Source organism: Tachypleus tridentatus, chromosome 2 (genome assembly GCF_004210375.1).
Source record: "Tachypleus tridentatus isolate NWPU-2018 chromosome 2, ASM421037v1, whole genome shotgun sequence".
NCBI lineage: Eukaryota > Metazoa > Arthropoda > Merostomata > Xiphosura > Limulidae > Tachypleus > Tachypleus tridentatus.
In genome coordinates, this window is record NC_134826.1 from 30,643,223 (window position 1) to 30,702,062 (window position 58,840).

The following is a 58,840-nucleotide window of genomic DNA, read 5'->3' on the forward strand; positions in this document are numbered from 1 at the left end:
ATAACAATATTTTATGACAGAAATACTTGGAACATAATAGTTATTTAGCAGATCTCAAGTACATTTTTTTCACTAATCAATTGAAGGATAATTGGAATTTATAATGTATTTAACTATGAAAAGACATAATTAAATGTCATAAAATGTTAATATGAATTAAGGTTACCATAAATGACAAGGACAGCCTGACAACATACTTAAAATCTGAGTTTTGATTAGGTCCTGATATATTCTTAACCAATTACCTGAAAAGGATATTTCTAGGACATTATTAGAGACTAGAAGTATGTGATGGCAATGCACCTTCCTAGAGCACTTCATATGTGCTTCTTGAACATTTCACATGTGAGCCACTCTATTTGATCATTCTTATCTTCAAAAAATATGGTAGTCGTATTAACATGGTTGAAGCAGACATTATTATTTATTAAAGTGGAATGATGATTACTTGAAGTACAAATGGTCATTGCATGTGTCTTTATAACTTATTGCAGTACCAATACTATTTTGTGGAAAGTAAAGCTCTTTACTTTTAACTTACTTACTTGACCCTGTCCAAACTATGTGTCAACTACTGGTACACATATCATGTTCCTATAGGAAAGTGAACCTTTCTGTTTTCAGTTTCTCTTTGAATGAGTGAAAATCTGTTGAAGGATGAAGTAAATCTCATCTGTAAAAACTATTTTACTATATATGTCATTAGTCAACTTGACATGTTCTTCCATTGTAAGTGAGTTTTCTTGTATCTTGTTGTGAGTGTATTGCACTTTATTCCATTTATGGCATACAGTCTGGTTTTGTAGAGTCAGTTTCTTATCATCTGCAAACTGGCACAACATTTAGTTGTGGCTCTGAATATTTGATTCAGTGTCAGACTAAATATCTTAAATGAGCAAGAACTGAAAGACAATGGTAGTTATCTGTTTCTGTTAGAATAGTAATCTGCTTAGGTCAGATGTTCAAGCAAGTGTACTGTTGAAACTTTGTAGAATGGATGGCAACTGCCCATTTTGGAGACGCAAGTGTGGAGGATGACGTTTCGAAAGTCTTCCACTTTTTGTCTACCTGAAGAGCTTTCTAGCATTTAAGCAAGAAACAATGGATGTATAAACTTTTTATAACATTAAATCTTTCAAGAATTATATTTTGTCTACATATTTTAAACACTTACTTGTAGAGTACCAAGAAAGGTGTCCTCAAACTTCCTGTATGCTTCCCAAATCAAATTACCTTGTGTAACATAGAGACCTACAGCACTAACTACCTATTCAAACATACTCCAAGCGTTTTATATGCCATCTTTCACTTCCATGCCTCCAATAGAGCATATTCTAACCAGAGATACACAACTGATGACTAAAGGACTAAAGAATAAAAAATTTAACGAAAGATGAAAGACTTTCGAAACATCATCCTCTACACTTGTGTCTCCACAACAGGCAGTTGCCATCCATTCTACAAAGCTTCATCATGAATACTTTGCCTGAACAATTTATCAAAGAACTGTTCTGTTGGTTTGGATTGTGCTAATGATGTATTGAAAGACTTGTTTCTAATACTCAATAACATGTAATGGCCCAGTTCATTTATATTTGGCAGATGTTTACATGTGAAAAAAAGAATGTGTGTTTGTCTTTTTTTTTGTTTGTTTGAGATTTGGAAATAGTTGATAAGCAGTTTAAGAAATCTAATAAGTGATTCACTTCAAAATGAATGAAAAGTGGGATATTAATAATATTAGCCTCATCAAGGCTGTATTATTAAAAATTGTTACTCGTTTATGTTTTCTGTAGAAATGTACTTTGCCTTGTTTTTTCAATTTTTACTGCTTACTCTAGATTCTGTAACACTGTTATAAAACAAAAAAATTGAACCTGTAAAAGGTTTTTCTGAGGTAAAAGTACTGTTTGATTGCCCATTTTTTACAGTCAGTCATCATTATTGACTTGTGATGTTTTACATATATCACTTCCATCTTTGTAAATTACTACTCTGTTGGACTAGAACTGGTAATTTAAGGGCAGATTAAATAACAGCTGTCAACTGTATACAGATATGTAATATTTGCAGTAGTTTCTTACAGTCATTAAGTGCATTTACACTTATTATATAACAACATTGCCTTTAACACAATAATGTTTGTAAACATGTAAAATAAAAGTACAGTGTACCTTGTAATGATTACTATCACCACTGAATAGTGCAGTTGTGGTGTGGTTGATGTATTAGAACATATTCTGCCTTAATTTCTCTGATACGTTCTTAAAATTATAACTGATTCTTTCAGATAATATTGGTAAAATGTTAAATATAGTGGTTGCAGACAACATATGATAATTTACTCTATTACTTAACAAGTTTATTATTTAATAAATGTTTCACACAGTTACAAAATTTAACTTGTTATTGTTCATTTATTTCTGCTCTACCACTTACAAAATCTATACATTTAACATTGTACTTAATTCTGTCATTTTCGTGCATTATAATATTCTTTCAGTGTCTGGGCTTACATCATCTGCTGACTGACTCAAGGTATAAAACCAACAGAAATCGTGTAGCAAATCGACAAGTTCTTCTGTGTGAATTGTCTTCTAGGTAAGTTAATTCTGTTTTAAGGATCTCTTCTTCTTGCAAAATAAATTATATCCTGTCAGAGGACTTGAACAAGATTATTAGGTTTAGAATATTCAAATATTCTCTTTGTTTCAACTTTGTCTTTCTATCTTTTCTGTGTAACTTATCTAACAGATCCTGTCTGGCATGCCAAGTTATTATTGGATCTGTCATCATAAAGCATGTAGGATGAATTTAAATTTTATTAATTTATAATAAGAATCATTATATGTTGGTAACAAAGTTCAAAACTATATATAAAAATCCCAAATTTTTACTAGTTTTTAAAAAATCATATTTTAAATTTAGTGCTCAAAACGTTTTAGCATATGTAAACTTAAAACAATATTTAAAAATGTGCTATACAAAATAAGTTATTCATCTAAATGTTTTATGCTTCTGAGAAGTCCTTGGCCCCAATATTGTACATTTGGAGTCTTAATTATTATGAATGATTGTTCATATTTTCAGTGGCTTTATTCTTCATTTACGATGTTTTGTAAGTTTTTACTGCAAGTTACAATGTATAGGATACTGATACATACTAGTAAATTCTAAGAAAAATATTGTATTCAACATTTACAGAATCAATGCTTTACATCGTGAATGCACTTTTCCCTATCGAAAGTACCTGATTAGTGTAGGTGTAGTTATTGAAGGTTAGTACACCATATCACTACATTAAATGCCACAAAGTATATGTAAGATTTGTATGTGAAAAGATTTCAACTAAAAAAGAAATATTTTGCATCAAGAAATGATTTCCAATACAGTACATTAACTCCTCTCACATGAATAGCTATTCTTGTTCAGTGCTGCCTTTTATATGTATTTTTACAATGAAATCTGAGGTTCGTATTCTCACTTTGGTTGTCATATGTCAAGCACTATTTTCATAGGCTGAAGACTGGGGAGGACCATCATGGGATTTATCAATTATAAGAGTGATTGCTGTATGGGTCAACCTTTTTCTCCTGAACTTGTCCCAATATCTATTCCTGATCAAGCCAAAACTGTTTAGGCTCATGAAGATTTGACAGTCTTTTTACACCACCAGATTTTGCTGCATTTTTGTCTACCCCTCCTTGTATGTTATGTTTCATCCACTTTTCTGTTTTTTTATGATTCCGTATTACCTCCTTGTTGCCTCGTTTGCTGTCTTTCAATCTTGCTTTACACATGGTTTCATTGTAGTTTGAATTTTCTGAGTCTTGATATAACCTTGTCTTGGATATGTTTGCTATATCTTTCTTTTCTGGATTTCTGTATTTTTCTTTGGTGATATGTTTTCAATCATGTATCTGAGGTTTTTGAACCTCCTGTGTAAACAGTGTGTCAACACTTGACCCTTTCCTCCTTGGTTACACATTTGTCACAGCTGGAGCCACAAAACATTCTTATTCCTTTCTCAACCTAGTCCTTATCTACCCAACTATCAATTGATGGACATGTCTCCAACAGTGCTAGAGACTAACCAAAGAGTTCCAGTCCAGTGGGAATTTGACAATATGATATTGTTACCCTTTGACAATCTTACACTACAGTTCCAAAGGTTCCTTGGGTTTTATCAGAGGGACTTGTTTTACTATTTCGTTTCTTACATCCTTTGTTTCTGGTACCTTTTTCATCCCCCATGACATAGGATCCTGCCACCAGCTTGCATCTGTTTGAGGAGGTACAGTATTTTCTGTCTCTAAGGTCATTGCACCTAATCATAATCTTTCTTCAGGGTGTTGTCCTTGCACCAGACAAAACACCATTATTCCTTTCTCAACCTGGTTCTTATCTAACCAACTACCAATTGATGGGCATGTCTCCAACAGTACTAGAGACTGACCAAAGAGTTCCAGTCCAGTGGGAATTTGACAATATTATATTGTTACCCTTTGACAATCTTACACTGCAGTTCCAAAGGTTCTTTGGGTTTTATGAGAGGGACTTCTTTTACTATTTCTTTTCTTACATCCTTTGTCCCTGGTACCCTTTTTAACCCCCATGACTTAGGATCCTGCCACCTGCCTAGTCATAATCTTTCTTCACGGTGTTGTCCTTGCACCAGAGCAGAAACTGATAGCCTGTACTAGGTTTGTTCTGCTTCATTATACCTTAGATTGGTTTTTTTCTAGGTTTATCAATGATAAAGAGGAATACCACAAATCATTATTTATATATCCCAATATTTTGTCACTTGCAACCTTCAGTTTATTCTCCACAGAGTGGTTTCTCTGTTTTAAGCACTGCTGTTCAGATTTATTCTAGCCCTAAGTATTTTTTTTGTGCATTCAGAGCACTTGATAGTGTTCAAAAATTGAAATTAATATCACTGCTTTATTACCAGTCTAAAGGGAATTTTTACAGTTAGTTTTACCCTTCCACAGCACAGTTAATTTTCAGGCTTATTCTTAAAAAGTGTCAATTATCCACCAACAAATAAAAGTATGAATTTGAAAGAAGCTGTATATCATGTAGCTGACAGCAATATTCCTTGAAAACTATAATGGATAACGAAAAATAATGTTTCAACTGCAAATTGAGGAAAATTATAAGAAATGCATTATCCAGGAAATGGCATAATAATTGGCAAAACTGATTCATTTAGAGGCCAAAATCAGTACAAAATATAAAACAAATTATTTAGATAACAATGTCTAAGATATAAAGAAGCTGTCCTTATATAGGTTCTGTTCTTCAAAGTTGACAGTTTTGTAATAAGGAATATAATCATGAAGGTTTTGCTATATACATGTATGTTTGTCAATTATTGTAAGTACAAGGGGATATCTGAATATGCAGCAAAAGAGTTCATTTAATTTTTCTTTCTTTTAAACTTCAATACTAAGAATGTTATTATTGTGCATTATTATACAAAAGTAATTTATCCATTACTGAACTAGGGAGTACTCTTCAGGTGTTGAGTATACACCTACATCAAATTTCAAGATTTAAATAAAAGTAATAATTTATCTATTTCAAAATGTTTTAACATAGAAATATTTTAGAATTGTTGTTTTACCAATTTTTTAACATTTATTTAATTTGCAAGAATCTCATCTGTAAACACCACATTTATATATATTTTTTTAATTTTCTGTTCATCCCAAAGCATAGGTTTATATGTGATAAGAAACTATTGTATTTTGGGAACATAACCATCTGTGTACGTATTGTTTCTCAAATGATTTTCCTTCCCTTTCACTAATTTTTACTGATACATCCTCTCAATCCCACTCTTTTATTGTTTTGTAACATGTAGTCTTAACAAGTATTAATGAAGCTCAGATTGAAAGTGGAAAAGTTTAAATGTCATTAGACAGACAAGATTATAAATTAATTACCTCAATGTAGAGTCACTAAATTTGTGTGGAAAGTAACTTATGGTTTTGGTTTGAAAGAAATTAAATATAGCTCCTTCAGATAAGAAGGGAATCAAGTGGGAAGTTAATAAAACTTAAGCATATTACAGATCTCAGAACTGTATATAGTTTCTTTAGATATTCTTCTCATTACTGAAAATGTTTTTAAATGAAATTAATTTGAAAGTTACACAAATGTTCTTCTCTTATAAGATATCAGATAAGCTTATAGAGCTAAGTTTAGACAGTACTGTAGGTGATGGCAAAATATTCAAATTCTTATTTACTGAATATTATTAATCTCATCGTATTCGAGCAATGCATATAAATGAAAGAACCTACATTGTATTGAAAAATAAACTATTTTTATCAGATATAAATTCATCCTGACTAATAATATTATTAGTAAAAACAATGCTACCTGGTTCGACTTGATTTTGAGATCAAGTTCTAGATCACTGATAAATGTCTATTAGTTTCTGTGGTGTTTTTCATTATTTATAATTGGAGTTGGCAAAATAAAGTATCAAAAGAAATATAGTAATCAAAACTAAATTCCAAGAAAAATAAAGAATTTTAATGTTGTTTTAAAAACAATGTCTATCACAATTTCATTACATAAAAAATAACAGTAAAACTAAATCCTATTATTTGAAACTTTTGGCCAAAATTAGATACTTTTATGAAGTTTGTTCTAAATGTCATGTTTGGTTAAATATTTTTGACACAAGAAGGAAACAACCAAGTGATATCCAGTCTGGAAAAGGTTAATTTATCAGGATATTTGTTTGGTGTCCAGAATATCAAACTTAGCATAGCGTAGCTTTAATACCTTAAAAAAAAAACTCTATTTATCCATTTCTGTTAATTTAATTTCTTTTTTTATTATTTTAGTTTAATAATCTTATAATATGATGAAATATATTGTACAGGTTTCTCCAGTACTCCACTGATCACTGGTTGAAAGCATTTAATGGTTCTGGCATTCCATATGGACCAATCAACAACATAGGGCAAGTTTTTAATGATCCACAGGTAAATTATTATGTTATATAAAAATACTTTTCTACTCATTAGTTGTCAAATATACTTAACAATTTACATGTTCCATAACCTACTAATCATGCAAGTATATATATTATTTAGTCACTAATGGAAAGTTTTCTTCATTGTCATTATTCCACTGATCATATATCTAGTGGCTTGCATTTGTATTAAGCAAAGAAATTGTTTAAACATGTTAGGAAAATGAGGGTATTCAGTAAAAGAATAAGGTCTGTAAAATTAAAAATGTAAACACATTAACTTTCATAGAAATGAAAAATACAGGTACAACTTCATTATATTTAGAAAATGTAATAAATGTATTTATATAAACTGATCTTAACTTGTATTCAAAGTTTGCAAAGGAAAAAATCTGAAAGCATTCCAAACACATATTTTGTAGAAAATAACACTTTAATTTTTATCAAATACTTTGGATTATAGAGATCACAAAAAGTTTAATTTTGGGGATAAATTTTTTAACAATATGTATTTTAAACTTTGTTTCAATGTAGGACAATATTTCATGCTTTAAACCAGTCACATGCTTTTAGTTAACATTCAAACCTTTTAGTAACTGTCAAAATAAATCAGTGAATTGTTGCATTGAATTCCTTCCTCACTGGTCAAGAAATTTAGAATAAATTGGTTCCTTTTGATAAACGTAGGTCCAACACAATGGAATGGTTGTAGAAATGGAACAAAGAAATGCTGGGTCAATCAAAGTAATAGGTTAGTATGACATTCTGTGAACAAGAATGTAATAACAACCAATATCTTCTAACAGTGAAAGTGCTCAAATATCGAGTAATACAGTTATTTACTAAAATGTTTATATGCTATTTTTCTTGTATTTTAAAATGTATCACAGTGATATAGCTATTCTTTATTTTCACTTTATTTGATAGTTCTTTAAACTATAACATGGAAATTACTAACTTAAATCTAAATTTATAAATCTTATTTGTATATAAGATGGGTTTATTGTATTATTATTTTAAGAACTGTTAGTACTTTTCTTGTATTCAAAAAATATTCATGATAGTGATTGCAGAGAGGAAGTATAGAATTATTGACCCAGCTAATAAAAAAGTATTGTGGAGAAAATTTGATAAAAATTATATGTAAGTGGTAACTGAATTAAGCCCCAGAGAAAACAGAAGTTAGCTAGCTATCAAACATAAATAAAAAATTGCATATCCTCGTTCAAAAAATTAACTGAGATTCAATCAAGGTAAAGTTAAATATGGTTGCTAAGTTTGAATGAGTTTATATTGTGCTAGAAGATAAACAGCAACATTTTTTTTATTTCAGAGTATGGGTAATGGTAATATGTAAAACAGTGGTATAGTTGAAGGAATATGCTGGTAAATGGCAATTACTTATTTCATCATTTGAATGACATAGCAACATTTACTCACTTTTCACTGGGGCAAAGAGAGTTCATACTCTGGCCAGGAGCATCAAACATGGGAGTTTACCAATTTTTTTATTTCTCACTATACCACTGATGTAAAATAAAATATAACTTTAAATTTTGAAAAGGAAATTAAAATTGCAATAGTTTTATTTCATTGCTTAAATTTCCATTTTTAAGTTATTTGATACAACAAAGACTGAACTGCAGAAAAAAACTTACTGAATTAATTTGTTAGTATTTCAAATAATTCTTCTGTATTTTGATAAGAATATTTTTTCTTATCAGATAAACTCTTTTCTAAAAGTAATATATCTGTATATTTTTAGTGAAAATCAATACTCTTGATAATAAAGTTAAGTAAAAAAATCACAAGGAAGGACTGTGTTGAAACAGCAAACCCAAACTTCTAATTATTTTAATTTGTTATAATTTAAAAAAACATGCCAAAACAAAAAAGTAAATTAAACAAAAAATGCTGCACTCATTGAAAAGATCTCAGGGTGCAAAGTATAATGTGGAAATATAAAATGTACCCTAGGCTTTGGAGGTGACTGAAAATGTAGGAACCACATTGTGATGGGGATACACCATCTATCAGTCTTAACCTCCATTCGCCACTCTCACGTAAGAAATAAAATAGTAGTAATAGATATAGAAATAGAAATTAGGAGAGCAAGATGTGGGTTCTTAAGCCCACATCTATATCATCCTTCACTGCCTGCAAACAGTCATGAGAAGGTGACTGCTCCCCCAAGTAAAGAAGAAAAATTAATTGGAATAAGAATAATTTGGGGGTAAGTAAGTTGAAAACTACCTCTTAAAGTTAGCATTCCATACCCCAGTATGGTAGAAAGGCAATAATTGATAGCACAGAAGACAAAATATACTAATATGAAGCATCCCATCCAGTTATCTAAACAAAGTAGCATAGATCCCAACCACCACCCATTTATTAATTCTGCTGTGACTATCATGCTCTAAACAAGCCTTTATATGCAGCAAGGTGTGCATTCACATAAAGTAGTGCCAAGTTGTTAAATGGCCTTATTCATAATTAAAAATAGTTATTAGAAATGTTAAGTAAAATTTCTCTAATTTTTATTTCTTTATATTTATTTAATACATTCTTATATTTATTACAGAATAGTATGATAATTTTGTTTAAAAGCTTCATTATTAAATCCATTAACTGTTATTTTTTGTATTAGTATTTCAACATTACTGATAATGTGTTGTAATTTATTACAAATTTTACAATATCTGAATAACTGCAAAGTTATAATGCTTGTAACAGAATGATATGATACATTACTATTAAAAGAGAGTAAACTATAGATTGGAAAAGCAAAATATTTTCTTTTATTAAAAATAATTGCATTCATATACTTATCAATTATTTTAATTTTAAACTCTAATAAATAATGTATTTCTGTATTAGATATTGAAGTATTTTCAATTTATAATTTTTCTAGATTGATAGTGCTAATAACATTTATTTCAGGACTATTTATACTAATTAAATCATTATATATATACACACACACATTCATGATGTAGGTTCAAGAACATTTGATACAAAATGATAAAAAACCTATGACCTAAGCACGTTTGAAAGTGGTTGGATTGTATGTTTTTTATCATTTTATATATCTATTATTTCTGTATGTCATCTTTAAATTTTACAACTTAAAATGATTAATATATATCCATTCCTTTCAGGTCCAGCAGTAAAATATAGCAATAGTGTTAACGAACCTCGGTTTCCACCTCCAAGTCTTGGAGAACACACAAATAATGTTTTAACAAGTCTCCTAGGTTTAACACAAACAGATCTTCAAGTCCTCCGTGAAGAAAAAGTTATTTCTTAGTGTTAAATGTTATAGAGAATTATTTAACAGTATCATAATTCTTTTGGCATTCAAAAATTAAGGTCACAAATTAATTTTGAAATATTAAAAAATGGTTTAAGTGACATGCATAAATATTTTGTCTACATAATAAAAAGGCTTGAACTGTATTTTTCTTCTGTTTTGTAATATCAAAAAGTTTTAACCTCATCTAAAAAAAAGTGTTTTATTTAAATAAAGAAAATTGTTGTATTAACAATCTCTTGAGTAGAAGATTAAATACATTTGTATATATGAGCTTCTATTAAGAATAGACCACTGCCAGTTCTGATATGTTATAGTTTTTTAAATACAGGTTATAAGAGAATTTCAGCTAAAAACAAAAAGACAGTCTGTATGATATAATAACAAGTAGATTGTAAACATTAGAATTAAAAGTGCATGCAAGTAGAACTCCTCATAAATATTTTGAGGTGCGTGGTCTTGACTAGCTATCATTCCTCTAGTCTATCACTTCAAAATTACAGATTGCTAGCACAGTTAACCCTTGTGTAGCATTGTGAAGGTTTAACAAACAAAACACAAATCTTGATCATATTTTCTGTCCAACCGGTTTTCTCCATTTTTCTCGAAATCAACATTTCAAGAATTCGTTTTGCTTACTAAGTTTGTTGAATAGTTACATATAGACTGCCACTACTTTTCTCTAGTTTTGTAGATGGTATTTTTGTTCTTTCTTCATCAGGTCTATTCTTTCATTGACATGGGCACATGTGTCTTCCAACATAACATTATAAGAAAATATATGGGGAACAATATAAAAAAATTGTTTTAGCCTTGAAAAATGTAATATTAAGTACATATTTAAGAATAGGTATTCAGTAAAATCAGTAGTTTCATAATTAATTTTACAAATGCATAAATGTTAGAGATTAATTAATTAATACTTTTTACAGTCTGAGAACATAAACATCTGTGAAATGTTTCAGATAATTATCTCAAGAATATTGTTAAGCTTTTATAATTAAAAGCAAAATGTAAGTAATTCTTTGGCACCACATATTTTCTTATGTATCTAAAAATAAAACAGTCTGTGAGAGTTCGTTGTATGAAGCAAGTAGAATTTCCATAAAATCACTATCCTTAATGGAAATGTTTAAATTGAACATTTAACATTTATCATTAACTATGATAGTATAATAAAACATTAACTAACTACTGCTAAAGTTTCAACCATAATTTAATATTTCTATATATACGGAATCAGTAAGTGTGTTCAAATAAAACAATGATCATTATAGAATTGTTCCTTGCCATTCCAACAGAAGAGCTTGCTGAGGCAGCCTATAGAAATAAGAAATTGAGATTGCAGGAACAAGAAGTTATGGAACATGATAAAATTTTGATATGTGTAAGGTGTACCGTACCTCACATAGTAAAAAAGGTGAAAAGCCATCACTAAAATCTCGCACTGTAATCAAAGAGTTAACATAATGGCAGTTTATATGTAATAGTTGATGAACTAACTTGTGACTAAGGATTCACAATTTTTATAACACAAGATACATATGTTTAACCATGTATAAAACGATAATAGTATTATGGTAGATTTTTTGACCTGTAGAATCAGATACTAATTGCTATGTACGTTTCTATAGGCATAACATAAAATGGTCTCTTTAATACTATGATATTCTAAAACACACTTCAAATCAACAACTGTTACTTGACCGCAAAAGCAGGAGGTTAGATAATACTTAATTTACAAAGCTGTAATTACAGCTAGCTCTATAACAAGTGAAAGAGATTAACAATTTAACTAGAATACAGTGTCCTGAGGTTAATACTACTAAAAGAGAAAAAGGACAGATATTTTCAGACATCTTTATGTCCACAAATAACCAATATGCTCAAAACTTGGCAACTACATGTTACTCGGCAAATTTCTTGAGCGTCTACAAGAGGTATATTACACATTCTTAAACACACCTCGTCATTGTCATAGCAGTAGAGGATTATAGAGTACTGCAGTTTGGCATAACCCCATTGTGCATCAAATTAGTAAATATACAGAATCGAGTATCAAAATCAAAGAAGGCCTACTTACACAAGAACTCAGACCAAAATCAAATTAATGTAAAGGAACACCTTTATACTTATATTAACTAATAAACTAACATGTAACTGCAACGCCCCCTATAATCTCGTATCCTAAGACATGCCCAGCAATGGCTACTCGCAAACTTTTGTTAACCTGAAGACAGCGTAAGAAGATCGAAACATTGTTTTGTACTTTATTTTAAGTTATAGTTTTAATACCCATAAAATAAAGAATTAAGTATTTTATGTTAAAACGAGTTTGGTCCTTATCTCATTGTTACTGTCCATGTCAGTATGTCCAGTCGTAAACTATGACGGCCCGGCATGACCAGGTGGTTTAAGACATTCAACCCGTAATCTGAGGGTCGCATCAAACATGTTCACGCTTTCAGACGTGGGAGTGTTATAATGTAACGGTCAATCCCACTCTTCGTTGGTAAAAGAGTTGGCGGTGGGTGGTGATGACTAGCTGCTTTTCCTCTAGTCTTACACTGCTAAATTAGGGACCGCTAGCGCAGATAGCCCTCGTGTAGCTTTGCGCGAAATTAAAAAAAAAAAAAAGACATACTGTGTGGTAATCATGCATCTTGGTAATAACTGAGTAATGTAGTTCCATTACAAAAGGGTCTGTCATAATACCTACTTCATACCTACCTCAAAGTTTTTTTTATAATTCATCTAATGTATAAGAACAGTAGCTTCCTATCACTCATTAAAATAGCCCAATCTCACAGAAATCCAAAGACACTTCCTTTAATAACTTGAGTGGCATGATGTATTCCTGTGAAATAACATTTATTTTTGTTACTGCTTGAGGTATCATATGTTTGATATATATTGTTCATACCTTTCCTAGTAATGTCATGAAAGAAACTTGGTCGCTTTTTTGTGATAGGGATTCTTCTTCATTATGGTTCATGAGACATGGACAGCTTTTGCCACTGACCTTATATTCATAGGTTCTTACTTGTTACAAGACTTTCATTTTGTTCATCACATTTACGGTATGATTTGCCGCAGGTCACTTTTTTATAGTCTTAGTTTATCAAAATTCATCCATATATCTTTGTCTTTCAATGCTATTGAGTACAATTGATATCCCCTTTGTATAAATCCCCAATCAGAACACATCTTTATGATTTGAATATATGAATGTTTTGCATTAGAAGAGCTTTTACATACCTTTCTCAAAAGTAGTTGGCGGCATTGTGCTATTTTCAGGTAAAATGCTATACATAAGTGAAACACTAAATATGAATCTGCTAAATAATAAGTGATTCGTCTAGATATCTAATGTGAAATAATTCTAAATCCTCTGACTATCTATGTTTATGAAACATTAAGAAACTTAAATACAAATATATAATCAAAATAAACATTAAAAAACAAACAGTAAAAATATGTATTTTACTTATCATAATGCACATTTGCCTCTACTGGAAAATTATATTTGAAGATGTTCTACATCAGCTCAGATTATAAGCAAAACTAACTTGATTGATCTCTAATTCCACACTATTTATTTTCGGGATTTCTGTATATTTTCTTTTTTGATGTTTTCGATCATGTATCTGAGACTTTTGAATCGTGTGTATAATCTGTGTATCAATACTCGACCTTTTCCTCTTTTGTTGAGCATTTGCCACAGGTTGAACCACAACATACCCCTATTCCTTTTCCGTCCTGGTCCTTATCTACCCGTCCCTGTCCACTTCTAAAGATTTCTCTTCTAGTCAGTTTATTAAATGCTGATGGCACGTCACCAACAGTAATGAAGACTAACCAGTGAGAACTTGGCTATATTATATTGTTACACCGTATCGATTTTTCACTATAGTTCCATGGGTTCGAGGCCCAGCATGACCAGGTGGTTAAGACACTTGACTCGTAATCTGAGGGTCGTGGGTTCGAATCCCAGTCACACCAAACATGTTCTCCCTTTTAGCCATGGAGCGTTATAATGTGACGGTCAATCCTGTTATTCATTGGTGAAAGAGTTGGCAGTGGGTGATGACAACTAGCTGCCTTCCCTCTAGTCTTACACTTCTAAATTAGGGACGGCTAGCACAGATAGCCTTTGCGTAGCTTTGCACAAAATTAAAATACAAACAAATCATGGGTTCGTTTGAGTTTGATCAGAGGGACTTGTCCTACTATTCCTTTCCACACCTTCTTTGTCTCTGGTACCTTTTTCCTTCCCCATAACTCGGGATCCTGCATCTGTCTGAGGCTGTACAAAACGTTGTCTCTACAGGCCATTGCATCTGTTCGTCATAGTTTTCCAGGTTTTTAATTCAGGCTGTTTGTTGTTCTTGCACTAAATTTGAGACTGGCAGCCTGTACTAGGTTACTAGGTTTGTCCTGCCTCATCCTAATTTTTAATCTCCTCATTTTACCTTGGAGTCACTTCTCACACTTAGGTGGGCTTTTTCTCAAGGTGTTTCGATGACAAAGAGGAATGTTACACATGATTATTTACATATCCCCAAATTTCGTCACATGTAATCCTCTCTTTGGTTTATTCTCCATGTGATAGTTCTGTTTCTTACACTGCCTTTTGGACGTCTTTTGGCCCTGTATGTTTTGCCGGACGTTCAGAGTATTCATTTATCACTTTCCTCTTTCAATTATTGATCATTATGAAGAGAAATCTGCCTGTTACCCTTATCAGTTGCTCCTGGATGCAGCTATAATGGACTGCTGCTGACATTGAAGAAATCCTTACAGCAAGCTATCCAGTATTTTGTCATTTCAATGTTTTCTCTTTTTTTGTACACACATTTCAGTCAGCCCCGCCTTTCCCCACTTCAACTTTGTTCAGTGGGTTTTTCATTTCGATTACACCTCGTCAAATTCTATCACTTTTAGGATATGTTCTTCCTTGATAACTCTTATCCCTTTAGGTCAGGCTCATATGCATATTTCTTCTTAGCCTCTTCATGACCAGTAGAATTTTGCAGGAATTCTTTCTCAGCTATTTCTACCCTTTCTCCGACCCTTGTTATCCATTAGCATTGGGTTTGATATAACTTACTTGTCAGCAGATGTCTTACTTCCTCTTCCTCATCCAGTTTTTTTATATTTCATGGATGCATCCCTTTGAGGGTGACATGGGTTGATCAATTGGAAGATTCAGGATATTTTATCTGTAGCCAAAAGGTTTATTCCTATCAGCGTCTGATGGTTCTCACTCAAAATTGTGTTTTTGATTCATTTGCTTCATTTAACCAGAAGTCCTCTGGTAATGATCCATGTTGACTTTTTTTCAGTGGTTGCTTATCTCAATCACCAGGGTGGCACACATTCTCATTCTTCTTTTTGGGTATGCAGGTTTGATATTTTTATCATTGTGTGTCATGTTCTGCTTGCTTTCACTCTTGTCATAGATCAGATAACATTTATCTGATGGAGTGGTCTCTCTAATTCTTTTATTTTCTAGGGGCTTTGACTTCAGTGGAATTACTTCTCTCACTTAGGCTTCGGGTATGTCCCTTAACCTCATATTGCCTTGGTTTTTGTCTCTGGTTCCCCGTTTTCTTGCTCTGGCTATCTATGTTTCAGCCAGGATTGGACTTTAACAATTGTCTATTCTCCCTTTTTTCCTTGTCTTGGTGGTTTTATTCATCCTTGACACTTGGTGTCCATTATTTCTGATAGAACTTTTCTGGCCATCTCAGCTATTGTTTCTGTGGCTTCTCCATCTCCACATTCCTTCTCCATTACCTCTTCCCTCCTTTACCACCCTAAGTCTCTATTGTTTTATTCAGACCTTCCTGTTCTCTCTCTTCACACCTGGTAATTGGTGAGAGGATTTGGCTTTTTCCTATCATTAGCCTATTTTCTGGCTTGTTTTATTAACCCTTTCTACATAAAAGTTTCGTGACACAAACGAAATGATTCTGTGATTGGTTTCTGGGTCTAAGGTTTTCCCTGATCAACCCACTGTTCTTAGTCACGCACATTTCTGATTTTGATTTTATGATTGGAGGCTTTGTCTCCTCAGTCTTAAATTTTCAGATGGTCCTTTCTCTCACCTTTTGTTTTCCCAATCCTGCAGGTTTTTACCTCTCCTACACTTTACCTATGGTTGTGTTTCGTCCCAGATTTATCGTTCACTGTGGAACGCTGCCCTTCTGGAAGGGTATATTACTGTCGTCCTGCACTGCCTCACTTTGCATACATTCAAGCCACTCTCCCAGTATTCTTTGTTTCACCTTTCCTTATGCGTTTTTCCTATTCACTTGTATAATTGGTGGTTTGTTTATTTGCCACCAATGTTTCATGTATATCTTATCCTTCTGCATACTTTCTCCCTTCTCTGTCTTGTATTTCCTCCTAACATTTTGGCTGCTCATGAGTATAACTCATCCATTTAGCCACTTTCCCTTTCTTCCGTTTCACGACTTTATCTTCGTTCTGATTCAGACAGACTTATGTCTTGTACATGCTCTTTTCTGTTACCTTGCGTACACAGCTTGCTTCTGTTGTGTACATTCTCACCTCTTTCTTTCTTCACAACCATCCTCTGTTGTTGTTGTTTTTCCTATTTCCATCGCTTCGTGGGTTTGGTTCTTCATTTGATTGACTTCTTCCTCTCTTTCGTCCTCCTCCTGTGTTCTGAATGTCTTTTCATCTAATTTGATACCATACCTTCTCAATGGTGTTTCGTACTTTTCATTCTTTGGTTGGAGATACTTCTTCAAACGAGGATGTATGTGTTCATGGTGTTATTCCAGTCAATTTCACTTTTAAGGAAGAGGATTCACATTATGTAGGCACCCTTTCAATACAGGATGTCGGTTTCTGCAATGAAGAGTCTATAATTCTATACTTAATATTTACTTGTGTATCCTTGGTCCATCTAAAATACAAATTAGCTTTTCTCAACACCGATATTGTTGTTGTTATCTCAGAAAAGTGTGCCCTAAAATGTCATAGTAGGATGTAAAGCCAAAAAAAATTATTTTTATCATAACTTGAGACAATCGTTTTTTGGTGGTATCTTTAGATGATCAGTAGATATTCTATCTCTGCTTACAACGTGGCTGAGAACTTCTACGTGTGTATACGTAAGAACACTATTTTAGTTTCAAAATTACCTTATTTATCAACTGAAACATCATTTCCATGTTCCAAGCAGAAATTTAAAACTTACTGCCCGGTACTGGTTTCAACATCTCCATTTCTAGTGCATTCATTGCCCAGTTTCAAACTCTCTCTATTTATCCACAGAAACATTATTCTCAGGTCCTCAGTAAAAATTTAAAACATTACTGAATAATAGTTCCAAAATCCATTCTCTTTCAGTGCTGGAAATATCTTGGGCACTCTAAAGTATACGTTTAGGGTATGCATGGCCAGGTGGTTAAGGTACTTGACTCGTAATCCGAGGGTCGAGGGTTTGAATCCCAGTCGCACCAAACATGCTTGCTCTTTCACCTGTGGGGGCGTTATAATGTGACGGTCAATCCCACTATTCATTGGTAAAAAAGTAGCCCAAGAGTTGGCGGTCGGTGGTGATGACTAGCTGCCTACCCTCTAGTCTTACACTGCTAAATTAAGGACAGCTAACGCAGATAGTCCTCGAGTAGCTTTGCGCGAAATTCAAAACAAACAAATTTGGAGATATAAATGTCCGGGCATGTGCAATTTCGTTTGTGGATAGAAAATAACGTTTCGTGAGTGAGTTTCATCATTGAAGTGGACAACGATTTTGAGTTTTACAAAAATCTACAAAACACTGCAGTATTTTGTTTTATGAGAAATTGTGTATTTCTTTTCACAGAGTTTCAGCTTAATTACTGCACAGGCAATGTTAGCAGCTAACTTCTGCAATAACTTTGTCCTTAAGATGCTAATGCTCATTCTAAGCTTAAAAATAACAATAATATAAATTTATGAGAATGCCAGGATAGAGTTGTGCGTCTCTGCTTACTTTGAATTTATTTATATGGGTCAGAACAAACTCAACCATGGTTGAATGATAGCTTTACTCTTAAGTCCCTAATGCAACACATTGTTCAGCAGAGTTCTGACAACTTATCTACCTATAACACAATATCACACTGCCACACTAAACCATGCTCGTTGAGAAATGGACTGACCACTGCAACTTTAAAAATAAACAAACTCAAAATTTGTAGCCAAAACCACCTTGATTTCAGCTATCATACCTAGCTGGAGCAACAGTAGTTATTGTTTGCTTACGAACCTCCTGCTATTATAGTAGCCTGTTTATTTTTCTGCGACATGACAAGATAGAAACATAACAACACTGACTTCCTGTTAGTTCACAGTTGAAGTATATTCCCATTTCTGAGGTTCAAAGGCCTTGTCTGAAGAGTTTACTTGTCGTAATTTTGATTCTGCCTAGCGAGAAACCAGTGTAGCTATAAGGTTACAGCTTGTGGTGTTTTCAACAATGGAGCTTGAGGCTAGCAGCTTCGTTGATGAAGTTATACTTGTGACGTGCTACTTCCATCTTGAGATTTGTCTTATGTGAAAGCATTTTGGTTTATTTGCATATGTGATCAAGCTACATAGTCGGTCATCCTTTAAAGGTTTGACAGCAACAAGTGCTACACTGTTCTAACTCAAAAGAACACATTGGATAACTTGCTTCTGATTCTAGGAAATTATCTGTTTAAATTGCTTCAGGAACTAATCCAGGCAGCAGTTTTGTAAGTTAGTAGATTGACCCAAGGCAAGAAATATAATGGTTTGTGAGTGGTTTCTTGACTTACCAGTAACTTACGTTTAATGAAATTAAGGTATTTGATTCCTCTCACTACTTTCTTTCATTTGGTAAATTTCTGCATTAGTACTCGCTCCAGACATTTTCTCAGAAAGAACACTAGAATGAAAATGGCAGGTGAACAATAAAAAATACTCGGACAAATAAAAATACCTTACTAAAATTGTATTAAATCCTAAGCTACAAGTGGGGTCCCAGAATGGCAAGACATCATATGGTAAGACCAATTCCATTAAGAAAAAAGAAACTAGAATGTTTGACATTTTTCCTTAAGTATAACCAACATGCTAGAAATTCATCAGAACTTTCTTAACGAATTATCCACCTAGTAAGCTATATGTAAAATATGTCAGGTCCGGCAGAGCCAGGTGGATAAGGCACTAGACTCGTTATCCGAGAGTCGCGGGTTCAAATCCCCGTCACACCAAATATGCTCGCCCTTTCAGTCGTGGGGGGTATAATGTTACGGTCAATCCCACTCTTCATTCTTAAAAGAGTGACCCAAGAGTTGGCACTAGGTAGTGATGACTAGCTGCTTTCCCTTTAGTTTTACACTGTTAAATTAGGGTGGCTAGCACAGATAGCCCTCGAATAGCTTTGCGCGAAATTCAAAACAAACCAAACAGAACTGTCTACTGTCAAATTTCTATAGAAAGGTAGAATTATGAAAGTTTAAAATTAGATAGATTCTGATCATCTGGAACTAGTAACTAAGTATACAAATATTTACTAAAAGTTTGAAACATTGTAAAGAACAATAATATGTTATAAAGTGGTTTACTTTATAATATCTTCAAATGACGCTGTGGTTGTATTTACGGTATTTAGAACAAGATTAAATTTTTCTATATAATGGTATTGGTATTGTGCTGTAAAATTAATACTTCTACATCATGGAACGTGGTAACTGGTTATAATCTTGTATGCATATTAAAATTATTCATACTACTTTTATCTACAACTCTTTACTGAGAAACCACTTTTACACCAACGCCATCTTGTTGGTATCCAGAAGGCCTTGTTTACACTGATTGTGATGGTATATTGTATTAATAAACATTTTTCACTCAAAAATTATAAAAACAATATTTTTGAAGTTTATTGCATGAAGATTACGTATTTTGACCCACCCTACCGCTCACGATACAAATATTTTATCCTACCAGTGAGAGTTAACATTTCTCACGATGAACAGCTGAAAAACCACCCTATTATGCCTTCTCAATCCACCAGAATTTTAAAACTAGCCAACTTTACCATTTTTGTCTTGTCTCCAAACAATTTTGAATTCCACAAAAAACATTACCTTCAGATTAACGGTACTGTGATAGTTACCAAAATGACTACTAACTATCCCACTTCATTTATGGCCCAAATTTGAAGCTAGGTCTTACAATAAAGCCTTGTGAAACCTCATGCTTGGAAAGACTGAATACATAACTTGGATTTTCAATTGGACAGCAGATTAGAAAGTATTAAAAAACCTTTTATTTTAGGTTAACAACTTTTATAAAAGAGTTGAGTTTAACCCTTGATTACTCCCCTGCTCAAGTTAATTTTTCTTGACTTTACCGGTTCCTAAAATGACAGTTCTTTTACACAAACATAACATTACTAAAATTACCAGAATTCCTATTTTGGAGATAAAGTTTTTCTCTAGCATTTTAAAGAAGTTTAATAAAAATATTTTATGTAATTCCACAGTACTTCATTGGGTATGACACAAATATTAGTTTTATTTCTCTGATAAACAATATACTCCAGCGTTTCCCAAACATTTTCAACTAGGGATCTGTTTATTTTTGTAATTTTTCACGAAATTCAACCTCCTCAAATACCTAATTAGATAACACCGCTAAGACATGGCTAAGTCTTAACATCAAGCTAGAAGCAATGGTTCTATCAATGCCTCATTGACTATAAAATATACAAGTGTTTTATAGTATTGCTGTGTTAAAAGAAATTATACTTCATTATTATTTAATCTTTACATTAACTGTACATTTATTAATGCTCCTTTAAGAAATAACTTACCTAATGAAAATGAAAACTTGTCAGTTTGATTCTTAAATTTAGCTCGACATTATTTTGGTTTTGTTTTTTTTGTTTTTTTTAAATTTCGCGCAAAACTACTCGAGGGCTATCTGCACTAGCCGTCCTTAATTTAGCAGTGCAAGACTAGAGAGAAGGCAGCTAGTTGTCACCACCAATCGCCAACGCTTGGACTACTCTTTTACCAACGAATAGTGGGATTGAGCGAAACATTATAACGCACCCACGGTTGGGAGAGCGAACATGTTTGGTGCGTCCGGGATTCGAACTCGCGACCCTCGGATTGGGAGTCGAACGCCTTAACACGCTTGGCCATGCCGGGCCCCATTACTTTTGTATTGAGCCTCGTATATCCAGTTTAGACGGAAAAAATTTAAATTATTGCTTATACATTTTACATTACCGCAACAAAGTTATCAGATTTGTGTTTAATACCGCATTTATTACCACTTTCCTACGCATGCGCGTTGAAATTTAAATCTTATGAGGAATGAACTTTGAAAAGTGATTCTTCTTGTATAACGCAGCGTAAGCAGTATATAATTTTTTTTATTTTTGAAGTTCAATAAAATTACTAATTATTATTCATAGAGATTAAAAGTGAACTTACACAAGTACTCCATTTGTGAAATAATTGTTTCACCACACATACTTACTACCTATCTCTACTTGTCATACATGTAGTAATAAATACGCGGCATATACAAAATTATAAGTGTTTATTGGCAGGTTGTTGCCGATTAATGAAAATGCATCAAAGTGAGGGTACAATATTCATTACGTATTTATGCTTTAGTATTATACGCTTGTGCCAGCGTATACAAAATGTACATCTATTAAATTCATACACGTAAACGTAATAGTTGGTCTATATTCAGCGTGTTCCCCGGAAGTACAAAGCAGCGGTAAATCTTTGGATTTACAATGTTAAAATCAAGGGTCCGATAACCCTAAGTAGACACAGCAAATGGTCCGATGTGGCTTTGCTATAAGAAACACACATACAATGAGTGCATACAACAAAAATTAGCAAGGGCCAAACACAGCGTGATCAATTTGCTTAAGCTAATCTTTGTTTTGTTTTATTTCGCCCAAAATTACTCAAGGGCTATCTACGCTAGTCGTCCCTAATTTAGCAGTGTAAGACAAGAAGGAAGGTAGCTAGTCTTCACCACTCACCGCCAACTCTTGGACTACTCTTTTACCAACGAATAGTGAGATTGACCGTAACATTATAACGCCACCACGGCTGAAAGAGCGAGTATGTTTGTTGCGGCGAGGATTCGAACCCGCGACCCTCAGATTACGAGTCGAACGCCTTAACCCAACTGGCCATGCCGGACCTTAAGCTAATCTAACAACGGCAATACTTGACTGTCAGGTGGTATTACTAGTGTAAAACTCATTCAATAACATAAATATTTAAAAGAGTTCTTTAGAAGACTTTACTCACCAAGTTATTGGTGGTGGCAAATATCCTTTCCTACCCACTGCTTCCAGCACCCTTGCATCACTCATTTCTAACCCTAAAACATTCATATATTTTAATGTACGATAAAACTTTTGTGACTGATCTTAATTTTTTTAGACGCTGTGCTCTCTAATATTTGGTAACATTGAATTCTTTTATGTGAAGTAGACTGCACATGATAAAAAAATTATAGCTATTTTGTGGGTCGAAGTTTTCCAACCTTCCATTACACATTTTCTGGCCATCTACAACTTCATCAAATTGACGATGATTTAGCATCTTGCATATACTTCAAGACTAATCCACCCATATGAACAATTTCCGTGTTTTTAGTTCTGAGTTCCTGATTATATCGTATTTTCAAGTGGTGAATGATCAGGTTTTATAAAGCAATGTATGTGACTCTCAACACTGGACATTTATCCCAACAATAATTATCATCAGACACTACTGATAGCTTTATTTAAAATGATATTGATTTGACCTTCATACAGAAAAGTGGTGGATTTATAAAGTTATTGAAAGTCTGTAAGATTACTCACCAAAACTGATTTTAACTTTACGTGTTGCTACCGGTTACAAATCGTGAGGAGTCAAATTCTATAGCTTGAGATTAGATTAACTTCTATCCGTGTCAACCTAAATTGTTGTACGATATCGTACTGGTGATAATGCTATTCAACGAGTGTTTCTTCTCAAAGTTGTTTTTCTTAACTTGCTGTGTTAATTTTTTCTTCAATAATACTTTATTATGGTTCTCTGTCCCTCCCATGTAAATTTGCTTCCGGCGCGCCTACATGGACATCATTTGTCTAACGACTTCACAAAACTTGGTAATGTGTTAACCATTATTTCCCGAGAAATCTAGACAGTGAGCTTTGTGTAAAAGAATATTTTTTATATATTATTTTTTTAGAAGAAATGTGACACGAAAATCATAAATTATCCTCAACACTTTTGTATGATGGAAAATACATCATCACTTTCATCTTAGTGGTTCATCGCAGTTTTACTGAGAAATGATAGCTGCTACATCTGGTTTCAAAGTAGTGGATGGAAACAGATCTGAAGATAGGCGTGTGGAAATTTCGATGATGACTCCATTATGCTAAGTGAGAAGCGCTGTGGTGGAGCTGGAGGTTATGATGTACGCTGCAATCCTGCAACCTGTGTATTATGTGCGGACCTTTCCGAAGAATCTGAATATATGTATCCTCATGAATATCAAATAGTTCTAAACAACAACGTCTACGGCTCAGTTCTTTCTGATAAACCAATGTTTGTTTAAGAAGAATAGTGCTCACTGCACCAAAATACCTAGCTTTAACGTAATAATGTTAGTATCTTGTGCCAACCTGCCTGAAGCCATGATTTAACCATACGTGGACTTTCGAGAGAGGCTAGTTCGAAAAATTGGACCGAGGTTTTACACTCTTCATTAACCTGTTATGTTTTCTAAACAAACAATGGTGACATAACTGCATCAAAAATCTGACACAAGTCGAACTTTACAGAAAATATGATATTAAGGCCCATATTTAGATCGTGATTATAAATACCAAAGAAATGAATTGATTTCAAGGTTTAAGCATGTAACTTTATCTAAACCTGATGTGTGAGTCAACTGTTTCATTAAACGTTCTATATATTGATGCCATCTGATAGTGAAATTTTAATTTAATACGGTACTGTCTACATCTTTAAACATATATATATAGATGTTAGTTCTTTTTGCATATTATGACTCTTATCTACTTGCATCTGGTTGTTTTGTGGTAAATATAATATTATTTTTAGTTACTCAGGCTTTCTCGAACACTAAATGATAGTACAGGTAGCGACACTTAAAAATTAGACGCGTTAAGGTGCTTTCAGTGTTACAACGTGACTTTTCGGTCTGTGTCAGTACAAGGCAACTGAAATCTATATTTTGTGTACAAAGCTGTATTTCAAATGTTATAAATATGTGAAACCTCTTGTTGTAGAAGACAACTCTCTTAAATGCGTTCATCTTTGGCTACCTCTTATTTATTTATTCAGTGTTTGCAGTTGTCCTTATTACCATTTTAATAGTTACGGTTCTATAATTTCTTCAGTGAACGCATTTTACTCCCATTTATCTATTGTATAGTTAAGATCTTTTGACTAAAGGTAATCTAGATCAATCTCTATTTACCTTGAACATTCTCATCATATTGTCATATGGTAATACTGTTTTATTACCGAATACAAAGACTAATATTTAACGTCCTATTGCTCGGATTTTGTACAATTCAGAGATGTGCTCAACGGTATATTTTAATAACCTTCAACATTCAATAGTTGCGTTTCACATTTTCTATTAGTCTTGCTAAGCAAGTAAATAACTGCAAATATAGTATTCGAAACACGTAAATAATATTCAGCCTTTGTTTACATATTAATCAGTGTCAAATTATAACAAAAAAAAAGAAAGCGGATGCATTATTGATCAACTGTCAGTTATTACGCCTAATGTTGTTATTGTTGTTGTTGATGATTTTAGACACAGTAATTGATTTATTGGATTATTTAAAAACAAAGCTTGGAAATATTATTTTCTTCAAATTCTCAAATACATATGTAATGAATTAAATATTGTATATTTATTTTAATATCTATGTTTGTTTCAGTTTAATATATATTTAGAAATGTATTAACATATACTATTAAATGTGTACTGCGAAAATTCCGCCTGTTCTCTAAATTTGTAGAAGATTCTCCAGTGTACGAATCAACGATATTTGGCACTGTTGCTAACTGAACTTTCGAGAACCTCGCCTAATGATTATAAAAGGTATCCATCGCAACCAGCGTAGAGACAGTTTAATATTGTTGGTTTGCTACAGTTGATATACTATAATCCCCGTGAGCTATAATTGTGATTAACACTTATTAATCGGGAAAGTGCAAATACCTGATCACGAACGTTTACGGATTTTGAACATTACAACCTGCTTACGTTCAGTGAAATAACAAGGGCGTTACGTGTCTTTGTACGCAAAAAAACTCTTGTGTGAACAGCGAGAGATAGCTTATGGGTTAAGTCAACTGCACTGGTATCAACATAGAACTAATTCGTTCGTCGTAAACCATTGATAAAATATTCAGTTCCAAACCAGAGAGAAGACTCAGTATCGTTTGTTTGTAAAACTTTTGTATATAAATCATCATTTGTTACAACCATTACTATAAATTTTATTGTTGCTTTATATTAAAATACATTTCTGTTAAAAAAAAAAAAAGGAAACTGTGTGTATCAATCTTGTTGGAAAATATTATAAATTTAATACACATTTGTATTAAATTAACTTATAAATGAAAAATTAAACTTTCCAGCTATTTCGAATTGCAATACGTAACATATGTTACACAATAACTTCGAGACTCGTCCGAGATCAGTTATAATACGTAACATAAACTGCCGCATTTAACAATATAAGTTCCACACATTTATAAATATAAGTTCAACTTATACAAACACAGATATTAAAATAAATATAAAATATTAAATACGATATACATACCAGAGAAGTGATGTATTGTAATGCTATTTTGATAATGGTACTCATATCTATGGTTCTAATTCAAAATATACTACTGTTCTGTGTAGGTGCTTGTAGGTCCATAAGTTTTGGTATGACACTCTATGTATACGAATACCATGTGTTGCCCCTAATTAAGCTTAACGACAGCAATAGTAATACACCATATAATTCACTTTTATTACCTTAATTTTGATTTGAGAAAAATAGAAGAAAAAGAAAAGTACACATTTATTAACATTGAAATTAACTTATCACATGTGAAAAATTGAATCAGGAACTGCGCAAACACAATAAACAACACCCTGTTTACGGATAGCAATGCCTACAGGGGCGTTAATTATGGGCAATATGGTATATACAAAAGTCCACTTTTGTATTGCCTTAAACAGAAACTTTTTTTATGCCCCGAAACATTCAAATGTGTCTTAAAGGGTTTTATAGACACCACTTAGCTTATGTCATAATCGTTTTTAAAACTTGCCGCCACGTGCGTTTCCCCGCAGAATCATAAGAATACAGCAGGTTGCTAAGCTCCAAAGAAGTAACTATGACATTTTGTTTTTTCCAAGTGAGCTTACAATGTTTTTTCAGCAAAAGTAACAACTTTGGTTCATTAGAACTGGAAAAATCGAAGGTTGGCGCTGATTGGATAAAGTCGTTTGTTGCGCCCGAAGGGATTTAAGAGTTTTGAAAGAAATGGTCGATGAAAATGTTGATTACATCCCAGTGAATGCTGGAGTTGGATTGGTTCAGGTGGATTTGACAAGTCAGATACAGCTTCTATAAATGAGTAATATCAAGGCACAAGAATTCCTGCCTGGAACCCGGTTTCTGTCAAGTGCAGCCCTTCGCCTGAGTCCCCTGTCTCTTGTTCTAAGTTTACAGGAATCGGCTTGAGTTGATAGAAAGTCCTAGTTAGTGTTTGCGTTCCCAGCGGCCTAGTGCACTATCGGGTATATTACCTCTCATTTTCATAATTTCTTCTCTAAAATACATTTCTTCTCTTGCCGAGGGCCATCAAAGCGACTAAGAGAAAAATATAAAAGCGATACTAATAAGCTGTACGTGATGTCGGCACCAGGACTCACTTACGGTTACACGGGCGTAACCAACGACGATTTCCCGCCTTCAGAGTTTGGTTATTTGGACCTAATATCCTCACAATCCTACGGCAATCAGTGTCAGACACCCCAGAATACAGTCGACTTATCATCTCACCCCGATCCTTATCCAGCTGAACGCGTGCTTTCCATAGCTACCATGCCGCCCCATCCTTGCCGCTATGAAGATTCTTCCTATACGAGAGATAGCCCTCTTAAAGCCGCTCCTGCTCCTCGGGATATTGGAGATCGACCTTCATGTGAATACGAGTCCCAAGGTTTGACTTCTCTACAACACTCACCGTGTATGACAGGTGAGACATTTACACATTGTAAAAGTATTTTAGTATTTGGAAAAATAATCCTTCATGTGACAAATAGTAGTTAAATACATAATACCATATGAAGTAATCTAAAACTAACTTTGAATCCACTATTACAAATAATAACAAAAAGAGACTTATATGGACACCTAAAATTGTCGAGATGTTGTTGTTCAGTGATAGTGAACTTATACTTTATTTTACAAGAATAATTTTATTTTCTGTATGTTTTGCTAAACTATAATGAATTATAAAAAGTGAGATCGTTTTCGCAAAGTAGTTCTATTTTAAATATCTTCTGTGCCTTCCTTAATTGTATAGATGTTCCACATTAAGATTATCTCAAGATTAGTCCTGGAGGTATTTCTGTATATCCCGCACTTATGTTTTAATTTCGTTAAAATATTTCTTGACATATCGAAAGTTTTCTCTTAGGTTTGGGTGATTAAGGCTGTGACAGGTTTATTTGAACTTTTTAGGAACTATTAGGTCTATTTTCTAGAAAAATTAGATAACTGATTACAAATGAAAATTTTCTTTTCGAATTACTTATTATTAGGTAAACTTTCATCAAACACTGGGTATCAAAAGATACCAGTTACACACTTGCAAAATCTTCATAATTATTTTTCATTAAGTTTCTATCTATTATATATATATATAATTCTATAATTATATATATCATAATTTTATAAGACACACCTTTTTTACCTAAATAATTTCTTGACATTTAAAACAATATCTTCGTTGATTGTTTGGAATTAAGCACAAATTTACACTATGGACTATCTGTGCTCTGCTCACTACAGGTATCAAAACCCGATTTTTAGCGGTGTGAGTCCGCAGACATACCGCTGAGACATTGGGGAGCCGATTTCTTCACTACTAATGAAATACATATTTTAAACTCTGTCAACTTTTGAGCCTTTGTCATGTTTTTACCAAATGTAACACAGGAGCTGCCAGGAAGAGATGTTGACAACGCTAATGCTTGAACACAAATGACTAAATTTCGTTACATGTTTACCGATTAACACTTCGTTTCAGTATGGTCTTATACTTTTGACCAGCTAGTATTTAGGCTAATTTCATAGTGTTCACATTTTCCCTGTTAAATGCTAAAAATTAATTTTTATTTTCCCTTTTTTACATTTTCATCTTTCGAAGCTCTACTCAAATAAATGGTTGAGTCTAACAACGCAAAATGCATATTTTTTTATGTTCATTGGCCTTCAGATTTTGGTCAGCAGTGTACTTCAATAAACTCTACTCTGTCATGTAATTCTATGATGATAGCTCATGTATGAACTAAAATTTTAATAAAATCATTTTTCTCATGAATGGTGAACATTATTAAATGTCAAATATGAGTATATTGTTGTAGAACTGTCAGACAATTCCAGAAAAGGCTGGAGGCCCAATAGTCTTCCGCAAGAACTAGCAATTATACCAGCCGTGAATGTAGATATTTCTACTATTTATATTAATATAATGAGTGGGGTTGGAATGTTATTATTACTCACTCTTCTAATTCTTGAAAAATCTCCGAGGAATTAATATAGAATGTAGTGCTTACAAACATAATAGGCCTAATATTAATGTCTTATGACAAGCATAATTAATTATAATCACGCTTCGCCATTTTGTAAAAGATATTCACACCATAACAACTGTTGTTGTAATAAATGACTTGTATAAGTGCTCTTCCGACCTCTAGTGCGATTGTTGATTTCCAGTTGGTCAGGAGAGCTCCGGACAGAACGAAACGAGATGTCGGTAATGGATATGACGAATGTAGTGTAATTAGAATACTATTATTGTACACTTCTCTAATTCTTGGATATTTCTAAGGGGTTAGCGATAGAATGTAGCGTTAGAAAATATAACATGCCAAGTATTAATGTATTATAGCAAATGTCATTAATTTGGCATTATGTTTAAACATATTTTCATATAGTTAGGTGGCACATGTAAAGCATTATGTTTCGTAACCACAACAATTCTTTCGTTTAGTGAACACTGTAGGAATGGTTAAAATAGTAACAATTTATTCTATTTTTAATATTATTAATATTATAATATTTCAACTTATTGCAAGTCTTCAGTCTATTTAAGTATTTAAATACCACAAATACAAGTGTATTATAACATCCACGTTATCAAAAACTGTTACTTCGTCCTCTTTCTTTAAACAATTATTTTAATTAAAGAAACATTTTCAATTCAGTGCTATTTTTCACAAATTTAGTATCTACTGTTGGAGCTCTTGGGAGAATAACTTTCGATTTTGATTTCTGTTTTCCTTTAAATTGCTTTTTATATTTCATGGATTTAAATCCTTATTTCTTTGGGAGTGAATAACGGCCAAAGTGTTTGTTATAAGTCTATTACAAGTGTAAAAGGTATGTAAATACTTAAATTATATATAATTATTACGAATCTGTGAGTTTAGAGGTTCATAAGTGTAACTCTCTATGCTATATTATCTCTTATTACTTCTTACATATTTATCATTTATCATGCTCTCCTTAATTTCTCTATTGTTTGCTACCAGATCGGGATCTCTTTAAACATTTTTCCATGAATCTGTGTACTTCTGTTATTATGAGTTTCCACATTTCATATATCTGCCGGTGTATCTTCTTCGTACGGTCGTTAGACTGTTGCCAAGTGGTAACTCTTTTGATTGCATAATATTTCACTATTTTGTTGTAGTCTCAGTTTCTATACCTACATCTAATCTTTTGAGAGCATAAAAACTTCCAGTATACAACTAAACCATCAACAATCTCAATATCATCTGACTGTTAATGGAAACAATTCAACTTCACAGTCCATTTCCTTGTCCTTTGTTTTCTATTTAAATTGAAAAACTTTGAAATTATTTTGTTAAGTTTCTATTTCTAATTAATTGCCGAAATTCTGCCCATAAATGCATAGAATCGTCAAAAGACTCATGGAACCCTTTGACTTAATAAATAGACAATTACTTCATAGAAGTTTTGTAGACCTGAAATTTCATTATTAAGCACGTTTTATTTTACCTAAGTTACAAATGCAGAAAAAATACTGAAATAATGTGTTATTGGCAGTTTTTTTCATGTAGTACATAATATTTGCAACCTATTATCTTTGTGTGTTAAAATTTAAACGACAGTATTCAAGATAAGTCTACACTGGCCATGGATAAATTCTTGCGTTTAACTGCAATTGTTCACACGACTTATAAGCCGATTACACTCTTCTTTAAACTGTGTAATTTAGTTGTATATCACTAAACACTTGTGTTAATACAACATAAGACCATTTTGACACTTGTACGTTTTTAGCAAATCAGAAGGTTTGTGTGTTAAAATATAATGTTTTCCGGTTACCAATTAATTTCATCAATAAACGGTAATGTGACATGCATTTTTCATTTCCCTCATGGAAAACAATTAATATTTACCTTCCACATATATGTATTGTGAGAAAGCGAATTATATTTCTATTTTGTTACGGTTTTATTCTCCGCTCATGGAGTATTCCTTCTCTTATTTAGTTTACTTTTGAATTTTGAGTTACGTTAAAACTCATCTTCAAGATGATCGGGCGTGGCCAGTGGCTAAAGTACTCGACTCGTAATCCGATGGTCGCGGATTCGAATCTCCGTCATTCAAAACATGCTCGCCCTTTCAGCCGTGGGGGTGTTATAATGTTACGGCCAACCCTACTATTCGTTGGTAAAAGAGTAACCCAAGAGTTGGTGGTGGGTAGTGATGACTAGCTGCCTTCCCTCTAGTCTTACAAAGCTAAATTAGGGACAGCTAGCGCAGACAGTCTTCATGTACCTTTGCGCGAAATTCAAACCAATCAAGATGTCAAGTTAGTTTTGGACACATATATTTGAAACTGACACCAACTTCCTCTGGCGGTGATGGACTGTTATTAGTGATGTTGTGAAATATCGCTTTATCTATTTAAATAATTATCATAAATATTGACATTTATATTGTACCGTTCATTAACGTTGGTATCGAGTCCTAGCTCGGTACTTCTTTATTAACCGAGTTTTTAGTATTTGATTAACTTTGTATTCCATTTGTCTAAAACTTTCATTTTGGATCTTTGTGGGTTCCAAAATTTAATAAATTCATTTTGTTGTTGTTGTTCGACTCAGGTCGGAGCGACTGTTTGTAGTCCGTTATTAAAAAGATTAATAATAAATATATAATTACAAAATAAGAGCTTATAATGTCATTTGTAAGTGAGCAAAGTTGTCAACATTGAAGTGAAAATATTTTAAAACGTAATCCAAAAACACGTAAAGACAAAAAATAAAAGTAATTATGAAAGAAATGCGTTGTTTTTATGAAAAGGATTATTGAGTAAGCGTAATATTTTACATTATCTTGAGGTATTATATATCTATTACTTTGAATTTTAGAATGTTACTTTAAAAAGGAAAAGGAATTATTCTCATACGAAAATAATTTTCAGCATGAATAAAACGAAAAAGTATGCAATAACGAGTCTTCAGCACAAATTATTGAACGGGACGGAAAAAGAACTCCGCCTACAATGCGCAGAAAACAAAGTAATTCGTTCATTGGCTAGTACTGTGATAATCCACGCCTTCTACTAAATATAATAAAAGAAACATGGTTGCCATGACGTTTACATGATATAAGTCCATCAAAACTTTTATTTCGAGCTATTTATTTTACACAAATCTAAGTTTCATAACCTAGTGTTATTTGTAGTACATATTTTTCTGAAAACTAGTAAATACGACAATTTTTTTCAGAAAATCATTAATTTTATTTCATTTTAAATTATACATTCCAATAGTGGATATTGAATTCCATAAAATGCCCCAACTTAAACAACGAAAAACGATAAATTTTCATTAAACTATATACATATACCAAGTGAGAGAGAGACTAAAAGTAGGGAGAGAGACATTAGGTATACATATAGTTTATTACGATTTGTTTGTTTGTAATTAAGAACAAAACTACACGGGTGTCAAAACCCAATTTCTAGCAATATAAGTCTGCAGTTGAAGATGAGTTTTTGCTGAGAAATTATATTCAATGAAGTAAAGATAACGTAATAAGAAAAATTATATCCTGGTGATTCTTCTATTTTTTTACAACTTTGTACAGTCTATTAAACTACACTTTTCATACCACTGATATAAGGAATCAACGCGTAGATGTTACAATCACTGGTGTTGCTTTCTTAAACCACAAAACAGAATGATCTTATGAATGCTGTACACAACAAAAACAAAAATAATTAATAGTCTGTTTAGAACATATTATGATTGCCTATATTCTCAAGAACAAACAAATTTTGAAGCTTTTGTTTATTATTAACGTTTAATTTGCAAAAAACCTAGTAAATCTTCGAAGCTTTTGGGGTAAAGCTTGTTTGTTTTAAATTTAGCGCAAAGCTACTCCAGGGTTAACTGTGCTAGCCGTCCCTAATTTAGCAGTGTAAGACTAGAAGGAAGGCAGCTAGTCATCACCACCCACCGCCAACTCTTGGGCTACTCTTTTCCCAACGAATAGTGGGATTGGCCGTTACATTATAACGCCCTCACGGCAGAAAGGGCGATCATGTTTGGTGCGACGAGGATTCGAGCCCGCGACCCTCAGATTGCGAGTCAAACGCCTTAACCCACTTGGCCATGCCGGGCCGGGGGTAAAGCAAAATTAAGGATTATAAACGAAAAAACTGAATAGACCTGTTTGTATCCGCAGAAGTATTTTAAGTCACAATTTCTTGAGTATAAATATCATGTTACATCCATGAGACTTACTCCATGTTAAAACCTTATACATGTTCAGAATCACTACATATATTGGGAATAATGTTGATATTCACGAAATAAATGTTATGTGACGTATTGTACGCTTGGCACATTTTCTTACAATTAATTTTGTGTTAGTTACATAATATTTCTTTATATTATTAGTTATAAAATGTATATTTTAGATACGATATAATGTGTTTTTATAATTACGTAATTTGAAAGCGCTATGTTTGTTTTTTTGAGATATTACGGATATTAAACCGCAACGCAGCCTTTTTGTTGTCATGGTCAGTGCTTTTCAGTCCACTCAACTTATGTTGCTGGCAATCATACTAAGCGAAATACATTATTTTCGTTAGTTACATAAAAAACTTAAGCTATAGCAGCCTTTTCTTAGGTGTTAGATATTATAATTTATCCTGGACGAGCCTCCGGTTTATTATGTTACGAACTACGATTTCAAATAGTCGGGGATTTTAATTTTAATTTACAAGTTAATTGGATGTTGATATATATTTAATTTATGACATTTGCCAACAAGATTGATGCTCAAGGTTTCTTTCTTAACACAAATATATTTTAATATACAAACAATAATGCAATTTATAATAACGGTTATTACAAATAATGATTTATATACACAAATTTTTCAAACAATACTGAGTTTTTTTTTTCTGGTCTGGAACTGAATATTTTATCAATGGTTCGCGATGAGAGAATTACTTTTGAGTTAATATCAGTACGGTTCTCTCAACGGATAGCTAGCTAGCTATCTATTCTTGGCTGGCCTCACGCCGTTTAAAAGCTTATCTTTCTCCGACGAAGATATCTAATGTTTTTGTAGAAATACCAACATCCAATGTTAATTCACTGAAATTAAACGATTTATAATATTTGAAATCTATAAACGTTCCTGGTCAAGTATTTGTATTTTCCCGATTAATAAGCGTCAACCACAGTTATAGCTTCCAAGGTTTAAACATACTAACCGTAGCAAACTAACAATATGTATATATATAAACTGTCTCTTGGCTCTTGGATTTATAAACTTCATGTAAGGTCCTCAAGAGTTTAGTTGCTAATAATACTGCAGTCACTAGTATTTTGCATACACACATAGTACTTTTTTAATTATTACACTCGAGAATTTTCTACAGATTTAGAGAACAGATGGGAATTTCGTAACACACATGTAATACTATATGGTACATGAATTTCTAAATATTTATTTAACTAAAACATCGATATTAAAATAAATACATAAGAGTAAATCTGTTACACAAGCTAATTATGTAACCCATAAACCTTTTATTTTGTTTACAGTAAATGTGCTTCTTTTGGTGAATTAAGCGTTTATGAACTTAAATACTCCCACTTGACTTATTATATACACGTTTGTGACGATTTAAATTTGGTAGTCGTTATGATATGGTTAGGTACATCAAAAGAGGTAATTTTATAAATATGTTTTGCCTCTTGTTTTTTAATGGTGTTGCAATTCAGAAAAGTAGTTTTAACTATGAGATAGATCTGTATTTGGGCCCGGCATGGCCAAGCGTGTTAAGGCGTTCGACTTGTAATCCGAGGGTCGCGAGTTCGAATCCCGGTCGTACCAAACATGCTCGCCCTTTCAGCCGTGGGAGCGTTATAATGTGACGGTCAATCCCATATTCGTTGGTAAAAGAGTAGCCCAAGAGTTGACGGTGGGTGGTGATGACTGGCTGCCTTCCCTCTAGTCTTACACTGCTAAATTAGGGACGGCTGGGACAGATAGCCCTCGAGTATAGGTGTGCGCGAAATTCAAAACAAACAAACAAACAAGATCTATGTTTTGTGTTGTTCCGTTTCTGATTTTATCATGTCCATAATTCCTTGTCGTTATAGGCACATTTTATTCTCAGAAAGGAAGAGTATTCAAAAAGTTATTCTGGACCGATATACAATTTAGATACAATTTACTGAATAGTCAAATAATGCAAGTACTTTTGTAAATTGATTTAATTTGACCCTAGTTATTTACCTAAACGTTAATTCTACGCATACTTTAAAGGTTAATCCATTGGGAAATGGTATACGGTGCAAAGCAATTATAAATGAATGCCTTTCCTTATAAGGCAGGATTTTAGTTTCAGTTCTAATAAAATACTTCATTTATATTGATTTTTCTAGGGCAAAAAGAGACAACCATATTATTTAGACAGTTGTGATAACTAATATTTTAAAACACTTCACAATAAATAACAATAATAACTATATCTTTTTATTTTCTGAGGGATTACCCTAGCAGAGCCATATGACTACGGCGCTATCTACTTTACGGGACCAGCAGGACCATATAAAGTCCAACGTTATGCAGCAAATGTCAGGGAAAGAAAACGCATGTTGAGTATCAACAGCGCATTTGAGGAACTTCGATATCATGTTCCTACTTTTCCTTTCGAAAAAAGGCTTTCCAAAATTGATACCTTGAGATTAGCTATCTCTTACATCGCCCTCTTGCGAGAGATCCTGGTTTCAGAATATGATCCTATGACGCACATACAAAAGTGTCTGAAAGGAGAATTAAGAGGAGAAAACTCAGAAGTGTGGAATACAAGTGGTAAGTTATATTTCTACTTATAACTATTTATCCTTAGTAATTCTAAAATTCTGTCGTTCTTAGATAACTTCCGATACCTTCAACTAGTTAAAGGTTAATATTTATACATTTTGCTTTCACGTGTCCAATATTTTAACATTCATCAGAAGAACCTTTACGTAATTATAAATGTAAAGAATTAATTGTAAAAGCTTCTATGTTAAAGAATGTGGCAAATAGCCAATCAATAGATGAATAAACAAGGATGAAAAGAGTGTATTTCTCTCTCTTAATCTTTTACTTGTTGTTAAGATAGATTTACCCTAATGCTGCAAAACCAGTAATATCTTTACAACATCCATAGTTTTGTACCAGGATTATGCCTGATCTAATGATGAAAACATAAACGTACGTGTACTAACTATTCATACCTAATGAACAAAGGTAAACTGACTATACAGATCAGAACTAAAAAATAACTGAAAATCATGGATGCTAATTTTATACGAAAACCCGATAAAAATAAATGCAACGTCAGAGCTCGATACACAAGGAAACTAAAACTAATAATTGAAATGCTTTCAAACTTCGATCAGATACATTTGTGCTGACAATAGTTTCGAGAGTAACTTTAACAATATCGCAAGAGATATGGTTTGACAGGCTTAGATTTTCATAGATTAGTCCAAAATCCACATTTTAAGCTATTAATTCAAAAAATTAACAAATCTAAAGTAATAATGTTCGAAAACCTTTAAATACTATAACTAATAACGTTAATCAAACTAAGTCTATAATTTATATAAAGTTGAATATATATAATTTTATGGCTTAGGTCCATTATCGTAAAACTTCAAAATATTCATAAACTATGTCAGAAATAAGTATATTTATAGTATATTATAAATTAATTTAATCCTGTTTAATGTTGAAATGTGAAGAAAGTCGGTATTAAAACACTAACTGTAGTGTATTCGTTCAACTAACAGTTTTTGAAACAGCGTGAACAAAAGACTTCGGAAAAATACTCAATATTTCTACTTAATTAATATTTATATTTTGTTTGTTCTGAATAGACCTGACAGCAAGACTTTGTTGGATCAACTGGGAAAACTTGGGAGTTAATCCTAATTATCGAAGTGTACTTACCACTCAGTCTATGACAGCAGATTCATTGTCTTGTTGCAATAGCACATGACGTCGTGCTGATGTCACTTATTTGTTAGCGTGCAATAATATTATTATTTCGCTTTGACGTTTTGGCATACCAAGTTTACAAAAAATATAGAATTAGAACGAGTATAACATTAGTGGTAAAATATAGTACAAGCTTTAGTTATAAAAAGTATTTACAATTGTCTAAATATTTTTAACGTTTAACAAGATTTGTCAGTTCTAGTTAATCAAATGTTATCGTTTGCTGTTGTTCTTTCAATAATGTGTATCAAAAAAGTAAAATAACCTATCAATAAAAAGAAATAAAATGTGTAATTTTTCACCTACGTTTATTTTGTTTGTATCAATAAAGAATGATGCTAGAAAACTAGTTACGTAAGACTTTAGTAAACATATATTCCTATTTACAGTATTTTTGAGGTCCGGCATGGCTAGTTGGTTAAGGCATTCGACTCGTAATCCAAAGGTCTCGGGTTCGATTCCATGTCACACTATACATGCTCGCCCTTTCAGCCGTGGGGGCGTTATAATGGACGGCCAATCCCACTATTAGTTGGTAAAAGAGTAACCCAAGAGTTGGCGGTGGATGGTGATGACTAGCTACCTTCCCTCTAGTCTTACACTGCTAAATTAGGGACGGCTAGTGCAGATATCCCTAGAGTAGCTTTACGTGAAATTCAAACCAAACTACAAACAGTATCAGTGAATCAGTAGCATCGCTGTAATTATTTTTCACAATCGATTTTCTTACTTGAATTCTTTATATGAAGCAAATAGCTCTCTCTTTCCTTCTTTAAAACTCTGAATATTTTGTTTTCTAATCTCACTATCCATAATTTATCTGAAAGCGAAGTGACTGATTGTTCAATACTTTATCCAGAATTCCAGGAACTACTTATGACCACCGTACAGCATTTTTATATAAATGTTGTATAACTATATAATAAACAAAGATCCATATGTCTGACTATAATTACATAACCACCACCATCAAGAAAAAATGCGATTTAAACAGTTATAGCAAATTGTAGAGGTATAATTCCTAAAAATAAACGTAGCAGAGGTAGAATTAAATATTTCATCTGTGAATAGTATTTATCACACATTAGTGAAAAACTGATAGAAACACAAAAGAAAAACACTAATAATTGACCAGTAGTATAGTATAGTAAAATGCTAAATTAGCACTAAATTACCACACTTAAACGCCTTAAGATCTTCGCACTTCATGTTATTGTAATGTATTTTAAAGTTGCATACCGAGCAACAGAGACTAGACTAACTGCCTCAAACTGGTCTCTCTATGCCCAGTAATTACTACAAATGGTATAACCCTAAAGGTAGATAATTACAGTGAAAGAAACTTAACGTTACCGGATATATCCTATTTCGTCATCTACCTAAAGTTAAAAACCAGTAGTTTTATCATAAGATTTTAGTGGAGGAAGGAGGGGGTCCCAGATGATTCAATCAACAACGTTCCACATCTTTTTACTATTTACTATCCATAGCCAGTTAAGGTTATGGAAGCAGTCCTCTTCAATGCCAGATAACTGTACAGATGACCGAAACAAACAGAAAATAGAATTGTTTAGTTCTTCACATCTAGAAAGTAATAAACTAGGATGAGTGCCTTGATCTTACATTCCTTTCTTCCATCATTGATAGTGTTCTATATGATGCCGGTTTATTGACCATAGTTGTGCAATTCAATATCTACTGAAGGAGGCTTTTGTGTAATACACTAAAGTCAAGGTTTCTCTACCCCTTTTTATATGCTTTCTAAAGTTTATTAAGGTACCAGTTTGATTAATCCTCAGATATACAGGACCAATTAAGATGTTTACGAATGGTGTATAATAAATTCCTGGTTGTAATTGCATCTCACGGAGGAAATGGCTTATACAAATGAGCATGTGACTGGATGCTTTGTCTTGAAGACGGTATAACCAACTGACATTGAATTTGTGCAAAGATAATATATTTTTACGGTTATACAATCTTGTTCAGGCGTCAGTCTTACGGTAATTAAAGCTTGTCTCGAAATTTTTATCTATTCTTCAGTTGTTTAAGTTATCATTTTAACTGTAAGTTTCAGCTACATTTAATCCCTGTGTTATTTTTAAAATATTTTCTCATCGATATGACTTTAATAAATCACCAATAGTATGATTCGTCTAGTGTAAAAATTTGTTGCAGGCTAAATATCAGATGTTTAGGTTTTTATGACTGGTGTTTTCACACCGTAATGTGATTTACGAGAAACTTGTGAAGATAGCTTTTTAGATCTAGCTCTGTGCAAATTATCTGACTTACAGTTAAAGGAAAAACTTCTGCTTTAGCTGCAATAAACTATTTTGTCGTTAGGTTTCTTCTGGGAACAAGGGGCTTAAACCTTCCTCACTACCCCTGATGTGCTACTAGTACACTGTCGTGGAGTAGCCTATTTATTTTCCCACTGGAATCACAAACTCTCTTGATTTGCTGCTAGGATTCCCTATGTTTCTTTTTCAAAATGCTAAAATTTCGTGTTTTCTAAAAACTTATAATCACTGGAGTAGACTTTTTATTTCCCTGCTAAAATCAAAGATTCCTTTCTCTTACCGACAGGGTTCTCTGTCTTTTTTTTTTTTTCAAAACGCATTTCTTCTGTGTATTTGTAATCGTGAAATATTTTGCGTTGAACTGTTCTGTAATGTAATCTTTTCACAATGGGTCAACTTAAACTGCAATCTGCAACTGGATATAACTGCACCTCAAATAACTGAAATAAGATATTTGGAATTGTTAACCTGTACTTACATCTAATGGAAATGATCATAGGCTATGTAATTAGACATGGATGTGTTACTGTATGATTTAAATATCTTCATGAATAAAAACATCCTATAAAATCACTCAAATGTTACTCTTAGAATTTAAAAAAATATATATAATTTAGTTACGTAATGTACTCTCCCAACATCGTGTATCAAAACTCGATTCTTAACGTTGTAATCCCACTGACTTACCACTGAGTCACCTGTGGGCTTTATGCGAAGAAAGTAGAAATTCTAAATTTTGAGAAAAGTTTAAATAATTTATCTATTTATCTATTTAAATATTTATCTAATAAATAATTTATTGTTTATAAGTATTCTAAAAAATAACCATTGCCATAAGTAGAACAAGAAATGTGATTCAAAGCTCAGCTTGAAATTGTTTAGATTTATTCGGCGAGAAATCCTCAATAAACTTTCACAAACACAGCTTATATTATATACCTATACAAGTCATATTTTTACATTTTTCCAAACATTAAACATTTTCATACACATTTTTATCACCTTTGTTGTTTTGATAAACTATTAAAAATCCCAGAATGCTTCAAGAGCTTTTATTTAAAAACTAGAACAAAGAACATATATCACTGGACCAGGTGTGGCCTAGTGATTAGAGTATCAAATAGTAGATACAAGGGTTTATGTTTCACGAACCTGCATTTTGACCAGCATATCTTTTTAAGAAATAACATGAGAGTATCTGTTTCAGTATCTAGCTTCTTGATGTATGCGACAGTTGACTCTTCAAAAATACAATGATAAACATAAGAGATGCAAATGAGGATGAATAAACAGTTATCCAGAGATGTGTATTGTGTTGTTTGTACATACTTTTTCTGGAATACGTTCATTATCAATAATGTTTCAATACAAATGTGTTTATTCCAGTTTCTAGTGCTTGATTTCATTGTTTAGTACCAACATTCTACAATAAATATGATGTTCTATAGATGCAATAAGTAATAAAGCTCTGAAAGCTCTCTCCAATATTCTTGAATAATTTTTATTGTTCTGTTTTTAAATGTTTAGTTATTTATTACATCTCGCCCAAAGACATTTAAAAAACATGCAAAAGTAAGGTTTACATAATGTTCTCATTCTCAACTCTTTTAAAGGGCGGAAACAAAATATGAATAACTTGTTTTGAATTTCGTGCAAAGTATGTATGAGGACTACCTGCACTAGCCGTCCCTAATTTTGAGTTGATAAACTATAGGGAAGACAGTTTGTTAAACCCACTCTCCTCCAACTCTTGTGCTACTTTTTTCTAACGAATAGTGGGTTTGGCCGTCACATTATAATGCTCTTACAGCTCAACAGTGTGTATGTATTTTCTTATAGCAAAGCCACATCGGGCTATCTGCTGAGCCCACCGAGGGGAATCGAACCCCTGATTTTAGTGTTGCAAATCTGCAACACTTACCACTGTCCTAAGGGGTGGGGTCAACAGACAAGCATGATTGATGAAGAGATTCAAGCCCCTTACCCGCAGGTTGCAAGCCGAGCGCCCTAATCAACAAACGTTTTTATTGAATATCTCCTACAAAACATTTATGAGTTGTGATTGCACTGTTGTTGTAAGAATTTTCAAAGTGTCTAACACAAAGTTGTACCTGTTGTTTCGAAACCAAAATATAATTATTTGAAGATACCGTGCATATAAATGTAAAAATACAATTTTAAAGCATTTAAAACATTTTAATTCTAATCTCAAAATTTCGTTTCTTTATATTTATGGTAAGTATTCCTATTTTTCACTGAAGTGATCTTACAAGATCCTAGTAGTTTATTGAAACGGTTCTACGAAGTTTTTTTGAGATTCTGAAACCTCTGACAAACAGTTGTGATGGAGTAAACCCACTTGTCTCGCCTCATGCACTATTCAGAAAAGAAAATGAACTACAAAAATAATGTTTATATAATTGTCTTTTTTTTCTTACTTTCCAATATTTTTGTGAAATTTGATATATTGGTACACCGATTTATTTTTAGTTTTGTGTCATTTGATTTTTGTTCCTGGATATTATCCTTTCATCAGTATTTTTTTCGGTATTGTTACGAAATTTGAAGTTTTGAACATTTTAGGGTAAACTATTTAGTTAAAAAAAACACCACCAGAAAAGTATTTTAAACTGATTTCAACTCTTCTACTAATGTAAGGTTTCGGTTTTTCATTCTGTTATACACTTATTATACACAGATTAAAGACACTTCCTGAAAACTCTTATACGTTCTTCCACTGTATATACAAGATGTTTGTATTCTACATTCATAACTGTTTTTGTACATAAATTTAAGACAACTTGCCATCGATAAATTTAATAATGATATAATGTATTTAATTTGATTTAGCTCTAAGCAACACATCTATTTAAAAATTGAAACTTTAGAGTAAATCGTGGAATTAATTTAAAACTAGCAAATAGCTATTTACATAACTTAAATTCAGAAAAACCACATGATCACACCAACACATGACTAGCAGTAGTACATGACCTTTATTGATCGACCTTTTCGCCATCCAGTGAATGGTTTGTGTAGTCGTATATCTTGTAAATTGTCTGCTGCCAAGAGCAGCAGTCGACCAATAGAAATCTGCAGCGGTTGGTGTGACATCATAATTGTTTCTGTCAAACACACTCGCTACTCAAAAAAGAGAAAACAAGTGCTAAACTTTGTTAAAGGCTCTATTGATACAAACTGGAAGATAATGTGTAACTGTAAAAAAACTTTTGTGGGCAATCATTGGATTTTACAGTGTTTAACAGCCTAAATACAGTGTAAAGTTTGCTATAATAATTAAAAATCATGATATGTCTTATTATAGTTGACTAAACAAAAATTTGCAAATAGTTGATGTTATCAATAAAACAATTCTTGACAATATATTTAAATTTAATGTTTTTACTGTTTCTCACAATAAAAGAAGTGGTTTACAAGAACAAACACATCTATTTTGTTGACATTTTATAAACCCAACACATTCACCGTAGATGTTTTAATCACAATTAGAATTTAGATCATGATTTTTAATGTTTAATTTTGTTAGATTCTTTAATATTAGTCAAGATATTAAAGCTTTCAATCCCATGAAATGATAAATAATTAGTTACATGGCGTTAATTTTACATTTTCTTATGTAAAACTAATTTTTCATTATTTTCCAATGTGTTTTAAGCTGATATCATTAATACGTGTAAGTAAAATTACAGACTTAACAAGCATCACACGTACTAAAACATTTATGAACAAAACGTTAAAAATAAGATATACTGTTTACGAAAATTACTGCCATCGTAGTTTATGAAATACTGGATTGTTTGGTTTTTGTCACATTAAATTAGCTTTCTTTGAATTTTTGTGCATTTTTCTGTTACTTTGTTATTACTACTTGTTCATCTCAGTTCAGTATGCTATATTTTCAATATAGTTTCTGAAGGAAAACATTAGTGTATAATTCTTGTATTTTGCTGTGTTCATCGTATTTTACAACGAAAATATTCTACGCTCCCTTCTCAGTAATATTAAACTGAGACCACTTACAGCAATTGGTCAAAAACTCACACAAGGTCAGGCTACAAATAATCGAAAAATGTAGCTCAGAATATTTTCAGTTGATAATTCGCTAACAAAACACAACTTATTTCTACTTTGTTCAGACTAAAGATCAAATTACAAGTAATTATGTGGCTAATCAAATAAATAAATCACCATAAACAAAACGTAAGACACTCCTCAAAGTAATTTGAACTAATATGAACAGAGAACGTTTCTTCATTTATAAACTCTACAAAACATATCATGCGTTTAAAATACATAATGATATTGACTCTCCCATCCTCATATACATTAGATCTATTGCTCTCACACTGTCCTCCCTCCATCATTTAAAATTGATGTGTTTTACAAAAGCTCATAAGCTATTATCAATACATGTTAGTAAAATCACAGACTTTACGAGTATGACATATACTGAAACATTTATTAACAACAGTTTCAGTTAGAAAAAGACAATTTCACCCAAGGTTTATTAAAAATAAAATGTATGTATCCTACCTTTGAAGAAGACTCTGAACAAAATAGCTCAATTTTGATTTCTATAAGTATATAAAAATAATAGACAAAATACATAATGACATATGTTATGAGTGTATGCTTTGTGGTGAATATTTTCAATATAATTATGTGATCATTATCTCAATACAAAGTATTTTGGTGAGTGCCCTATTTGTTTTGTTTATAGAAATATGTTTTATTTTCTCAGTCATATGACTGAATATTTAAATATTCTCCAATTATTTCGTTCTGGGCTATTGGTGTTATACATATTAGACTTATTTTATTTGAGGATTTGTACTGAAGATAGTAAAATCTGAGGCTATTCTCCTTCTAAAGAAAACGATTTTGTTTAAACATATGAAATTTATAAGTCCTTTTTAGGATCATTATATCCTGAGAAGGAGCAAGCTATGATTGCACATATCATCAGAAACTGATATTCATAAAGTGTAATGTATCATAAAAGACTAAGCTAGACATATATAGGTCAGTATTTTATAAACTGTTTTCATAAATAGTATATTAGTTTAACTTTAAGTTTTGTTAACAAATATTTCAGTATATGTTATGTGTTATATTTAATACTAAGATTTTGCTTGCATATGCTAAAGTAACAAGTATATGAGGCTATAGTTAAGAGTGATATTTGTGTAAGAAAATCACAGAACACTGATTTGTATAATTTTTAAGTGAAACAACAAAATTATATTACCATAACAGTTTGAGAATCTTTGTGAGTAAATTTCTGCTTTGAATTAGTCAATAAACTAGGTTTTCTGAGCCTACTAACTGAAATCTTACAGAGGATTGTATTAGTATGATATGTCATATTAGTTTAGTTTGTTTTCACGTATTGTTACATAAATAAAAAATATAAATTCTAAAACAGTATTATGAACATAATGAAAAAATTGCATGAAAGCTAATCAGGTATTTGGTATTTCATAAACTAAAATGTTTCAAGATGAGAGTTAACATTTTTTTTAATAACGTGAATAATCAGTTTATGGAATCTAATTGAATAGAAAGTACACAGAAATTGTATGCTAAGTGTAATATCCCATCAAATATCTTGAATACAGAATTAGTGTTTTTTATGACTAGGTAAAGTGAAAGAACTGTGTATTACACTGACTTTTAAATTCAGTTGCATGCAAAAGCTCTAGTTAAATTATGGTGAACAGTAATTTTATATAGAGTTTGAACCATTTATTTCTAATAGTAAGTATTATATAGATATACAAATATGGCAATGCATTATAACTGTCTTGTTCAATATTTGTTTCCATAAATTTTTCTGCCGTATTGATAATCTTGTTTTAGTAAAGTCTTGAATCAGGTAGAGTGTTCTACATTACATTCATATAAAAGTATTATCTGTTTTAGTAAAGCCTTGAGTCAGGTAGAGTGTTCTACATTACATTCATATAAAAGTATTATCTGTTTTAGTAAAGCCTTGAGTCAGGTAGAGTGTTCTACATTACATTCATATGAAAGTATTATCTGTTTTAGTAAAGCCTTGAGTCAGGTAGAGTGTTCTACATTACATTCATATGAAAGTATTATCTGTTTTAGTAAAGCCTTGAGTCAGGTAGAGTGTTCTACATTACATTCATATAAAAGTATTATCTGTTTTAGCGGGGTAAAAATGATCAAAAGCTGTCCAAACTTGATGTCCTGTCCTGTATATTTTCTTAAACCAAAGTGTATTGAGCCGATCGGTGTTCTTGAATATCAAGCATGTGATTTATGTTAAGGAAAGACTGAAAGAGACCAAACATATGTATAGACTATATGTATGTAGTAAAAAACAAGCTTTAGACAAAAAGGTAACAGCACTAATTGTTATTTATATACATCTTTTAAACTCTAGAGAATTATAAAACTAAACATGAAAATAAGCATCCTTTTCAGAAAGAATAAATGTCAACTATATAAATAAAAATATCAGAAAATGTACAATCTGGACAGTTAGCCCACAATATTCGTGTGTCCATGTGACGGTTTGTGATCTTAACATGTGACAGAGAATTATCGCAATTTCTGTTGAAGAAAGAGACAAACTACAAAGTTTTATGAGCTTTAATTCTATAGAACTTCAAGTGAATGGTAAGTGTTGCTATTTTAAGTTTGATAATAGTAAAATACCTGGATATTTAGCTGTAGGAAAATGATGCATGAATAAAATAACGGACATAGAGGACTAACATAATACTACTACTTATGCCGGACATTATAACTCTTGAAACATGCATTATATGTAAATATGTACTTATGAAATGAAACAGTAACTTTGTATGTTAAATTATATATATATATACTTAAATACGCGTCTTTTTCAAAACGACAAAAGTATGTAAAGAAATTATTAGCTGTTATAAGTTTCTCATTCAATTAATGGACAACGCGTATAAATTGAAAAGAAAAAGTTATAATACTTGTATTGTTGAAATAACTGTTTCTCTTAAGAACAATAAAAATCATAGTTATTGGATAGCACAATGACAAATTAGTACAAGTGCAAACTTTTATGTTAAATTATTGCAAGGTATTTAAATAAGTGCCTTTTCCAGGACTATAATTGTAAAAATATTATTAAAAATAGAAACTAAAACTATATATAGCCTATAGAAACACTATCAGCTTTTGTAAAATATATATAATATATAAATAAAAATTATAAATTATAAGTTGAAGTCTGTATGCAATCTTGTACGATACTATCTGTCTTTGCAAAACACATGTAATTCAAATAAATATATAAGTGAAAACAAAATCGTAAGTTGAGACTTGTGTGCAATCTTATGTTAAAATAATAGTTTGATTGTAACATAATTACATCCAGACATTGATAATATGCTGTGACATGTAGAGGCACTCTATGATGACGGTCCAGCAGCACACTTTGTGGACATCTTCTGTTATCATGACATCATCTGTCTGTTGTGGTTTCTAGTAGCACGTCCTCTGATTCCACTTCATGGAATTATGACGTCACACTTAGCAATACTCACTGTGTTCTCTGCTTGTCATAGCAATGTACCTTCTTATGACACTTTAATGAATTATGACGTAATTGTCTGTGATGTCCATGATATTATAATTTTTGGTTCTATTATGTCATCTTCTCCCCGTTTTCCGTTCCCTGGCGACCCCCAGTAAGGCAGCATCCTTTAAACATAGGGGTAACCCAATAAATACTAAGATCTGTTGACAAACTGACAGTTCGATAATCTCTGATATTTAGGAATAACACAAATTGTAAGTTATATAATTAAAAAATACTGGGTTTCCAATATTAAGTTAACTTTCATTCAAGTTAGGGCATTTCATTTAGCATACGTTTTCATATGCTTTCTATTCACTTGGACTCATGAGCTGACAGGTTTTTAGTATTTATTAATAAAACTAGCATTAAATACAGAGTATGATCTTAGATTAACTGTTTAGGCTTATGGCTAAACATTTACAGTAAACTTGCAAGATATCTTATTAAAAACTATAATGAGACCTCTATTGTCTTGAGCCCGGCATGGCCAGCTGGTTAAGGCAATTGACTCGTAATCCGAGGGTCATGGGTTCGAATCTTCGTTAAACCAAACATGCTTGCCCTCGCCCTTTAACCCGTGGAGGTGTTATAATGTGACGGTTAATCTCACTATTCGTTGGTAAAAAGAGAATCCCAAGAATTGGCGGTTAGTGGTGATGACAACCTGCCTTCTTTTCTAGTCTTACACTGCTAACTTAGGGACGGCTAGAGCAGATAGCTCTCGTGTAGCTTTGCGCGAAATTCCAAACAAAGAAACCTATTTTCTTGTAGATGGTCTATCCAGACATACAGCCATTTCTTATATCGATCACTTTACTAATACATACCTGCACCATCTATTTTTGTTGGCAAAATGGAACAATTTCAGGGATCCATAGTCTCATTCCGAAATCGTCCGCATACATGGTCTAGGGTTCATAAAGCACAGAGAATATCTTTGATAATCGGTAACATAGTTTCTTGTAGTTCTCCTTTATGCTATAGGGTCAACACCTCTTAATGTGAGAAACAGAAGAAAGAAGAAAACAGATATTTCGTCAATGAACGTTTTATTGATAACATCAACTATTTACAAACTTTTATTCATTCTTCTGCAGTTGAATACACTATGATTATCAACTCTATGTACAAAAGTTGATATCGTATTTACTTGCTATTCAACTATGCTGAATATAGGAATTGTGAACAAGCTTTTTTCAGTTATAAATTATATTATTTTGTTTAAGTAACAAACGTATATGATGCTTTGTGAACTAGTCAATCATCTTTTGTATTATAATTGATGAGTGTACATAAAGTGAAGTTTTGAAAACTTATACAAATATGGAAAGAGAATTTCTCATATGTCAACAGATATTTAAACTAATAAAAGCTCAAATTACAAAATGTACTATTAGTAAAATAAAATTATAATATACTACTGTGGCTTTAAATTAAAACAGTTTCAATGTTATGTATTATGTAAACATAATGAGTATTTCAATTGACTTTCACAACTTTTGTTTCTGCATAGACCAAGAAAACATGTGTTATGGTTTTTAACTCCATAAGTTTTCATGAATAAGACTAAATATTCATTAATTTATAACTATTTATTGAAGTGAAAAGTTCTATAGAAAAAACAGTAAGACTATCACTTACTGGAATAGAGCGGTATATAGTTCTTTTCGGCTATTTACCTCATTCCTAAAATCAGAGGTTATCAAGCTTTTAGCCTCTTTTTTAATAATGCTTATTAGAAAGAGTTAGAGTACAAATAAGTCAGCATTATGCATAAAGTCCCCAACCAACAAGAAATAAGTTCTAGACAAATATTTATGAACATTGTCACAAAAAAGGTAGGAATAACAGTTTTAATTTTCACAATAACAATGGTTAAGCAAAACAATGTATGATTGGTTTGAATTTCGCGCGAAGCTGCTCAGGGCTATCTACTCTAGCCATCCTTAATTTAGCGGTATAAGACTAGAGGGAAGGTAGCTAGTCATCACCACCCACCGCCACTTCTTGGGCTACTCTTTAACCAATGAATGGTGGAAGTGGCCGTGACATTATAAGGGCCCCATGGCTGAATGGGCAAACATGTTTGGTGTGTCGTGGATATTCCGCGACCCTCGGAATACGAGTCGAGTGCCTTACCACCTGACCATGCCGGGCCAGCTGTTTATGTATATCCTTAAAACTAAACTTTAGTGGAACATTTATACCGATTAATTAATAAAGCTAAACATTAAAATAATTTAGGTATTTCAGTAATCATTGTTTTCAGGGCCAATGGCTGCAGAAATATGTTAAACAGTATATTGATTATAAACATTAAACTATACAACAAATTAATTGTCAATAAATGTTTTGCATATAAAACGTAAAAAAAATTAAAATAGGTCATGCAAATTTAATATGGAAGCGAAAACTATGATAATATACTGCAGTACATTAAATGTTTACTAAATAGTTATTTAATTCATGAAAACACAAACGTCTATGGAAAAATAATGTAATTGTCTTATTCAAATAATGGTTTTATTTAAAAATACGATAAAAATTTTATGGTTAAATAACTGCAAGACATGTCAATTAGAGAAACAAAAGTATAGGACTAGTAAATTAGCAGTAAGTGTTTTACATATAAAGCATGGTAATTGTGAAAGTACGTGATGCAAATTATTGGTTATTATATGTTGTTTGTCTTGTTCAAATAAAGAGTAAAGGCCCGACATGGCCACGTGAGTTAAGGCGTTCGACTCGTAATCTGAGGGTCGCGGGTTCGCATCCCCGTCGCGCCAAACATGCTCGCCCTTTCAGCCGTGAGGGCGTTATAATGTGACGGTCAATCCCACTATTCGTTGGTAAAAGAGTAGCCCAAGAGGTGGCGGTGGGTGGTGATGACTAGCTACCTTCCCTCTAGTCTTACACTGCTAACTTAGGGACGGCTAGCCCAGACAGCCCTCGTATAGCTTTGCGCGAAATTCAAAAAACAAACAAACAATAAAGAGTAAATCAAGATAGCATTTGTGATGAACAATTTTGCATGACATATATTATACAAATTATTAGCTTCTCATAATAGTTGACTTTTCAATTTAATGGTTTTACTTGTAAAGCATTGAAAACTTTTATAATACATACAAATTAATTATTAACTGTAAATACAATAAGCTATAAACTGTCTCATTCAAATGGTAGTTTTAGTTTCAACTTTATAGGAGATATAATTAAATAGGAAGTGAAAGTTACAATGTTTATGACTTATACTAAAACTATAGTCGATACTAAAGAAATACAATTGTTTTGCAGTTTTACTTATAAAAACAAGAAACAGTAAGTGTGATAAACATTAAAATATAAGCGGTGAAGTAAACAGAAGTTGAGACATCACAGGAACATCCAATAAACAAGCAACATGTTGTTTGGTGTCACTTCCTGAAATCATGACTCCAAGCAGCGCATCCATAACAATACGTTCTCTGGTGTTATTATTGTTTCTATCATTCCTCTGCTGCTCTTTCCTGGCTCTATGATTCCTCCTGTCACTTGAGGCAGCCAATCAACACATACACCCTAATTACTGATACTACCTACTAGTTAATCGGTTAATCTGAGAAATTATGCGAAAGTTGTTAAAATGAATGTCAAGTGTCCTGAATGACATATTATATTCACATAACAATGTGTTACTCTTATTAATGTGTTTATTTCAAACATTGTTTGAGTAATTTCGATACATTTTAGTTAAGTGTCAAGATATTGATGTAATGTGAAATAATTAAAATCTTAATGAAGCACTAGTAAAATCAAGCTTATACTGCACCATAATAAATCATTAGTAAATTCAAGGACTTACAGTCCTCAAATATGGGTTTCGATGGTCTACTGTGAATCTTTGTGCTGAGAACAAACAAGCAAGTTAAAGAAAGAGTTTGAACTGAAACTGAATAAGTTTTGTCCTATTGGGAGGGCTTAATAGATATTTTTATGGTTGTGTAAATATCATGATATTACTTACTAAAAGGTAAAATAACGAATACAGCCTTCAAGTAAAGTTAACTGAACAGTGAAGTAGAATTAAACCGAGATTAAACCGAATTAGTCAACTTCACTAATGCATAATTTATGTCCACATTATACATATATCATACATAAGTGATTAAAAACACTAAGTATATGCTTGGATGTATGAAGAATCGCATAACCTCTTGAATCTGTTAGTTGATCAATATTCCTTCTTGGAATAATGATTCTTTACATCATTATTGACCGGCCATTAATTCATTGTCATACTACATGTAATTCATTCTATTGTCTGTAAATCATTTGTTGCTCTATAGATTACAGACTTCTGACTGTAATTAGCTTTTGACAAATTAGTTTATAATAATATTCATTTTTTTTTCCTTAACATGACTCATAATAGAACAAGATGAAGAATATTTTGAACTTTATCCATCGTTACACAAACAAGTTACGAGCTTGTCTTTGTAAGACAACTGGTAAAAACCTATGAGAAAAAGCAATATACATGAAAATGAAGTATGACTTACGAGATACTACTGGTCGGGAATGATACGAAGAAGTATTAAATACAAGGAAATGAGAAAAAGTATTCTTGAAAATAAGGTATGACCTGAAGGGTCCTGCCCCCTAGTGGCTCAGTGGTATGTCTGCGGATTTACAACGCTGTAAACCGGATTTCGATACCCGTGGTGTGCAGAGCACAGATAGCCAATTGTGTAGCTTTATGCTAATTCAATAAAATCAACAAAACTGAAGGGTACTACTGATCAGGATTGAGGGAAAAAAACAGTAGGCATGACTAGTCGAAAATTGAAAAGAAAAGCAAGATAGGAAATTAACGTATGATCTAAAGAGGACTAAAGAGCAACAAATATTCAGAAGGAACATGAATAAACACAATTAATAATGAATAAATATATATAATTTAACAACAACATATGAGAAATGAAATGTAAAAGCAAACTCTATTCAAGTAATAAAAGAAATAAATTGACTCAACTTAAATAACTATATTTCTAGTCCTCTTTAAATTAAACACTATGTTCCCAACATAGACTTTATACAATATGAAAATCCTCTTTTCCAAAAAAGTTTCACTGTAGGTTACTGGTAATTTTTCGGACGTACAACGCTAAAATCCGAGGTTCAATTACCACTATGAATAGAGCGTAAATAACATATTGTCTAGATTTGCATTAAAACAAATAAACGTTCAAAAACAAAGAAATGTTTAGTATCATTTTCGGTTTGTTTTGTTTTGAATTTCGCGCAAAGCTACACAAGGGCTATCTGCGCTAGCCTTTCCTAATTTAGCAGTGTAAGACTGGAGAGAAGGCAGCTAGTCGTCACTATCCACCGCCAACTTTTGGGTTACTCTTTTACCAAAGAATAGTAAGATTGACCGTCACGTTATAATGTTTCCACGGCTGAGTATACGAGCATGTTTGGTGTGACGTGGATTCGAGCCCGCGATCCTTGAATTACGAGTCGAGTGCCTTACCCACCTAGCCGTGCCGGACATATCATTTTCGGAATGATTTATATTTCAGATATATGTAAAACATAAAGAAGAATTATGCATGATTGATCGAATAGATTAAACCACGAAAGCTTAGAAACTATGGTAGAAATTTCTGTTATATATGCTTTTACGGACTATTTCACCAGTCTAGCTGAAATTTCAGAAATTTTCTTGTAATTACTGCTTCTTTCAACATGAATGTTACATCAAAACGCTTGTTTAACACTCCTACGAAAAGACGTTTCTAGTCCTGATTTCTCCAAGCCCGTTCCCCTGGCTGTGGTTTCGCTAGATAGTAGATAGGGACAGTGGGAATCTCGTTAATCCATTCATTAATGGATTTAAATGGCAATTTCAGTTAAATACAAAATTATTAGCCTAATATTAATAACCTTTCAAGTTGCTCTGGGGCCTATTAGGCCCCACTTTTCGTAGGAGTGTTAATCAATCTTTGTGAACATTATCTATCATTGGAGAACTCAAAAGTTGACTCTAGTAAACAATTATATTTTCTATCTCGGATATGAATATTTTAATTTAAAAATTCAAATCCTAGATAGACCATTTTTTATAACAAGGATTTGTAAAAGTTATTTTGAAATTTTCCCTCTCCATTCTTTAACGAATTTTTGCCCATGTCTTTTTGGTCTCTTTATGCAAAATCCAGAATCTCTTTTTAAAGAGCAATGTTCATGTCAAGCGTGTATTGTCTTCCCACGTCCACAAATTTGCTAAAGAATGAAAAGAACAATAGGAGTAACTTCCAAGTGTAATTTATTGTACGTGTACCATAGGATTTTGTTACCTAGGTATTTTAGTATATTTTTCTGTTAGAGCACTTTATCTGTAAGCTGTAGGTCACAGGATCAAAACCCGTTACTGAACATGTTTTCGCCCTTTCAGTTGTGGGGTGTTATAATGTGATAATCAGTCTCACACTTCGTTGGTAGAGATTAGATCAAGAGTTGACTAACTATTATCCCCTCCAGTCTACCACTTTAAAGTTAGTAACAAATTAAAATTCAATGAAAATATAAACAATTTTTGTTAGTTAAATATTTAAGTCCAAAACAGTTTTGACGGAAATGTTTACATATTTGGTATCAAATAAGATCGTTATTATTAAGATGGAACTCAAATATACTTAATAATATCAAACTGAGAAATACATGTATTATTAAACATCTACATGTGTAATTGGTATAATGAGACATGTTTTATGGACATCGTGAACAATTCATTGGAAAAGCGAAAATTTTCATTGGACCCTGTAGAAAATGTGTAATTCAGCAGTTCACGTATCACAACAAAATGTTACCAAAACATGTATAACGACAAAATATAACATAAATTATTATAAATAGCGTATATAGCCTTATATCAGTTCACATTAAACAGTTAGTAATTGGTTGGTCTTCTCATACCCTAATATATCTATGAGATTATTGATGTAATACACAATACACCGCGTTTTCGTTCCAATTTGTCACTAAAAGGCGCTGTTACTCAATTAAACAGGTAATTTAAGATCGTGGTTAACAATTTTCCGGCTCAATCTTGCCTAACAGTTCTCAATAGAATTATATTATGGTAACTTTGCTGGCTATGGCAATCTTGTAACGTCCTCCAGATCGAGATAATCCTGTACGATATGCAATGTTATCCTGGGTCACAATCTTATCGACAAACCTTGTCCTATCATGGACAATACAATGAGTATTTTTTTTACTATGATAAACAGCTGCTCAAACATGTACTGCACCTCCACCTGTGTGTTCTCTCTGGAAAAGACGATCTTCCCTCATTTATTCTCCAGGCAAACAACAAAAATGAATTCTGCCATCAGTTTTAACAAGGCGGGAAAAGGACTCTTCTAAAAGTATGACATGTCACCATTGTTCTATCTACACGTTGGCATGACGTATTTCTCAAGTAACCTCAGTTACGGCAGTAAATTATGGTTAATATTGGTTTGCATATAACTCTCCTTGCAAAATAACCTAGTTTGATCAGCCTCCTTGGCACCATTCTTTTGTATACCCAGAAATAAATGTGTTCTTGCTATTCCTATTGAAGGTGCTGTAAGACGTCTTTCAACAGTGGCGTGTTAACCTAATGAAAGTATGGTCATCCTGGGCAATAGTTTTTGAGCATCTATTATTAGACTTTCCTGGAACAACGTTTCTTATAGTCCGATGGTGTTTCAAGATTCTGAATACAATACACTTGGGGTACTCTACTGTTCTGGCAATGTCGATTTACTTCATATCATTTGTAAACAATCGAACAATTTGACGCGTTATCACTTCTGATACATGATGAAGCATTATTCTACACCAAATACAGAGAAACTGTCTGATGAAGCGTTGATCTGTTTCGAAACATATCATACTAAAAGCACACCCATTTATACAAAACAAGTGTGTATATGTGTTTTGACAAACAAATGCTCGAAATAAATCAGAATAACAACTTGTATATGTATGTACAATTATACCCTCTCTGCTACTACTCGGTCATCTACTCAATAACTACTCAACGCATGTAGACAATAACATAAATATAGAAAAGAACACAAACATTTTAACCAAAACACTATGATATTCTAGAGTCTTCAAAAAACAAACAAATGGGGTTCTGTATTGACAGTTACAATATTACTTATGATGAACTTCACGTAGTTGAGCTGTTTTATTTATTTGAGGTCAATTACAAAACTAAACAATGGGCCATCTCTGCTCTGCCTATCACGGGTATTGAAACATGGTGTTTTATTTTCTGTGAAGGAGAGGGAAAGAAACATCTAAAAAAATATTTAAAAATTCTGTAATTATTATTAAATTAAATCACATTGGTCCAACCTGAATTCACAAAAAGAACATATATTTCTTAAAATAATATTAACATAGGTTTGAACAGCTATCCAACCCAGCTAGTGAGATGCCTGATGTTGCATTTCAGCAGCAAGCTTTGAAATTCGTGGCCGAGCGTTTGTTAGAGCCAGTCTCATGTCATCTCCAACATCCAATCTGTTCCTATTCTTTGTTTTTATATTGACAAGAGTGAAAAATCCTGCCTCACACAAGTAGGTAGAAGCAAATGGAACAAGGACACATAAAGCTATCATGCGGACTTTGGAGTATGACTGATACATAGCGCACCAGAACTGAGTCACGGATTTCAACTTGAAGAGATCACGAGCTAAAGAGTCGTTCCTTAGATCCAGAAATTCATCTTGGATATCATCTGGGATGCTGGATACATCAAGTTCAGTACAAAATGGGTTCCTTACCAGGGTCTCCTGTTCCTGTGATAGCTCAGGGAAGTAACGCTCGACTTCCTTTTCTAGAGACTAAAGATGTTCGGTAATCTCATCCTTGAGGAACTGATCCAGTTGGATCTGAGACTCATCCGTCACTCCACAAAGTTTTTCAAACATAGCGATGTTTCCAAGATTGGTTTTCCGACGCCAGTTCTGCAGTTTAGAAACAAAGGCCAATACTATCTTGAAAAGGGAGAACATGTGTTTCCCTTCCTTGAAGCTTCAAATTGAGCTTGTTCAGCTGGTCAAAAGTATCGGCTAGGTACGCAACCTTTTATTCCATGCTTCATCTTCGAAGTGAGCTACAAGATCTTTCCTTTCTTGAGTCTCCAGGAATAGCTTTATTTCATTTTTCATTTCAAAGACACGATTAATACCGTTTCCTTCCGACAACCAACGTATTGCTGTGTAGAAGAAGGGACTTCGTGGTCAGCATTCATGTCTTTGCATAGTTCTTTGAATAGGCGAGTGTTGAGTGCTTGAGTCTTCACATAATTTACAATTTTGATTACAGATTCAAGCACTTCCTGTTGAGGCAGGGAGAGTCTTACTGGCGAGAGCATATCGGTGAATCATGCAGTGGATGCCCTTTGCTTGAGGTGCTAGCTTCTTCACTCTCGACTGGAATCCTGATTTCGATCCCAGCATAGCCGGTGCCCCATCCGTACAAACCCCACACACGTTTTCCCATTGAAGATCTTCGTCTCGAAAAAAGTTGAAACTTTTCCATGACATCATCAGCTTTGTTGTGGTTTCAAGTGCACTGCAGAATAAAATTCGTCTTTGATGTCACTGAATTAATGTATCTCACGAAGACAAGCAACTGAGAACATGAACTTACATCTGTTGATTCGTCGAGTTGAAAGGAGAAACAAGGGGAACCCTTGATTTCAGTCAAAACCTGTTCCTTCACATCCATAGACATTTTAGAAATGAGCCTCTGTATAGTATTATTTGACAGGGATACTTGCTGCATCTTCTTTGCACTGGCTTCTCCAAGAATAAGATTTACTGCTTTCATCATGCAGGGTTTAAGAAGTGTTTCTCCAATCGTTTGAGGCTTTTTTTGTTTAGCAATTTCGAATGCAATCTCATATGAAGCTTCCACTACGGCTGCACTCTGCTGCTGAAACGACCCACTTCTATCGATTCTTTGGCTTTTAAGACACCGTTCATGCCGTCTGAAGAAATCCAAACCCTTCTTTGCGTGTTCTGGATGTTTCGTCTCGAGATGACGCTTGAGTTTTGATGGTTTCATTGACTCTGCACTCAGGACAGCATGACACACACTGTGGTTTCTCGATGCCGTCGTTGGCGAGCACAGTGGTGAAGCCAATGTTGAGGTAGCATTCTGAGTATCTGCGCCGTTTAGCAATGGACACAACTCACCTCTATTGCTTACTTGTTAAAATAAAATAAAAATGTTGAATAATGAACGCTTTGGCAACTGTAGATCTTACACTGACTACTTGTGGGGTGCAGGTAGAGTAATGATGGGGTAAGTATTGGGAGGAAGGGCGTGGCCAGTCGCGCGATTCGTCATCCACCAATCAGCAACGGACATGTGAATCACGTGTCGACAGCGAGCACACACACACTTAATCACAGCTACACAGACACACAAGCATACGTACATGCGCGTGCACTCACTCGCTACTCACTAGTACACACATACATACAGTTGCAGACACATACACATTCACTCACAGGCACGCATACATACACCCATAATATCACCTAATGACATTGAACTAACGTAGCACACGTTTTGCTTTGCACCGAAACAAAAAAAAAAATGTAAGAGCATGAAAATGTAATTGATGAAATAAAATTAATGTTATCCCAAGCTACTTCTAACAAGGCTACGCGACTCCCCTGCCAAGGCCTCGCGACCCCGAGGGGTCGCGACCCACCAGTTGGGAACCCCTGCTATAAGCCTTTAGGCTTACCGCTGAGCCACTGGGGAGCAAGGTGAAATGTTTTTAAATATTGTCGTTTCAGCCGAGTAAAGATAAATAAGTCTATAAAAATGGTGAAACTCGTAAGAATTTCAAACTAAGCAATGAAAATCTGAAAACCGCACGAGAAGTTAGTTTCATATTAATCAAGATGTGAAATATTTCGATGTGAATCCAAGAACTTGTAAAGATTTCCTCTTATGTAATCAGCAACATAATTTAGTTGAGCATGAAAAGTAAGATTGTAGGTGTGTGCATGCTTAATACTAGCTAATGACTGAAGTTCACGTTGGTAACAAGTAATTTCATTCTTTACATTTACCTCAAGACAATTTAAACAATAAAATCTACATTATGTGGTCAGAGTAGTGCTTCTTCTTGGAATGCCTGTTATGCCATGAAACTGATAAGAGACGTAGCAGCTTGTGTGTCCACCAGAAATCGAACTACATATTTGTATAGACTCACATGAAGCCAAATCCAATTTTATGTAAATTAAATTGGTCATTAGACCTTTAGAAACTCGCAAGCTCTTGTCTCTCAGGTGAGTAACATGTTTGCTAGCGCAACATAGTCAGCTTTTTAGAACTGCAGTGATCAAAGTTTATCGTCAAAATTCCTGCTATTGCCTTGTAGATAGCCAAAAATAAACATTTTTGTTTTTGTTGCACGACGGTATATGGGTAGTTTTTTTCAACTTTTTTGACCAATTTATAATTAAAGAAAAACTCCATACCTCAATTTCAGAAAGTCTATAAACATATATTGAGTTGAAACAGCCATATAACAAGAAGTAGGGAATCTTTTCTTTTCATGGGTATCTAATTCAGAAATAATATAATACCTTGTGATACCACTAATTGTAGAGCTTCGATTAGATCATGAAACTTA

At 32.8% G+C, this 58,840-nt stretch overlaps 2 protein-coding genes across 2 annotated transcripts; both read left to right on the top strand.

Moving 5' to 3' along the window:
* Positions 1–291: 291 nt before the first annotated feature.
* LOC143245463 (succinyl-CoA:glutarate CoA-transferase-like) lies at positions 292–10,527 on the top strand. Its single transcript, XM_076491823.1, has 5 exons — positions 292–345; positions 2,390–2,601; positions 6,905–7,007; positions 7,685–7,748; positions 10,156–10,527. The coding sequence occupies exons 1-5, from the start codon at positions 292–294 to the stop codon at positions 10,302–10,304; spliced, it is 582 nt and encodes a 193-aa protein (XP_076347938.1). The 3' UTR covers positions 10,305–10,527.
* A 16,546-nt stretch (positions 10,528–27,073) lies between these two features.
* LOC143235357 (helix-loop-helix protein 13-like) lies at positions 27,074–37,465 on the top strand. Its single transcript, XM_076473444.1, has 3 exons — positions 27,074–27,640; positions 35,722–36,048; positions 37,104–37,465. The coding sequence occupies exons 1-3, from the start codon at positions 27,295–27,297 to the stop codon at positions 37,223–37,225; spliced, it is 795 nt and encodes a 264-aa protein (XP_076329559.1). The 5' UTR covers positions 27,074–27,294; the 3' UTR covers positions 37,226–37,465.
* Positions 37,466–58,840: the final 21,375 nt, after the last annotated feature.

Excerpts from the sequence above, each read along its gene's own strand:
- LOC143245463 (XM_076491823.1), top strand. The coding sequence starts at position 292 with ATGGCAATGCACCTTCCTAGAGCACTTCATATGTGCTTCTTGAACATT. Across the intron at positions 7,008-7,684 it reads AAGTTTTTAATGATCCACAG|GTCCAACACAATGGAATGGT; the intron begins GTAAATTATTAT and ends TGATAAACGTAG. Across the intron at positions 7,749-10,155 it reads TGGGTCAATCAAAGTAATAG|GTCCAGCAGTAAAATATAGC; the intron begins GTTAGTATGACA and ends CATTCCTTTCAG.
- LOC143235357 (XM_076473444.1), top strand. The coding sequence starts at position 27,295 with ATGTCGGCACCAGGACTCACTTACGGTTACACGGGCGTAACCAACGAC. Across the intron at positions 27,641-35,721 it reads ACACTCACCGTGTATGACAG|GGATTACCCTAGCAGAGCCA; the intron begins GTGAGACATTTA and ends TTATTTTCTGAG. Across the intron at positions 36,049-37,103 it reads AGAAGTGTGGAATACAAGTG|ACCTGACAGCAAGACTTTGT; the intron begins GTAAGTTATATT and ends TGTTCTGAATAG.